The sequence below is a fragment of the Homalodisca vitripennis genome, chromosome 8 (assembly GCF_021130785.1).
Source record: "Homalodisca vitripennis isolate AUS2020 chromosome 8, UT_GWSS_2.1, whole genome shotgun sequence".
Taxonomy (NCBI): Eukaryota; Metazoa; Arthropoda; class Insecta; order Hemiptera; family Cicadellidae; genus Homalodisca; species Homalodisca vitripennis.
In genome coordinates, this window is record NC_060214.1 from 106,529,245 (window position 1) to 106,601,333 (window position 72,089).

General features: G+C 34.3%; 1 protein-coding gene across 1 annotated transcript; it reads left to right on the top strand.

Annotated features, from left to right (window-relative positions):
* Positions 1-27,687: 27,687 nt before the first annotated feature.
* Positions 27,688-33,098, top strand: LOC124368306. The gene is made up of 4 exons (XM_046825579.1): positions 27,688-28,418; positions 28,522-28,815; positions 29,102-30,284; positions 30,375-33,098. Exons 1-4 carry the CDS (start codon positions 27,688-27,690, stop codon positions 33,096-33,098), a joined length of 4,932 nt encoding a protein of 1,643 aa, XP_046681535.1.
* The last annotated feature ends 38,991 nt before the right edge of the window (positions 33,099-72,089 follow it).

The following is a 72,089-nucleotide window of genomic DNA, read 5'->3' on the forward strand; positions in this document are numbered from 1 at the left end:
TCACGCATATTCATGTTAACCAATATTATCTTGGTACAATAATATGCCATTGATAACCGGCTTTAAATTATAAGATGTCATGAGACCCAGAATTTGGATGTATTATGTACTGAAGTCCATTAGTTTTCCCAGCGGACGTTCCACTGCTCGTCAATCAGAAATTTAGTAACATTAACTATTTAGTACATCCAATAATTGTTTTTAAAAGTTTTAGAGTATCGAGTAGAACCTTTTAGACGAAAAACCTCTCACCTCTTCATCATAGCAGATGGCGTTTGCAAGGTTTTGGCTTACAATCCATATATTTTGAAATATTTATTTTAAACTTATTATTATATTAGAATTATTTTTCTATGAAATTTTCTACAAATATCTTTGGGTTACTCATTTTGATAAACTGACAGTTTAAGGAATTGTTAACAATACCTGATACCTGATGTCTTCTTCATTTACCAGCGTTGTTGGATTGAAAGCGTCACAATAAAATAAATAACTAACTAAATTTTACTATTTACAAATGCAAGTGGCGGCAAGGCTAGGCTATGTTGCTCGCGTTCTCGAAAAAATCTTTGATTGAGTAGAGAGGGTTGGCCAGGGACCACTTTCTAAGCCTGCATTCAAAGTCCCTGCTCTCAAGAGCTTTAATATACTGACCTAGCCGATATTTTATTTTTTTAGTGTAATTAAATCAGTTCTCTTGCCTCTATGGGAATATGCTGCTATGCTTCTCAATATTCCAACTTGGCCAGAGACACCGTTAAAGACTTTAGAAATGTAAACGATCTGTTACAATAACAAACACGTCTATAATGTGGATTAACACTTTAGCTGTAGCTTGCAATGTAAATATACATGGTAGCACTTACCGAACTATCTCCATAACTTCACCAATTATGACCTCCAAAAAAGAAAACCACAACCCACCACTCCCCCTTCAGTTCCAAAGGTATGCTACTATCGCGGCTTCTGGAAACAAAAAGTCTTACAAAAAATAGCCCAAACGAGTTCAAACTTGGTACAAGTCTATACCTTATAAATGACTCGGCTAAGTTCGTTAGCCACATTAATACGCCATTTCGCTTCAATATTATGTCCGCTTAAACTTTGTTTTCAACCTATAGAGTTGCTTCTATTCTATATATTCTGCTTAAAACATTTTCTAAAAAGTTTGTAATAAACAATTACTTACAATCTTTATATGTTTTTGATATATTGATTATGTACATAAACTCTGTAAGAACTTATCTATTAACAAGAATCGGCTACACAAATACTGAAACAAGTACAGTAATTGATAACTTAAATATCTAAACTAAGTCGATTGGCCAGCTTGGTATGGCATTACTTTTCATTGTAGTGATCGTTTAAATGTTTTAAATTCACAACTCTGTTATTTATGAACATAGAGAAATACGCATGTGTTCTGGAATGCATATAACGTGTAAACCCCATGAGAATAAATTAATACCAAATTTCAGCTGCCACAAAATCTACTTACTTGTTGCGACTGAGCCTAAAGGACTATTTTTAAAACTTTCACCTTAAATTACCAATATTATTATCATAAATCTCACTAGCAGTTATTGTTTGATAAATGTAGTAGTCTACCCTGGGCTTACATACCGCACTATAATGAGTACAAGCCAGTAGCTGGTTATTGTGCGTAATACAAACCATCTGTATGGATATAGCCCCCTTTACACCTGCCCGGTTACAGCGCGGTCTGCTATTGTTCAGAACAGTGCTATTGTGTGTTCATTCACACACAACACACAACGATACGGTTACATACCAATTCAATCAACGGGGACATCCCGTAACCGTCTTCCCTCTCATAGCGGGTGTTGATAATATCGCCACGTCCATCGTCCTTTGGTTACAGATTGTTTTGGACGATTGCAGAATTGTATGGGTAACAGGATTTCTTCGCACATTATGCCTCATTCGACCACTGTGTGTGTCATAACGCTCTGTTATCATTTGTTTATTTTGACCTCGTTTTCAGTTATGTGTTTTGGCTAGTTATCCACTTGAGGAAGAGATCAGATTGCAGATTTCGAAACGTCGTTTTTATTTTAACCTCGATTGCAGTTATGTGTTTGGTTAGTTATACACTTCAGGAAGAGATCAGATTTCAGATTTTGTAACGTACTTTTTATTTTAACCTCGTTTGCAGTTATGTTTGGTTAGTTATCCTCCTGAGGAAGAGATCATATTGCAGATTTCGAAACGTAGTTTTTATTTTAACCTCGATTGCAGTTGTGTGTTTGGCTAGTTATCCACTTGAGGAAGAGGTCATATTGCAGATTTAGAAACGTAGTTTTTATTTTAACCTCGATTGCAGTTATGTGTTTGGCTAGTTATCCACTTGAGGAAGAGATCAGATTACAGATTTAGAAACGTAGTTTTTATTTTAACCGCGATTGCAGTTATGTGTTTGGCTAGTTATCCACTTGAGGAAGAGATCAGATTGCAGACTTTGAAACGTAGTTTTTATTTTAACCTCGTTTGCAGTTGTGTGTTTGGCTAGTTATCCACTTGAGGAAGAGATCATATTGCAGATTTAGAAACGTAGTTTTTATTTTAACCTCGATTGCAGTTATGTGTTTGGTTAGTTATCCACTTGAGGAAGAGATCAGATTGCAGATATCGAAACGTACATTTTATTTTAACCTCGATTGCAGTTATGTGTTTGGTTAATTATCCACTTGAGGAAGAAATCATATTGCAGGTGAGGAATTGATGATTTATTGATTGATGATTGATTGAGTGTTACTGATTGGTGTTACTGATTTCTTGTATCGCTGAGCAATGGTAAATTACCGGAAATATATTTAACATGATCATCAAGTTCGGTAATAAAACATAACAAGTTTGCAACACTATTTATAAATAATATAATTGATATACGTAGGCTACGACTAATTGATTTAGGTAAAACTCAAAGCATAATGTATATATTTTATCAACCGTAAGAATAGTAAAACATTGTTAATACTTCTCAAAAACATAGCTCTGGATAAAAGGGTTTTTGGCAAAAATTAAAATGTGGCAATCAATTATTGAAACGTTAAGCCCAGAGGCGTAAAACCTCAATGGCAAACTGGGGCAAAGCCTGTAATTACGGCGTGATTTGGAAGTTGAACTTTGATCGTTTGCTATCAAATGGAAATGTTGTAGCAGTGCCCTCCTCTGTAATCTAACTTTACCTTTGAATCTCTTTTAAAAATTTTACAGTCAACCTGAAATATCAGGATTGACCCATCACGGATCACTTCTAACTGGTTTATACCTTCAAGTTGAACGTACCATTGGGCACAGCAAAAATCGATGTGTCACTTAAATCATGGCCTCCTTATGTATGTCCAGGAGCGGCACATCACTAACCGCAAATGTCGAGATTCAGGGGTGCAAGGGTAATTCGATAGGTCTAATCTACTGCGGGGGATGACTGTTGGAGTTGGTGGGATGGGATTCGTTCGTTAAGTATCAGAGGCTCTTGCTAACCTCAAGAGGGGCGTTGCAATCCCTTCTTGATACTAAAATCTGTATATCAAAGACAAATTATGAAGTATGATCTATTATTCTACAACATGAACAATAAAAATGAACTCACTCATCATTCAGACTTATCATTTGTTGGTCTTTCATGTAGTTCATAATTTTTCCTTTATTTTGGGTCTTTTTCAGAATCTAATCAAATGTGTTTTCTATTTTTCGAAGTCGGTTCAATATTCATTATGACTATGACAGCTTTCGTTTAACTGGACAGCTTTCTAATGTAGTGTGCGTTCTCAAAGATTTTTATTTAGGCGATTAGTATCACATTTTTTGCATAAGTGTCTTCCAATATACGCCTGGTAATAAACTGTCATGCAAAGTAATTGTTTTATTTTTTGTTCATTATATTGCTTTTTGAACTACAAGTAGCAAGTTTATAAAGAATTTAGTGATCGTAAGAAAATAGACTGTTTTCTTATCACCTATCTACTAACGCTGTTGTTGAGAAACAGAGAAATGCCTAATAATACAAAAATAAAAGGATCTTAGACCTTTCTAGAAGTCCACCATAAATACTTTTTTGTAATAATATCCCTAATTAAATTAGTTTTACTTTACAAAATTTCATTCCATTAAACGTCATGGTCAGCTGGACTTGGAAAGCGCTGTAAGGGGGCGTGTTTAAAAGTGAAAAGTGTTACATTAAACAAAACATAAAATAATTTTTGATTAAATTTGACCATTCCATGCGGAGTTGTCTATTTGTATAAATAGAAAAAATTGTGAATTTTCATTCTTAAGAGATTTTTGTGGTCTCAGTAACAGAAAAATGTCTGTTAGATGTGTTATAATTTTTATAATATTTACATTAAAATGATCTTCAGTTACGTATACGATCATGAGTTACGTACTCCAAGAAAACAGACAGAACGGCTTTCAAAGATTTCTTTATCATCAAGCACTACATTCTCTCAGAATCGGTCCTTTGCGAGGTGAAGCGGATTTTTTTACTTTTATTGAGATTTAGATTAATGTTATCAACTCGAAACCATTCACTAACAATTTTGACGGAAATACTAACCTCGTTGGTGTGAGGAGAGAATTTGCCTTAATGACCACACTAGTCTCGTTAGTATATTGAGTCATATGTTCCGTTTTACGTAACTGCATTTTTCTTAACGTAAACATGAAAAAAAAGCGGGACCAAAATTGAACCTTGAGGAACACTCAAGGAACTCTAAAAATGAGTTGGTATTCAGATTATGCCTTCCTATAACTCGCACACACTGATAACGAAGGAGGAGAAATGAGTTAATCTATTGAAAAATTTCACTTATTTTACTGAAGATTCTAGAGTATCAATATTTTAACTAAGTTTAATATTTGTAAACATTGAAACAGGAAGGCTACTAAATACCCATTGAAGAACGGACTTAAATGTGGATCACTTCCAAAATAGACCCGTGAGACCCATAACACACTGTCAGTAGGATATATTGCCTTTTACTTCCTCGTATACAATAGAGCAGCCCTTTAAATAATTCATTAGGATAAAATTAATAAAATGAGTTCAAAACAAATCTTCTTTTGTTACTATATGACTACACTATCAAATTTCTCAAAATTTTCTTACTCAAATTTTTAATTTTCAAAATTAAATACCAACTTTTAATTATTTCTTTATCTATAGTGCATTCGTTTTGAGGTGTAAAGCGTAAATTTTTCTTCCTTTTTATTCTATCGAGTGTCCCATAAAGCCCACTCCCCTTTGAACGGTTCAGGATTTTCAAATTTCCTTATATAACGATGGAAAAAGTCCAAAATCCTATTACTCTTTCATTTTTATAGTTTTGAAAATGTAATATCAAAGAAATCGTTATAACATTTTAAAATACAATTAATCCATTGTTTCATTTATGCATCGTGTTCAGGTTTGAATCGCTATGTGTATTAATCCCAATTGTATATATCAATAGATTAATTAATTAACTAATCCAATTAAGGCCTCGTACAATAGTAGTTCTGTGTAATTAGTTGTCATCAAACTGTATTATATCAATATATCAAATTAATATATAATGGCTGTTATTAAAATAGAAACATGTATAATAGTTTTTACCTGTCTGACTTTGTAGTAAATTTTTAGGCATTTGAGTAAAGTTATAATTTAGTTTCTGTGTGTAAAAATTAATATAGTACCATCAAATCGTACTTTTTTAACCTTGATAAATAATTAATATTTCAGTTATATATGACAGATTTGTATAACTTGTATTAGCACCTTTATTTAAAACTCATTTTTAAATCTTTTATATTTCAGTTTTTTAAACTTAAAATAACGAGTAAAAGAACTTTATATTGACATATTTTATAATATTTGTGACTAATTCTTAAATAGTATTCCTAAAAAAGCATTACGTTTTTTTTAGGCTTGACGGTGATGCTTCTTGGTAGTCTATTTGACAGTACAAATTTTAACTGACTATATCTTGCATCCATATGGTGATTGTGTGTCAGAAATCTTTTTTAGAGCTAGTTCTGTTTGGTGGCATAGATAGAGCTATTTAATATTACGCGGATTAAATAATTCTCGTAACTCTCGACTCGTCTGTGCAAATATTTCAACTTCATTACTTGAACTATTTTACTGAATTAGCATCGGTAAATTCTTTGCTTTCATTCACGTTAATATCTTGTTATGATTTTGGGTACTGATGGTTTCTTTTAGATATTTAATGTAATTGTGGTTAAATTTATATGTGTATTAAGCCAGCTCATTTCTTGTTTTTTTATTTGTTTCTGGCTCTAGCCATAATTATTAAAATGGCATTATCGTTGGAATGTAAATAAAATTAAAATAAATTTTGTCTGCTTTAGTATTTGTAGCCGTTTTCCAACAGAAAGAAGTACATTTAAACTAACAGAATAAGCTAGCTCATTACAGGATAACAGGATTTTGGACATTTGCCATAGTTATGGTTACAAAAGGTAGGGAGCGTTTCGAGGATTGGAATCTAACCTCTTCGTCAAGTGGGGTGGTATTAGTACATACAACAATAGAGAATAGAAAGTAGAAAAGATGTGAAATAAAAGTGTTCAAGCGCACCCAAAAGCTACTTGGAGTCCAGTCAAGGCGGGGTCACTGCAGAGAATTCAAGTGCCGAGCACAAATCACGAGTACGAGAAACACCATCACACGTCACACCGGCACGTATGAAAGTGGGATAACTGGGACACGCCCCACTTGACGAAGACGATAGAATCCTATCCTCGAAACGTTGTGTTATAGCTTTTGTAACCATAACGATGTAAAATGTCCCAAAATCATATTATCCTGTCAAACCTTCCATCGTCAACAACAAATTTTAAAATAGCTCATTACTTTTTTTTATATCTTTTAAGGTTTGTTCACCTTTATTGTTATCATTATCAATGTTCAATTGTTTTAAAATTCAAACAGCTATAACTACTGAATGAATCCATCATTTGAATTTAGGTTTGCGGAATTGTACTTTGCTAAGTGAGACCTTTAATTTGATACCAAACTAGACATATGCTGCTATTTACGAATTTTGTCTGACTCCTTGTGGACCGTCCCCCAAAGGGATTATCCGGTCGTTAATTGGTCAGATGTGTGCGTTACTATCACCAGTAAGCACGTCTAAACTTTGGTATTTCTTTCTATTGTGGTTCAAAAAATTAAAAAAGAGGTTCCAAACTTAACTGTCACCCTGTATATACATTGTGTACTTAAAACTGTATTTATTGCCCATTATTACGCTTTACCACGACACAAAACCAAGCAGATAAAATAAAAACTGGTAAATTTTCTTGCAACAACTCTCCCAACCTAACCTAACCATATAACATGGAACTCGATTTGTTTAGATTAATGATTTGCCACGTAAAATCGGTTGAATAACGTGTTTTGATGATAAAAGACATTGTAAACCCTAGGAAATTAATTACTTATCTGGTACTAATTTATTTATTTATACCTCAGTTAGACATTTCACTTGCAGTAATGTATAAAGAACAAGAATCTGATATCTGATCTCTTGCTCAGGTGAAAACCTAATCTAAATCATAACTACAATCCAATGCTGATTAAAATGAACAAGTGATGTTACAGCATTGTGATACGTATAAGTCAAAATCACAACAAACGTGTGTCACTATATGTAAAACATGCACTTAATATAGCTCTGCCAGGTGGAGTGACAAGCGCTATCACTTAACTCAGTATTGCATATTTATAAATTAGGCTTCATGCTAATTTTCTAGTATATAAGTCAGTTTTTATCGAAATATCGTGCGAACAGACTGACAGAAATCAAAATTGTCTAGTCCCTTGAGTAATATTCTTCACTAAGGCTCAGCCAATTAGTGATGACAAAATAAAGTTAAAGTAGTGTTCAACTCTTAAATGTTTTCCATTAACTAGAAGGTACTCTTTTAATCACATTTTTCCTAATTTTATTCCGATTCTAATAAGTGATATTAAAGCAACAAGAATTGGTTTACAATTTAAAATGCGTAAAATATCTTAAATGGAAATTTAAGTAAACTTTTACAATTAATATTACATTCATTTATTGCTTTATCAGTAAATTATAACTGGTATTACGGAATTTTATTATATACTGTACTATTATTAATCTTTCTATGTTTCTGTATGTGTGCCTAGATCATGTCATAGATGCTAATTTAACTGAAGTGCATAAAATGTTTAAATAATATGTAATCAATATTTACTTTGATAAAATAATTCAGAATATTAGCTAGCACAACTTTGTTTAACTATATTATGAAGGAAGAGGTAGTAAATATTGAGTATATAAAAAAAGATAAGAAAGGAATCAAAAGAAGCCTCCCTATCTTCGTCTCGGGAGAGAAAATGAGGCGAATTTCTAAAAGAAAACTTTTTAAACACCACCAGTCGATTACTGCAAGTTGTTTTTCCTGTCTATCACGCAATAAAATCTATAAATATTATTCTGTAAGTACAGTATTTAATACAACGCTGAATTTCATTTATATTTTATGAAATAATTTTTAACCAGATACCATTGAAATTTTAACATAATTGCGCAAGTTTATGTCAATTTATAATTTTTGTTTAAACTGTGATTTTTCGTAATTAATTTTAATATAGTTATTATATATAATCTTTTAAATTCAATTTTTCATGGAAGCCATTTAAAATGGCTTTACTTATAAAGTTGAATATTTGTATGAGTCAAGGGAAGATATTTTACGGATCCATAGCAATTTCAAATGTTTATATTAAAGCACTATTAAGATATAAAATATTTATAGAAAGCACAAATAGACAGAGCGGCCGAAAAATGCACCGTAAGTCCATGTTTATGTTGTGGAGTATAAGTATCCAGACGTATATATTCCTGTGCATTTATAATAAGGGATTTAAAACAAAACACTAAATGCAAAGAAAATTGTAAAACCTGGGTTATTTTTTTTTATTGTAAGAGACGAATTTAAATGGAATATCCGTTTTATTACGGAAAATTAATTAAACCCCATTATTTTATACTATATTCTAAAGACACTATCTTAAATAAGGATCTGTCGTATTTTAAATTTTAATTTAAGTTGTTATGTTGCAATTTAATAAAACCTTAATTTTTTTACCTATTAAAACTACAGATTTTAGTACAATTCTCATGTATGAGATGTGCCTATTAGTTTATGTAGATGAAAGTGCTTAAACAAACCGTTTGTTTTAAATTATTTTATGATATATGTTTAAACTACGATAAAAAGGGGTCTATAAAGTTCTTTAATTCAAATAAAATGGCGATTTATTAGTAATATATATATATATATATTACGGTTATATGTTTAGTATTTTCTAACAGAATATCGACACGATAACACTTTATCTTGCAAAATAAGTCACTTTCTTACAGACAGGATTGACTGAGAAGTGCTAAACCTAAACCTTAACAAACTGCCTCTGGTGTTCCAGTGATTTAGAGCGAGCTCAGGGGAACATTTGATTCCATTGAATGTCACTCTACGACAACGACATAGAATCGACAAACATTTGTAAAAAGTTCGACAGTCCAGCCTCACACGTTTGTAATCCTTACCGGTGTTTAGTTGTCTTCAACGTTTTCAAACTCAAAATTTACACGACGGATTAATAAATCAGGTGGAATCATATTCAAGAGTATAATAAATTTTACATGGTATTCATTTTAATTTCTTTTCTCATATTTAGTAGTTATAAGGTTTTTTGACAAACTTTGTAAATAAAAAAATATTAACATTAAAAATATTAACAATTGCAATTTTGAAACAAATACCTGCATAAAATTAATATTTTTACAAGATTGTGTAACTCAGTTTTGTAAAGGATTTTGCTGAGTCTTATGGATTACCTTAAACGGTTCATGAAGTAAAATTTTTTCAAAAATACATATAGTCACACCAGTTCTACACTAAGTGAGATAAAATTGATGTTGACATCATGTATTATTTGTTAGTTTTTACTTACTGAACAACATGATAAATTTTTATGAAATGCTTCCGAGACGGTCTGTATAATTAGACAATGTGATTTAGTGTAACTAAAGTGCATATAAAATCTTATATAAGATGTAGTCTCCTAAGATAAGTTCATTCAGGATATTGGTAGAAGCAACTTTATTTAACAGGTTTATGAAGGAGGATCTTGGAAAGATTGGGTTTAACAAAGATAAGAAGGTAATTAAAGAATACTTCCTATCTTCGTTTCGGGAGGTAAAATGAGTGTACGTGTAAAATATGAAACTTTAATTCCCTTTATTTTAAATTATGTATATTTACTGCAAACAAACTTATATATTCTCAGTTATACTTTCCTTCTACCAATATGATCCTAATTTGTTACTTATAATATCTGCAATTCCTCATTAAATGATCAGAGTAATTTTTATAATTTCCTTCAATTCAGGGAAGGTGTGTACTATAGAACAGTGGCTAAAAGATGTACCAACAAATTAAAGAATACGAGACTGATCGAAATGAATCAAAATCATATAAATGTAACCCGTTACTTGTGATTGTGTTGCGATTGGCACTCATTTCAATTAGTTGACAAAGAAGTTGATTTGCAATTGAAGTGAATTAAATACAAAATATACACTAAGTTTTCAAAATTTTTTTACTCAATTTTTCTCTTGCGGACAAAACACAAATACAAATAAGGAAAATAACGATATTGGCAGGATTTGTCAATAGCAACCCTCTTCTCTGTCAATATCGAACAATCAAGCTTTTATATAAGGTATTCTTTCCTGCAGAAACATATTTGATTTAATACATTTATTATATGGCCTTTTTTAAAAATTTAAATAATCCTAAACTCAAAAATTATTTTTGTTTCCTACTCAGATATAGTGATAATAGAAATAAACCTAGCAAATTCAATTTTAATTATATTATTTATTGTAGTTTCAGCAAAAAATTGTACGTTTATGTAATTGTTTTAATCTTATTATTTATTAACAACAAAATTTATTAACATTAATAACTTTGCTTTGTTTGCAAAGAAAAAATAACCTTATTGCCAATGAATTAGATTGTTCCAAATAAATTTTAAATACACATCAGCTGTTTACGTTGTTTCATATATCTTTTCTTTCCAATAATCCATATTTGTAACTGAACGGGTACTGAGGTTAAATCTTCATTTTTCATTTGTTAATGAAAATTTTTTTATTAATGACAATTCATTTCCTTATTTTAATTTAAGTTTTTTGAGTGTTATTGGTAGTGCAGACTGAGGAACTCGTTTCCCCACACACAGGCTGATGCCCATGTGGGGATAATTTTCCTATAAGATATTTGTTATGTATTATATTTTACTCTGTACATACATTTTAGAAATAAATCAATCAATCAATCAATCAATGGCAATATTAGGGATAGTTTAATACTAATCTAGAAACGATTTTATTAAAATAAATGCAAGAGTTTAGTCATGTTGATGAGATTCCTCCTCATTTACATCAAATCTTATGTAATTTATTCGATTGTATCGCAGATTCTGTCATCCATTCTTGTTTAATTACAGTAATTTGTGGAAAATACAACATATCAGGAATGTGCACTCCAGGTCATCAACCCATCATAGGCTGTATAACAAACAAAAAATACGTTATACCGAGCATATAGTACCTATAATGCAGATATAGTATGTTGCTGTCGTACCATAATTGATGTAATAACATTACTTCCTACATATGTATATTGTATTTTTACGCGAAATATAAATTCAGTCTTTTAAAAGAAAATTCACAAAAGGACGTTTTTCTCAGTTAAAATTAAGTCAAAGTTAATAGCAGACTAATTGAGTACAGTTCGGTGCGTGTCAAACTGGTCCTCCACAAGAGTCCCTATCTGTTCACACTTTAATTTTGTGTTTCTTTGTATCACTATTTCACAACTTATATGCAATTGTTCAGTGTGTATTCGTTTCGGTAGGGTAAAAAAATAACGCTCGTTATTTCCTACTTTCTTTATTCAAATATAGTCAATATCATTGGATAATATTTTTTTAGTAGCTTTGATTTTTTCTGTTTTTAACAAACGATATAAGATGTGTGGAAACAGACTTAAGACTAAAACATGAGCTTAAAAATAAAAAACTTGGAAAACCCCTTTGTGCATAGCTGGTTCCTTAACCAAATTAAAATTAAAATTCTTATAACAATTAAACCACTACTTGTTCTCTCATTATAACTTCTGCAAAATAAAAAAATAAACTTCAAAATAACTCTTTGGAAAATTTCCATTGCACAACCCTAAGCATTTGTCTATTTTCCCTGTGGATTTGGAGCAACTCAGTCAGCGTTGTGCCTTGTACATTGTAAAAAGAAACATACACAAAAAAATTAAAAGTCCGAATTCAATTACTGGTGTTATTATCTTTCAAAAAATTGCGAGTGATTTATGTTCAATATGCCTCTACAATAATTATTTTTGTTTTACATTTGCGAAGTGAGTTTAAATACTTTTTACATATAGTTAGAATTCCAACAATGCAGTTTTAAATGAGGTGTTTATTTTTTAAGCAATACATAAATCAAAAAGTGTCATATATAATATAATATAGCGACCATTCCTCAACATGCTTGTTTTATGTCTATGATTATAAAAATGTAACAAGATAGAAACGTAGCTTGGTAGTTATTTTGTATTTCCAAATGCAGCATTATTATGCTGCTGATAAAGAAGGTCTGTTATCTCTGTTATTTTTATATTTACTTTACTAATATCCAGTGCAACACACGTAAACACACAACTGCAGTGGAATAGGACTTGCAGCATTTCCGCTGTATTAGTTACCTCTTGAATTTCCCCAATCAAAACTAGATATTTTTATTGATATGTTAACCAAAAGTGATTACTATACATAGATATTATACATTATAACTAGAACGATAGGAAAAAACGTATAATACATTGCTTACCAACGAGTTCACAATATTAATGAATGGCCCAGGACAGAAAACTGCTTATACGGGTTGGCCCCATCTCTACGCTCGTGAGTGGGAGGGGACGTGCGAGCGAAGCGACTACCTGGCCCTTCAGCCGCAGTCTGGCCTTATTTACTAATACAATAACCCAGTATTTCTTTAAGGAATCGTAGCAGTAATATCAATACTAATCTAGCCGATATTATGTATCTTATATTTGTGCTTGTAAGAAAAAGAGAATGACATAGATTTTACCTGCAGACAACTAAGATGTATAAATTGATTACAAGATATTATGACTTAGATAGTATATTAATTTATCATTTATCGACCAATATTAGTCTTACACTAACTGCATGTATGTTATTTATTTTGGTTTACATGATTTTTGAGGTTTATCTGTAAGGTTCACCCGGTCATATACATGTATCTACCATGACATTTTATAATGTATATGGAATGGATCTATTGAATTATAATATAATAATGGAATGGAAAAAGAATAGAATTCACTTTTAATCATTGGAATCATTTGTAGGAGATATCTGTAAAGTTTACTATTTCAACTAAATTTATCAACCAGGACATTTCCCTTTATTGATCAGGATGTCTCATGCTTGCATCAAAGAATATTATTGTGCAATATTTCACACCATATACCCAAACTATCAGAGTGACTTTAGTAAGGTGGAAAACGATAACAAGTAATATACCCTGTCGAATAACAGGAACGTGAGGAAACTTCAACCAGATGGTGATATCGACGGAATGATTCTCCATACTTTGTTTGTGACTATCGCGTGTTTTATTGGCATCTTTATCTCTAAAAGCCCACATTAGAGAAGTAAGGAAAAATTTGCAATCGTATCCGCTAAAAATATTGCATAGTATCACAATTTCAAACTTTTCTAATGCTAAGTTTAAATACAAAACAGTTTCCTCGCATACAGTTAATGTGCTAGCTATATCCTGTGATTGTTACGGACACCACTTGACAGGTTGTTGTTTATTTAATGATTGTTTTATCTCATGGTCTTAAAAAATAAACTATGGTAAATTAACGATCTCGTGATATAAAACGCGTACAAGACAAAATTAAACTTACTATAAATAATTCGGACTGACTTTTTCAACAGAAAATTCAAAATACTTGCAATTTGAGTTTAGTTTGTATTTTCATGCTAGTGGATAATGACAGTTTTTAAGAGCTTTACAACACACATGACAAGTATAGAAATAACGTTACACTTTTTATAATCATTTTTACACATTATACTTTGGTTCAAAATGTTGAGTAGTAAATTGGTCGAAATTAATTCATGTTCACATTTATTAATTACCATTTATTAATAACACGACAGGGCCGTCCGTCTGTAGGTCCATGGGTACTATAACTCTCGATACAATGCTCCTAATGACTTGAAGCCTTTTACATAGATTTCTCTTAGTCCGAAGAAAAATGTTTAGTAATTTTGGGTTTAAATGGTCAAAAGACTGTCACTCCGTCTACTTGTATGACTCTTAGTAGAACGACACAGACTTGAAACTTGGTACCACAGTTTTTGTTGGTCTAAAGAGAATTTTACATCATATGGAAGTTCGACTGTCTACCCGTACGTCTTATCTCATTTCTCTTTTCCCATACATTCCTTAGAATCCTTAAATACTCTGTTATATTGTTATATTTAATTAATATTCTATCCTAAAACATTCAAAAACAACATTAAATAGTGACTTAGTGAAATAGCACTAATATTGCGATAATTTATTATTATTGTGTGTGTGTGTGTGTGTGTGTGTGTGTGTGTGTGTGCGTGTGTGTGTGTGTGTGTGTGCGTGTTTGTGTGCGTGCGTGCGTGCGTGCGTGCGTGCGTGCGTGTGTGTGTGTGTGTGTGTGTGTGTGTGTGTGTGTGTGTGTGTGTGTGTGTGTGTGTGTGTGTGTGTGTGTGTGTGTGTGTGTGTGTGTGTGTGTGTGTGTGTGTTTATAAGTACGTGCACGAGCGCTTGTTCAGCGTTTATGTGCAATGTTTAAGTCTGTAAGTTCAAATGCGTAAGAGCAGTAACCAGACATTGCATGCTGTAACGTAGTAAATTAGTTACATTACGTCACTGCAGTACTGCAAGAACGGGTGTAAGCATCAGCAACACTCAAGCTCAGGCTAGAGCCTCAGGCCTGTTCTATTTATCATCAATTTCCCGATCCAATAATCTGCTCTACATCCCTAGTGGAACTAAGCTGTAGATTAATCCCTTTGTATAAGTTTGCACCTTGGAACATTTTAGTCCCTGGCAATTTTTTCTAAACCAAATACACAAATCAACTATGAGTGTTACATACATGTATTTTTGTTATTGTCGTCACATTTATTATTTAATAATATGAGTAAGAGGGTTGTTTATTTTAATACATTTGTAACGACACTTATTCGTATTATAAATATTTATAATTTCTAAATTTTTGTTGCAGGATTTCCGTTGTCAGCAGTCAGGGGATAGGTTATGGGGTTGCACAATTTCGAGACCTCTGAAGGGAAATATAATATGATTAAAGACGAAAAACGTATTAATTGTATTGGAAAAAATTAATTCACAGTGCAGCAATTAAATAGTTACTAACGAGTAAAAGTTGCAGTAGATATATTAACCAAATTCGGAAGGGTATGGCAACAAAGTCAAAGTTGCAGTCCACAATTCCAAGAGTTCTGGGGGTACTCATGCATGAAATGATACCATAACCAGAGTTCTACCAATATGTTCCACTATGAAACTCTGCAGCCAACTTTTCGTCTCTACTCATGTGTGTGTTATTGACATTCAAACTGCAGTTCAACATGTAATTGAAATTGTATCCATTATCTTGTGATAGTAAACGAATAGTGTTATTATTTTGGTTTTTATAGTGTATTAAGGCCTTTACATTACTCCATTAAAACTAATACTCGATTTACACAGTAGTGTGTACACCAATGAATGAATCTTAGCTTTTCATGACTGGTAATACTGATTCATTATTACTCTCCGATATAAGATACTTAAACCTTGCCTTGTACAAATATTACTGATTTTTGAACTTACAGAGCCTAAAATAGTCGTACAGTCCTATTCCTGAACATTTCTTTATTTTTTTAGACTCCTGTAACCTGGAGTCATGTTCTTCTGAACAGATCCAAAGAAATTCGGCGACGAAGAAGCTCTAAACGAACCTTTACATCGTTTCGAAATCAGAGACACCTATAAATAGGTAAAGTGGTAGTCTCATCAGGTGTAAAATTTAACATAAAATTGAAATATATTGTTTTGCAACGTTTCAAAACTCATATAATTAAAATACCTTAAAATTTGTGCGCTTGGGCTTTTGAGAAGACAGTAACAAAAAAGAATGTTTTTATTTTCAGCCGCAGAGTTCCTGGGCAAGAATAAACAGTGGAAAGGGGTTCAACGCTATTTATTATGGGTTTCTTTTATTACCTTACTATATAAAGGAATATATGGGGGATACATTATCCCTGAAACTTAGTTAAACTAAGTTAAAATAATGAACTATGTTGTAGTTCTAGTACCCTATTTAGCTTACTAGAACGTTTAAAAATGCAATGAAACCCTAATTATTGAACAAAAATGTGAATGAAACATTAGGTCAGATATCTCTAGAAAGATTTAATCTGAAGGCTTTAAATTTGCAAGGAAGTCAATATGAAAATAGACAAGAAAGGTTTGGTGCATGTCCAACCATGGAATTTGGCTGAGCGTCATTGAAGCTTATCGCTCATAGGCTCACACAATTTCTCTTCTGTCTACCTGGGGAATGTGAGATATTTCTTTTCTCTCTGTCCGTCTGTCTATCCGCAGGATATTTTGAGAATGATATGAGCTATAGATATGAATTGTTGCATGCAACTTCAGTGATGTCTGTTACGTGACACGTGGTGTACCGTACTCTTACCTTATGTTTAAGAAGAATTGTAAAGTCAAATTCTAAACCTCTTTCAATTATAGGTTATTTTCTGTACAAGGAAAACTGTTTGAAATGTACTGTACGTGTATTTCAGAGGCAACGACATCACAATAGAAGCTACAAAAAGTTTGTGAGCAGAAACTCTTATGAAAGCTCTGTAATAGCTTTCCTTTCAGCCAAATATTCCGATGTAAAACTCCAAATTAATAATTTTGCTCGATACTTTTCAGTTGTTATACGTGAATGTTACATTTGTTGTATTTCTACATGTTTGTGTATAGCTGAGGCTTTTTAATGCGTAACTGAGGAATGCATTTAGAACATAATGATCGCTAATAATTTATCATGTTTATAATCTTTAAATGTCTGTATTAACAAAGTGTCTTAATTCCTAATTTTCTTGATTGATATCTCCTCTTTTCCATCACAGCATTAAAATACTCAAATGCTAAAGTACAGTACGAAGAATTTTGTACAGAAGTTTAGTACGAAAACCATACTCTGTTTTTGCAACTTTTAGCAATAAACAAAATAATCAAAAATATACTTTTGAAAAGTTTTAATAAATAATAATAGGATAAATTGACTACATTAGTACACGTAGACCTCTTGATTAGTTACTCGATATATAAACATCGATTAACTTATCCCCATTATATCGGCTTCCCACTAAGCTAATTAATTAATAATTAAGTTTAGTATTACAGTACAATTTATGTCATAAAAATAAGTCATAAGTTTAGGTCTGAAAAATAGTTTCAGCTGTAAGTACCACATACTAATATTAATCATATTAGCTATTTTAGAACTCAACGTTATTTTGTCTACTTATGTGTGCGTGAATTATACGTAAAATATTAAGTTTGTTTATTATCTTTTAAATAAATATTGATCCTGTTAGCTGTAAAGATACCAACTGACGATTGAGATTATCACTTTATCACAGTTCTTAAAATTCTTATACTGGTAAATAAAATGAATCGCAAAGTAAACTCTTTTTGTATAACACCATGCACTAAAATCGGGGTGTAATTTTTGTATAACAACGTGTGGCGTATAAATAGCGAGTTACTGTTTACAGTATAACAGACTGTATACGGATAGTGCTATAGTATATCCACATCTACTACAGTGTTTTATGACGTGTATAACAAATTGCAATGTCACCAATGTGTATAACGTTTTATGTATGGAAATTGAGAAATATAGTTGTATAACGTTTACCACCCATTGAGAGAGGCAGAGTGTTACACAATTTAAGATGTTTGCGACTCCCTTGCGATTTAAACTCTCAACCCATCATGTAAACTGTTACATTGGCACTGTAACTATGTACAATACATGTTTGATGGTGTTATAGTGGTTAACAAGGTATACACACTATAGTGAGGTATTCATGTACATAACTTCGCATGTTACAAATATCAAGGTATTCTTATATTGCCTGCTTTCTCTTAAGTATATTAAGGTAAACTATATAATCTAAGCACACTGTTTTTCAGTCATAATAATTATTAATTTTAAAAATCATTTAAGATATACGAGTATTTAATCAATATTTAAATACATACGGTAACATATATGCAACCTTTATACTCTATGAAAGATATCTGACAACTCATCATGCGCTTCTATCCAAAAAGAAATTTTTACCGTGTTTCGCCTTTTCAAAAATTGTTGAATACTCACAAAAGAAAAGGCATTTGATCTCTTATTAAAATAATAGTTTTACAACTAACCACATAACACATTAACAATTGATTTACAGACATGACTTGTACAAAAGCAGAGAAACTTTCAACATTTAATAATATTATAATAAGTTAAAAATCTATTCTATTTATAGTGTATTTTTAAATTTAAAATCAAAGTTTGATACAACCTAACATGTCAATTTTCAGTGTTTAAAACATCTTATTTTAAAGCCATTCTAATTCCGCAAGATTAATATTTACGTAGATAGAACTTCTCGTCTAATATCACCTGAGGTTAGTGAAAATTTCAAAACAATAAATCCATTCTCCCGGAACAATGGAAAGTAACGACTTAGTAAAGGGTGCATAAAGGCAGCACCATATAATATTGACTGTTTGCATATAAATTGCTACTTAAGCAGTCTTCTACTCAGCTCGTGGCAGCTCAGCCATTATGATTTTAGATTCCCAGAAAAAAATGTTAAATCGATATCTCTTCACGGTACCTGCACACGTTTTGGTAATTTGTTTAGTTTTTTCATGTTCATTGATTCCTAATGAAGGTGTGTTAAGTTCAAAACGTATTCTGTTTGTTGCAACACCGCCATAACAAATATAAGCAGATAGTATGACTTGGAGTTACTTACCAGATACTAATTGCTTGTAATAATGAGTTTTCAAAGTAAATATTAATAAATATGTAAACATTCCTGTTACAAGAATTCCTGGTGGAATCGTTTGCTAACCACCATGTAATCCAGCAACTATCTCACCTTTGAAGACTTTAATGAGTTTGTTTTAACAATATCCCTATCAGTATTATATAATGTCAGTAATAACAGATTATAGGCTGAGAGTTAGCAAAGACTGGCACTCGAGAAGCTGTGAAATATAATTTATGTCTGTCTGTCCATCCGCATGATACATCCAGAATTAACTGACACGTAAACGTGAATTCTTTTATAAAGATTAATTTTGATATGCGCAATATTAAAAGTGTCAGAATTTCTCTGTCGTCTACCAGAGAGATGTAACGATTTCTTTCTGTATGGTTGTTCGTCCACAGGACATGTCAAAATGAAATGAGCCAGAGACCCAAATTTGTAACCTTAACTACAACGTCCGTGTACGTACGTGACACGGAATGTGACGCACTTCTCACGTTACAGTACAAATTGAATTATATAAACTATTCCTTGATAAATGTACAGTTTAAATTTCAACCAGCATAATAGCTTTATATAATTTATTCTCAGATATTAGCTTTAAATAATTTATTGATGATGATAAACACGTTTATGTCATACGTTAAACACCGTATAACGAATGCATTCATCTTGGATTACTTTTACAGTCTGGTTGTACAGTTTATTGATAAAATATGTGTTTATACAATTTTGAAACTGAACATTTTATTCCAGTTAGAATGAATGTGACATAATATGTCTGTGAACTCACCCCACGCATAAAATCGTATATATATATATATATGTGTGTGTGTGTGTGTGTGTGTGTGTGTGTGTGTGTGTGTGTGTGTGTGTGTGTGTGTGTGTGTTTATAAGTACTTGCACGAACGCTTGTTCAGTGTTTATGTGCAATGTTTAAGTCTGTAAGTTCAAATGCGTAAGGCTTAAAAGCATTAACCAGACATTGCATGCTGTAACGTAGTAAATTAGTTACATTACGTCACTGCAGTACTGCAGGAACGGGTGTAAGCATCAGCAACACTCAAGCTCAGGCTAGAGCCTCAGGCCTGTTCTATTTATCATCAATTTCCCGATCCAATAATCTGCTCTACATCCCTAGTAGAACTAAGCTGTCGATTAATTCCTTTGTATAAGTTTGCACCTTGTAACATTTTAGTCTCTGGCAATTTTTTCTAAATCAAATACACAAATAAACTATGAGTGTTACATACATGTATTTTGTGTGTGTGTGTGTGTGTGTGTGTGTGTGTGTGTGTGTGTGTGTGTGTGTGTGTGTGTGTGTGTGTGTGTGTGTGTGTGTGTGTGTGTGTGTGTGTGTGTGTGTGTGTGTGTGTGTGTGTGTGTGTGTGCGTGTGTGCGTGTGTGCGTGTGTGCGTGTGTGTGCGTGTGTGCGTGTGTGCGTGTGTGCGTGTGTGCGTGTGTGCGTGTGTGCGTGTGTGTGTGTGTGTGTGTGTGTGTGTGTGTGTGTGTGTGTGTGTGTGTGTGTGTGTGTGTGTGTGTGTGTGTGTGTGTGTGTGTGTGTGTGTGTGTGTGTGTGTGTGTGTGTGTGTGTGTGTGTGTGTGTGTGTGTGTGTGTGTGTGTGACATATGTGACAGATATGGGCTCTGTGGTGTAATGGTAGCACATTCACATTTTTGTTGCTGAACGGAAAAGGAATCAAACCATGGATGTACCATCTTAAATGCTAGATTGTGTTGAGCTAAATGTTTTAATAATTTTATTTTAGGTGCAGGTTAAGCAAAGGGTAACAAAATGGTTAAAATATCAACTGAAAAATATTTCTCACATCGTATTTTTCTTTGGTTAATACACTTAAAACCAACTGTTAGACTATTACATAATGTTGGCTAACCATATACATACATAGCCTCTAATCTTTAGTAAGTTAGCTGAAGGTGGTATAGTTAATATTTATGTTCCATTCACATGATCTGTTATTTATCGATTTATTTATAATTGGTTCAGAAATGTGTTGTGAATCGACAATAATTGTAGGGTAAATATTGAGTGTTAGGTTCAATATTATTATCAATGGCAAACTAAAAAATTATATTAAAAATTTCAGAATAAAATACTTTTTATATTTATAATTTCAGATACTGCGGTTCTGAAGCACAACAAAAAAGTAAATTTTAGCTTGATATGAAATGTGATAAAGTTTATAAGAATTTGTATTTTCTTTACTTTTAAACTTGACAGTTACTTTCAAAATGTGCCTCAAGCCAACGGCTTGGCACTACTGGATCACTGTGAGTGAACAGCCTGGTAACGAAAGGGTTAACCACTGCAAAGTTTAATTAAACGCAGCCTGACCTACTACGTTGATTACGAAAGTAAATTCATGCCTACGTATGTATGTGTGTATGTAGGCTATACACAATACCCTTTCGATTTTAGTAACTTGGAGGGTTGAAATTTGGTTTCAAACTCTATCTACTAACTTTATATCAAAATTTAAAATGATTAAATCAGTCCACTAGGAGTCACTCTCTGGGTGAAGATGTCCTCTTACGCAGACTCGAAGTTTGCCGTGGGGTAAACCTTGTAATAATCAAGAATTAAGCATCGGTGATAGTCGGCTTATTAACAGCTGATATTCGATTAAACAACAATCCGTTAAACATTTAAGGGTTATAATGTTGTTATCATTTTAGAAACTGCACTCCTTTAAACACACTCTAATGTAGCATATCTTTTTTCTACAGTTCTAATGTTACTGTATGAACTATCATGTTCACAATTCCTTGATAGTGTTGTTAGAATCATGATTAGTACAGCATTTTATAAAGTTAGAGGATTTAAAGCAAGTAATATTAAATCACATAATAAATTATATCTTATCTCGGTATTACGCGTAACGTTCATCTGAATTCTCAAAATAACCTGTACCAAAGGCTATTTTACTTAATATATACTACCTTAAAACGTTCGCTTCAATACTATAAACATAAAGAAACTTTAAATAGTACTAACATTAATTACAAAAATGTTTTTCTTGCGTCATTATAATGTTTACAAAGAACAATTAATTACGAAAAAAACTGTACTATCTGCTGATTAAGCCAAATGAATGGTTTTCAAGACCAATACGGTGTAGTTTTTAAGAAAGGGAATAGGCCTATATGCTAACCAGGGATTCTAAAACTTTACACGCAAAGTTGTTGTAAGATCGGTCCAGTAGTTCCTTCGCGATTGAATAGACACACGAACACACAGATATCATTAGATTTTATATAAAATTATGGTATATAACAAAAGTTGAAAAAACTGAAAGTTAGCACAAAATTTGATCTATTACCCTGTCGTCTAAGCTCCATAGCAACTTTGGTGGGTAACTTTATTTCAATATGGCGGGCGTCTAAACCGTATTAACATTGACATCTCCGTTATTTATGAACCTAGATAAAACAATGTTCTGGAATGCTCATAATATTTACTAATAATTTTTTTGCAAACAACCTTTTTTATTTATGTAACAAAATCTACGTGCTTCTTTCGACTAAGCCTATTTTTTGCCTATTAAATGGATATAATTCCTCGTAAAGTGACCAAAGTCTATTCTACTATTTCTGCACTTATTGAAATTATAATCTCGGGCTATGAATGTAAATAAAAGATATTGTCAAACAAGTATCTATTTTACCACATTAATAATGGGACGGCATTATTTTCAGGCACTATTTTACTCTAATTTAAAAACCCCCAAATAATAGTGTAATTTAATAGTGTAGATAGGCTGTCTATATCTGACTTTTTTATGGAATTTTGGTTGCCAAAACCTACCCACAACCCCTTATTCAGTGAATTATTTTGTTTTTCAAATATTGTTGATTCCGTTTTTTAAAGCGATATCGATTATCTTCATGGCAATGCATTTCAGACGAATATCCCATGAGCGAGTGGTTTGGTGAACACTGAAATATTGCCAGACCATCAATCTTGCTATATTTCGCTTAAATGGAGCAATCGTTTGTTTAATGCGCTTTGTCATTGGTGCATGAAACACACCTGACTGCTTTGATAGAACTTCTATTAAATTAACCTATAAATTTTATCGTTAGATTTAAGTAAATTATCAGCATTATTCCTTATTTCGAGCAAAATTATACTTACTATGTGTCTTAGGCAACTCCTTTATGGTAGTGAAAATATTTTTCTCTTTAAAACAAACATTTTTAGTACTAACAGTTCTTTTTTTAGTGTTAAAATAGTCCATTTTTTATAAGAAATCTTGTAGTCAAAACACAAAGGTTTAATTAAATATTTACTAAGCGTTATAAAATATAGTAACTCTAGACTTATTTTTTGATGGTAGGTTAATAATTCTGTACTTGTTTCCATTACTTTATTATTCACCGGCAATAGGAGATTCTTGAAATTTTTATGAAAATACTACTATTTTCCTCTTAATATCATAAATTCAAATCATCATAAAATTACAAAACTTTTTAAATAAGGGTTACGCTACGTAAATTTCAGTTAACTATGTGACACAAATCTTTATTTTATAATAACCTTAATCTTGTTTTTATGTGATTCGGCAATGACGTAGTTAGCGAAGTTGGAAACTGGCCTAGTGTTGTGTTCAGCTTTTATAGAACTTACAATAATAAATGAATAAATAATAAATCTTTATTTTATCAGTTTACAAAATACTTCAGCAATTTCTTAAATACAATCATCAATACATAAATAAATAAGATTCTTTTACATAAAAAAAACCTGGATAATTAAAATTTCCTTTCCAAGTCAGACAAAAAAGTCAAAGCAAGACTCTAAATACATACAAACTAAAAATTAATCTTAAATACACAGAAGAACAAAAAAACTTTAAATGACGTAACAATTAATGCTTTTATTATTGAATATAGTATCTACATATATACACACATACATTCATATAAAATATTACATATACAAACATACATATTTATACATTATAAAATGCATATGCATCTGTAACTCCAATTCTATATATACGACTAAAATAATGAGTATATATAATAATTTCAGTAATATACTTGGCAAGAATCGCAATAACGTTCTAAATGCTGACAATGACAGACATTGTAATGACGAAGTCAGCAGTTAATGATGACACAAACCAAAAGGACTCCAGAGAGCGATATAATCAGTCTCGGGGCTGTCTGCTCTAAATCTTGCCTTTCCCTCCTTGTTCTACCCCTCCTGGCACCTCCTCTTATTGCCGACACAACCCTGGGGACAGCTGGACCCTGAGTAGAATTGTTTTCTTCACAGACCAAATTGGACTGTGGTGAATTATTATCGTCCTTTTTTATTAATCTCAATAAAATAGGGTCTAACGTGTTAAATAATGTACCGTTCTTATAAGAATGAATTTGTAGACCTTCGTTTACAAAAAGCTACAAAGAGTAAATTAAAAATAGCGAAAATACAATGAAACCGTTGTAATTTGAGAGATGAAACCCCAGAGATTTCTGCAAATCCTCATTATTGCAAATGCCTATTATAAGGGAATGATATTCAGCCACTAACCACGCATATGAGTTTACGGTTAGCTTACATAGGGCTGTAAAATGGGGATAGGATTGCTCTTAAATCCTTAGATATGTCATTATAGAAACTTATATTTAGAGCCTTAGTGCTAATGGACTGTGAGAAAGTAAGGTTATTTGTTAATAATGTGTTATAAGCTATATTCAATATAAATGTTTCTATAAGAAACTCTATGTTGAATATAAACTAAACATATAAACTAAAAAATATAAACCATAACAGACAAAAAGACTGGACAGCTTTTACCAGCCCCAAGATAGGAAAACAAAAGGTAGTAAAGAAACTTTGCTAACTCCATGAATGATAGACGTCGCTGACAACTTAGCCAATTCCTAAATCTGCTGCTCCCATGATCTAACTTCATGATACCTATATTGAAGTAAATATAATATTATATCAAATGTGTCATCCAAACTTTCAAGTCTATAGCTTAATTCGTTTTTGATACATCCTGTGAATGGCGACAACCAAAACAGTAAATGAAGAATTTTTCAAATTTTCACTGCACAAGATGATAACAATATTTTAAGGTAATAGCTCAAAGTACTCCTGATTTATCCTTCTTAAAGATGTTCTATAACCGAACTTTTTTCAACACATCAAAAGGAAGTTCCTAGCACATTTAGGCTTTATCTTAACTACTTCTCAAGATAGACGCATGTGGGCTGATATACACAGAATAGACATTTTTTCAACCCCTAAGTGATTTCAGGAAATGTGTTTCAGTTCTACCAATGATCAGCCGAAATGCAGTAAAACGTAGTAGAAACAAATAAGACAAACACAATGACTTGACATCAAAGAAGATAATTTTTAACGAAAGTGTCGGCTAACGGAATTGTGAACCAAGCCAGATCATGGTTGTTTTTTGGTTTTTTTTTGTTTCTGCAAATGTGTGCTGGGTTCATTATATGTTTGTGTATTTCTTCGAGCACCTTTTTCGATGTCCAATTTTACTTTGGTGTGGTGATTTCCCTTTTTAAGTAATTCTTTACTGTTTTGTTCGTTTAGTCTTGTTTTGAGATTTGACACCAGAATAGGATGGCAGATATTAGATTTTGAAACGTCGTTTTATCTTTTGTTACACACAAATGTGTGTAATTTATTAAACTCACAAATCAACCATCATCTACTATGATTTATAAGTAAACAAATTCTGCCTTCATTAAAACATAAGGAATACTCAAATATTGCGAATAATAAAACTAATAGTGAATTCGTGAGTATCTCAGTCATATAACTCGTCTCAATACAAATACTTAGCTTTTTTACTATATAATTGAGGGAAAATGTAGGATGCGAATCCAACGTATGGAACCGACATTGCTTATTTATAAATGTATCTAATATATATACAACCGCATGTGTAACTGACTGACTGACTGACTCACTCACTCACTCACGTATACTAATTCTAACCTACTTCCAGATGAGTTAGAGACTTGAAATTTGGTACACAGATAGCTTTCCACGTGTAACCACCAGGAAAATCCCGAAAAGTGAGAATTTTTCATTTTCAACCCCTTAAAAAAATCAAAATGGCGGACGCATTTTCTCCCCGTGTAGACCTTTCGTAGGCGCTCGATTGTGACTTAACGAAGCATCCTATCGAAAAAACGGAGCCCACTTACAGTATTCTCCTTGAAACTCTCTACAAGTTTGCAATTTAAACTTTTGCTCTATCTCTTAAAGTGTATATACAGGAGGCGCGAGAAGTTGAAAAACGTATTTTTTGAAAATTTTCAAAAATTTCGAATAAAAAAAAACAAATTTTTAGAAAAATAAATAATAACACCATAAGATGCATCGTGAAATTCTACACCAATAAACAGTTTGAAGTGTCTCAATATGTTTACCCAATCCCGAGAAATAAATAATTTTGTGATATAGTAGATAGGGACATTGCGAGGATGGGTGGGGGAGGGGGGGGGGTTAACGTAAAGATAGTCCTAGGTTAACTTTTTTGGTGTCGATAGATAGGGAAAAATAATTCAGAGGGGTAGGGGACGGTCCAGGGGTGGAAAAAATTTAGACATTTTTTGCTATTTTTCCACCCATCTTCATTCGCGTTTCCAAAAGTCAACAGCAAAATTCAGTTGCTGCTTTCCGAAGTGATAGTTTTGTGTCGGGACAACATTAGGGATCCTAGTGAAGAGAATTGATGGCCTTAGCGACTTCTGTACGGTACGTAGGAGTTGATATCCCTAGATGTCTATGAAATCCAAACTTAACTTTACGTTCCTACTCAGTCTACATTGACTACTTGAATAGCCGTACTCTTAACTTGGCTGAATATTTTCGGTTTTATACTAGGCTTTATTTTTTTGTTGTTTCCTTAATGGATTGACTGTTTCAGTAAAAAATATATGTATTTTACGTTTAAATAAAAGTTCACGTTCATCGTTCTTAACATCCAAGTGACTACTTCTATTCTACTTCTTTGCTTTCTTTTCTTTCTTATTACGCCATATTGTGACCAATTTTCTTACTTTTCTTTTGTGTTCTCGTTGTTTTTTATCTTATATCTTTTTATTATTTTTTTTACTTAGTTAAAGCTTATAACTTCCTTTTTAACTTTTTAATATTTATTGAAATAAGCTAAATTGTAGATAGAGGCGGGCACTGTTGTTGACGTCCAAGTCCAAGTGACTATTTCTGCTTCTTCGCTGTACTATTAGGCAACATTTTGCCCTTTTTTCTGACTGTTCCTTGTGTTCTCGTTGTGTTTTTTGTGTTCTTAATTGAAGCTTATATTCCTTTTTAATTATTGTTTAATTTTTTTATTCCTTTTTATTTGACGTTTAAAATGAATGCATTCCTCGAGGGAATGGTAAGAGAGGTTGAGAGTGGGGACTATCTTAGTACTGACCATATGGATAGGTTCGGAAGCATACTGGATGAAAACACTGAGTATCATCCTGTAAGCTGTTCGGCCATTGCTGCAATGGAAGGTGTTTCGGCTGTCGCTACACCTCACATACAAATTCTGTTCTCGGGGAAGATCGACGCCAGTTCTATCGGTCATTGGATTGTGGTCTTCCACGATGGCAGTAATTTGTATGTGTACGACAGTCTGAACAGTGCCCACCTCACTGCAGACCAAACTAAGCTGCTCTCCCTTCTGTTCCCGGACCTATCCATCGTTCCAGCATTTATTCCCGTCCAAAGGCAAGAAAACGGTTTTGACTGCGGCGTATTCGCCATTGCTAATGCTACTTCACTTGCCCTTGGCCGGGACCCAGCCAAACTGCGCTATGATATACCATCAATGCGCCCCCATTTGGCTGAAATGCTGCGCACGGGTAGACTGGATATGTTCCCTACGCTATCAGTGTCCTCTCCTCCTGAGCCAATAATCAAAGATCCTAATTCTACTTGTTTAAGCATTGTCGAATCTTTACCGCCATTAGAAATAAGTACCATGTCCGTCTGTGCTCCAGTTAAAAAGGGGCCGGGTAGACCTAAAAAAGTGAAACGTGGCCGCCCTAAAACTCTTTCAACCACTAAGGAGGAGCAGATAAAAAATTCAAAGAAAAAGTACTCCTCAAACAATCCTCAAGTCAACAGGGACGCAGTGAAAAGATATACTGAACAGCATCCTCAAGTCAACAGGGACGCAGTGAAAAGATATACTGAACAGCATCCTCAAGTCAACAGGGATGCTGTTCATCGTTACACTGAGCAGCACCCTCAAGTCAACCGAGATGCTGTTCAACGTTACACTGAGCAGCACCCTCAGGTCCACCGAGATGCTGTCCAGCGTTACACTGAGCAGCACCCTCAGGTCCACCGAGATGCTGTTCAGCGTTACACTGAGCAACATCCTCAGGTCCATCGAGATGCTGTTCAGCGCTACACTGAGCAGCATCCTGAAGTTCACAGGGGTGCTGTTCAGCGTTATACAGAAAAACATCCTGACACAAATTTACAAAAAGTACAAATATTTCGAATAAAAAATCCTAAATTGACAGAATTAAGGCACATTTCCAACATACTAGCACGACGTGTAGTTGAACATGGCCCAATGGCGTATTGGAAAATAGATAATTTAGTCTATATTAATTCTTACAAACTAAAAAAAATAAGTTTATGGGACGAAAACATTTCAAAGTGTCCTCATTGTCATGCAAGGCTGTTCGATGAAGAGAAGGATAGGAAGAAATGGTGTGTTGCGGTGAGGGATCTTATAAAGTCCATAATTTACCTCCTCTGGACGCCAGTTTCTATTCTAACCGTCTGTTCATCGAACGAGCCCGTGCCTACAATGACTTGTTTGCCTTCTGCGCTCTCGAGGTGACTGGGGGGTACCGTCATCCTTCAGGCCTCGCCTTCTTTAAGATCGAAGGTAAGATGTACCACCAGGTTCACAGTCTGGACGCTCCAGGTCAAAAGTTTAGGACCAAGGGAGGTGATGTCCAGTTTGTGAACCGGTGCCGCCTGTACATAGATGATGGCGAGGAGCGCAAAAACATTGCCATGGGTAGATCATTGAACTCAGAAGTCATTGATGAAATTAATACATATCTTCTTTCCTGTAATCCTTTCATCAATGATTTCCGTAGATTGAGTGATGAGCCTTCAGTCAACGCTCATTTGGAATTTGAAGTGACCAGCAGATCTACCCATGGCCCTGTTCTTGGAGATAGGCAAACAGGCATTGAAGTGCACGCTGTATTGAGCAATGAAGACACCATAACTGATCCAAGAAAATTGACCATCTGGAAGAAGAGTGATAGGCGTCCGTCTTCCGTTGACCTCTTTAGCCCCTTAATGGAGCCTTTCCAATATCCGTTGCTCTATCCTCAAGGTAATTTAGGGTGGCATATTGGGCGCTTAGACAACCACGGGGGGAAACTTTCACAATACAATTACTCTAGATGTCTCCTCCTCTCCGATCCCCGTTTCTCGCATTTCGGCAGGCTGTCTCAAGCATGGCAGGTTGAGATGTTCGCGAGGTACGAGGAGGAGCGTCTAAGATTTATTCGTTTCTCCCAAACGCGTTCTGCTGCTCAAAATTCCTTGAGGATAGGACCACTGGACGAGCTCCTTGAAGCTCAACGGGGTAGGCAAGCTGGTGGGCAGGTTTTAGGCGACATCACCCGCGATGAAACAGTCTTGGGTGAGGGTGGGGTGCAGGCTGGAAAAGTTTACCTCCCAAGTTCGTTTACCGGTGGACCCAGATACATGAAGGTACATTACGAGAACGCAATGGGCCTTGTGTCTCGTCTGGGTTCACCTACGTTTTTCCTGACGTTCACCTTCAGTGCTACTTGGGAGGAAAACAAGAAGGCCTGCCCTCACAACAGCGGGCGCAGTGACCCCTCAACAGCCTGCAGAATCTTCCAGATTAAACTTGGCGAACTCCTCCGAGATCTGCGCAGCGGAGCAATGTTTAGCCGTCCGGTTTACATCGTCTATGTCATTGAAATGCAAATGAGGGGCCTTCCTCATGCCCACATTGTGTTTAAAATTGACGGCGATGGACCGGTACAGGCACGTGACATTGACTCCGTAATACGCGCAGACATCCCTTCGGAGGAGGAAGCCGCTGGAAGACTCAGGAAGTTGGTGCTGAAACACATGATTCATGGTCCATGTGGTACTGACCACCGCACCGACTTTCTGTGCTGGGACTCTGCAAAGGGGCACTGCAACAAGTTCTACCCCAAGCCTGCCTGCCAAACCACCCACGTGGACGAGAGGGGGTTCGTCCAATACAAACGAGACTACACAAACGAAGGCTTTATCACATCACGTAGGAGACAGATCAAAGTGCATGATGGCTGGGTCGTTCCGTACAATTCCGCATTACTGCTCAAATACGAGGCGCACATAAACTTGGAGCTTGCTTCTACTCGTCGCGTAATCAAGTACCTCTTTAAGTACCTCATGAAAGGCGGTTCTCTCCAGAACGTAACCGTCACTCCCCTGGGGAAACAAGAGGATGAGGTCGAGCATTACGTGACGAAGAGAATGGTGGGTGCCAGCGACGCATGCTGGCGTCTTCTCGACTTTCCTGTGTCAAAGCTCGAGCCCACCGTTGACTGTCTTCCCGTGCATTTAGAGGGCAAACAAAGTGTTGTCTTTCGGCCGAGACAGCTCTCTGATGCAGTCACTCAAGCAAGCTCCAAGCTTATGGTCTACTTCAATCGCCCGCACCATGAAACTTTTGACAATGTCACGTACCAGACATTTTACGAGAAGTTCATGGTGCACACTAAGCGCCCACGTACTGCGGAATTGTACGAACACCCCGATGGCCATCACTTTGTAACGACTCGCCAGCGTGGTGAGAAGGTATGTAGGTTGATGTGGGTCTCTCCCAACCGAGGAGAACAATACTACCTTCGTATTCTACTTATGTCTACACCTTGCCGCGGTTACGTTGATCTTCTGGCTCGTGGCGGTCCTGGTTGCCGGACGTTTCAGGACGTAGCCCGCAATCTCGGCCTGGTGGAAGACGAAGAAGAATACAATCACGCGCTGCGCGAGGCATCTACGTTTATGACTGGACCTAGGCTCCGTTCCTTCTTCGTGATCCTCTGCAACATGGGAGCTCCCGCTGCTCTTCTGTGGGAGTCTTTCAAGAACCACCTTAGCGAGGATCACTTAGAAAGGAACCCTCTCGACCCTGAACTGGCGGTGAAACTTACCTTGATAGACATCGATCGGAGCCTCCGCCAGCAGGGATCGTGCTTGAAAGATCATGGACTCCCCTACGTCGAGGATGACACGACTGAGTTAGGTAGAGAGCTACTCAACTACGGCGAGAACCTCCAGCGAACCATCGTTGAGGACTGGGTGCCAAAACTCTCCCCAGACCAGCGCCGTGTGTTTGAGTACGTTCGCTCTCTGCTTCTCAACCCCCGTGACCGACGCACTTCTAGAATCATATTTCTGGACGGTCCCGGGGGTTATGGGAAGACCTCTCTGATTCGTGTCATCCTTGCGTATGTCCGTGGTTGTCGACAGGTTGCACTCGCCGTGGCTAGCTCAGGGATTGCTGCAAGGAACATGGCTGGAGGAACAACAGCACATAGCATGTTCCGACTCCCTCTAGACCTAGGTCACGGCACAGGTGTGTGGAACATCACCAACGGGTCCCAGCGAGCAGAACTCATCAGAGCAGCACAGCTCATTGTGTTTGATGAGGCCCCGATGGCACACCGCTACATCTTCGAGATGATCGACAGATCCCTCCGGGATCTCATGAATAGTAGTGTGCCATTCGGGAATAAGATCTTCATCTGCTCCGGGGACTTCCGTCAGATTGCGCCCGTCGTTGAGAAGGCTCGCACACCAGCTGATGTCGCGTGCGTGTCACTTCGGGCGTCACATCTGTGGCGACTGTTCACACTATTTTCCCTGACGACACCCCAGAGAACTAGTGGTTCCATTGACTACTCCAACTTCCTACTTGGAGTAGGCAATGGAACAATAAATCCTTTACTTTTTGGAGAAGGCCGCGAGAGAGATTCTCTCATTCCCCTCACTGGGGTGAGATGCCTCACTTCTCTCGCGGACTTAATAACGGATGTGTTTCCTCCTGGTGTTCTGCGAGATCCTGATCTTTGTGCGAGACGGGCAATACTCTCAACTCTGAATGTGAACGTCAAGGAGATCAACGGTCGCATCCTAGACCTCATGGACGGGCGCATTCATGAGTTGAGAAGCGCGGACACCGTGGACAGAGAAGACGACGACGGGCTGGATGTGGACGTAAATCTCCTCAACCAGGCCACTGGCAAAGGAGTGCCAGATCACGTCCTGCGTCTCAAGGTCGGCTCCGTATGCTTAATCATGAGAAACTTAAATATCGGTGATGGACTCGTGAACGGCACCAAAGTCATTGTGACGGCGATCAGCAGCCGACTGATCACCGTCAGACTTATCGGCAACACGCAACCTATCGGAATTCCCCGGATTACGTTCAGGTTCGCGTTTGCCGAAGGATCGCCGCTCCGGGTTTGTCGCCGTCAGTTCCCCCTCATGTTGGCGTACTGCATGACTGGTCACAAGAGCCAAGGCCAGACAATTGAGTACGTCGGAGTCGACCTGAGAACGGACTGCTTCACTCATGGCCAGCTCTACGTCCTGTTGAGCAGAGTGAGACGTCCAGACGACATCGTCGTTCTTGTACCAGACGACAGAATAGTAGAAGGAGTCGCCTATGCAAAGAATATTGTATATGACGAGCTCCTTCTAAACACTGATTAAGTCTTCGGCAGTAGGCTAGGGGATCTGCCACTTAAAAAAAACTCCCCGTCGTGATTTGACCTAGCAGTAGGCAAAGGGAACTGCTTTACCAAAACTCCCTGATGATTTCATTAGCAGTAGGCAAAGGGGACTGCTTCACCAAAACTCCCTGATGATTTCATTAGCAGTAGGCAAAGGGAACTGCTTTACCAAAACTCCCTGATGATTTCATTAGCAGTAGGCAAAGGGAACTGCTTTACCAAAACTCCCTGATGATTTCATTAGCAGTAGGCAAAGGGAACTGCTTTACCAAAACTCCCTGATGACTTTATTAGCAGTAGGCAAGGGGATCTGCCAGAATAAAACTCCCCGTTTTGTGTAAATATGTAAATAGATATGGTCTCTAAGTTTGCCGGCCTCCCCGTGGCGAGACTGGATACGCCAACCTCAATATCTGAGCGTTGGTAAACCGACGGGCAAACAACTGATTTTCTGTTCTTTTCAAAATTCCAAACACATTTTATTCTATATTTTTAAACCACTATTCATATTCAACACACACAAAATCAACCATCTCTTTTGCTTACAACGAATAATGACAAATTAATTAAACAGCAATATTCTTTTCATCCTAAAAAATAAACCCAATTCTTTTACCTCAAAGTCAATTCACCATTCATTAACATTGTCTAAGTCATCGTGTTTTCATGCCATCAACCATCTGACATATTTAATCAATACTTTAACAATTTAACAACCTGTTCTACCATTGCATTCAACCATAAGTTATGCCATGAACATAACTAACTATTGCACTTAAAACCAAAGCTGATTTAATAAGCTACTTGTTGTTATAAATGTGTACATATACATGGTCTCTGCGTTTTGTGCATCCCTGTGGCGAGACTGAATACGCTAACCTCAATGCCTGAGCGTAGGTTAACCGACAAACAGCCAACTTACTTTTACTCATTTCAAAATTCATACATATTTTTGTACTGAAATTCCAACCACCCATTTATTCCATCAAAAGCATTTTCTTCATTTAAAACCACCATCTCTATTACCTTCAAATGATCAAATGCAATAGTTTATAATATCCTTGATATCAAGCTCATAAATCAGCCTCTTCACCTTTTTTTCACTGAAATCCTATCTTTTTCTCCCTACCTGAATATTGAACAACTACTATCTACCCCAAATACAATTGAGTCTGATAAAATTACCCACTCTCAAAAAATTGCCTGATTTCAAAACTGTACTAATAGAAAATTAGCTAATACCTAAATTGATCTCGAACCCGAAATTGGCCAACACCCAAATGGGGGCCTGGGGGCGTAGCCCCCAGCGAGCCGAAGGCGAGTTTTTATAATAACCTCTCAGTCTCTTATACTGAATATCCCTCTAAATCATGAGATGGATATATGATTTTGGTCTTTTCATGACACGGTCGTTTGCACATTTGAATATATATGAGAAGTAAAGAATCAACTACAAAACAATTTAATCCTAAAATATGAGAGTGACATCCGGGTTCGAGTCCCTGCGGGGCAAGAACTCTTAGTGAAGAAAACAGGATTTTCCGGACATTTGGCATTATTTAGTAATACTAGAAATCAGTAACACTACGTTTCAAGATCTGCAATCGGATCTCTTCCGTATATAACTAAATTAATACATAGCAACAAAATAGATATTATTAAGGACACATGAAAAGTAAATATGATTTTAAGTAAGTAAACTTAGTGCGTTAATAACACAAACACGTGGAGTATTTGTGTGGTCAAACAAAAAGTAATAGATAGCAATAATTTATTCAATATTGCATAAATTTAGGAGACCATTTCATGATCCGGGTTTTTTAAGCTCAAAAATGAATATATTTGTACGAATAAAATAGAAATATAATCTTTACAAAGTAACGCTAACACTAAAGTCCAATTGCCTCTCAAGCCAATAGACAATGAATGACTCACCCTTTGTCCCTTTGTACGGATCATTCAACGCGAGATAATGATATTTAGAAGCAATCTATCTATAAACGCTCCACTTTTATGTTGGTAGAGGACTGATTTAAAATATCGTTTAATAAAAATTGGAGGCACTAGATTTTGTTATACACTAATAAAAACTAGGCTTTACTGGTGTCAATTATACTTTCAGCCCCATAATATCAACATTACAATGCAAAGACATGCCAAATAAGGGAGTAAAGAGTTTTATGTTTAACATTGTTCTTACGTTTAACATTGAATTCAAGATCATTTATCTACATCCGGCTTTATAGTAATGTTCAAAAAGTCAAGGGCTCTATATTATATAAAAACACAAATCCTTACTGAAAACTCTTCAATAAATCAAATCTAGTAATATTTTTTTACATTAACTTTAGTTAGATCAATTTTTGGCAAGTTACAGGTTAATGTATAAAAGCAATAACGTGTGAAGTTAATTTTACAATAAAGGCCAATGGGACTGGTTGTTAGTTGCATGCAGCTAATGTTTTTAAGCCAAGTCTTTTAAACTTTTAATATGGTAGAGCCGATGGGAGAGTCGAAGACGTCTCTTTTTTTGTTTGAGTTATAGATTGCGCAGGTTCAAATCCTGCCAGTGGCCGTAGTACATTTTATCATTGCCATCGACTTAGTAATGCATCGACTCTTCCCCATATTCCGTTTGATAAGGTCAGAGCAATATCCCACGAGGACGGACGAAAAAAAAGCTTAAAAGAGAATCGCCCACTAACTTTAAATTTAAAACAGTGTTTATATACGTAAAAACTTTGTATATGTAGTACATACTATATAGTAGATTATCAAATAATAGTTATCGTGTTATTGAAACGCAAGAATAACACGTATTTCAGGAACTATTATTTGTTCTAAAAATGAAATATACGGGGGACATTCAATAAATCATATATATGAATGAAAAATTCCTATAAATCTTAGGATTTGAACATTTTATAGAATTGTTCGTAAGTAGCATTATTGACTAAATAGCTGTCAAAATTTCAGCAGCTCGATCCATTTTGTAGTTTCATTAATATTGACGATTAAAGTGAACAACTATTGATTATTTATAATAATAGAGAAATGTGACTTTCTAGCGATGTTAAAAAGCTTTATTTAAAAAGCCTTAACGTCCAAAGAAACTAAAACTGAGTCGGATGTAGTTCATGGCAAAACTTATCCGGTGTTATCAGCAGTTTAAAGTAACACGTTTAAAACGAGTTTAAACGTGGCCGTTCATCTACAAATGATAAACATCGACTACCAGTGAAAGTTTCTACTTCAGAAATGGTTGAAAAATATCTGGGAAATGATTTTGAATGATCGATGAATTCAAGTGCGCGAAATATTTGAAGCTACAAGGATATAAAAAGGTGCAGTCGCTTCAATCTTTCATGAAAATTGTTAGTCAAAATAATGTCTGCGGGATGAGTGCGGCGTTTGCTAACCAATAACAATGATCGTATGGTCGACTCTGAAGCAACTGTGGTGATCCTGCATAGCATCCTACGGAGTTTTTTCAGTAATACATCACAGTCGGTGAAACATGGATTCACTAATACACTCCACAGACAACAATACAGTCACAACAGTAGATTTTTTGTGGTGAACGGGCACCGAAGAAGGTAAAGACAAGTGAAATCGGCCGGCAAGGTCTTCTGGGATGCACAAGGTATAATTTCTATCGACTACTTGGAAAAAGGAAAGACGATAGGGGTGTATTATGTGTTGCTTTTGGAAAATTTGTGAGCGAGTAAATCAATGAAAAAGATTATTTTGAAAAACTTCTAAAGTCTTATTTTTTTGGACGGCTTAAAAATTTTATAAAATATTGGGAATTTTATAGAGCTGAAAGGAAATTATGTTGAGAAATTAAAAAAATAGTTTTTATATCTATTTCTAAGGACTATTGCTATTACTACATGACCCTCGTCATAAAATGAATTCCTGAAAATATAGATATCTTCCGAAATACACAGAACGAAAAATTAAATATTACAAGGTAAGGAGTGGTCCACACCATGTGTCGAATAACAAACTTTGCTGGTCACGTGTAAAATTTCAAATCTATAGGTCATTTTATTCTCGAGATACCATGTGGAGAGACTGAAAAACAGACTATCATAAAGAAATTTTGACATCCCCTCTAGCAGGAAAAACAGCCTTCAATAACACTCATCCAAGTTTAATTTTTGGGCATGTTCCATCGGTATGTGATTGGAAAAATTAAGTTTCATGCAAAGTTTGAAAGGAACATATAAAATTTTGCTCGAAATATCTTACCACATAATCCATTCCCATTTTGTTAATCAAATTAGGTTTCATAAAATCATTCAAATAATAAAGGTTTTGTTAGTTAAGGGGAATATTACACAGTATGAGCGCGCTGAAATCACGTCTTTTCTCCGATGTAACATTGCCCTTCTACTCTTTGTCTTTTTACTCTCTGAATAAAAGTCTCATGTTTTATTCACAAATTATTGGACTCGGTTTGTTTACATTTTTATTTGTTCTGTTTATTTTAGTTTCCATCATATGTAAAAAATATTTGCCAACGCTTAGCCAAATTCCATGGCGTGACATGATCAGACTCAGTAATGTATTAAACGGAGCATAGCTTCAAGACTATTGGTCAGTTCGTTATCGAGATGTCGAGACAGACAGACCGATAGATAGATAAGACAGACAGAAATGAAATTGTTTCCAGCCCCACGAATGATAAGCTTCTTTAAAGCTCGTTACTGAAATAGGTTGCTATACGAGTATTTTGAAGCAGGACTTTGATGAGAGACATTATGCAAATTGATTAATTATTTTAAAGACAATTGGGATATTCCAAACATATTAGTTTATACGTGCAAATCTTTCCATAATTGGGGTGAGAGGGAAATTTAAAAGTTAGCCGGCAGCTAATAATAATATACTCTAGGTCTAGAGAATGGAAAGCTGTTAACTTCGGCAATTGAGACTATTTCACTTGATTTATTTAATATATACTTGTTACTAATTATTTCAAGTGCATTAAATAACATTGTAACAATGCCTTTACAGCAAACCCAATGTTACAATGATGGCATTCTTTGTATAATTGATAGTCCCTGTATTATACCTCAATCTCCAACAGCATTACCTTACAGTGTAACAATGTCATTACATAAAATCCAATGTTACAACGACATCCAAGTATTACTCGGATAATTAATAGTCCCGGATAATTAAATTAGTTGGTATTCTTAAATATAGTTTAAATGTCCAAATAATAATAATACATTTTATACAGCATTATCAAAATAATCCAAAAGTTTGCTTAATAGTTTTTTTTTTTTATTAAATACTTATAATTTTAGTTGTACTTTCCTGGCCACGTTTGCTTGGAGCCGACGTTAAAGAAATCAGGTTTTGGTAATATAAATTTGTTTCCTTATTATTTTGTATTATTAAGATCTTTTACGGTAACATTATTAACTTTAAAACGATAATAGATCTATACTCTCTTCCAAGTGTCAAAGAAAGAAAGTTAGTATAAGTCAATATTTGGCGATAAAATCAAAAGTGAATATTGTTGTATATAAAAAAATCCAACCGTTCATAGCAGTGAGATGAAGAACAAGTCATACCACTGCACAATAAAAGGCGCACTACGCAAACAAGCTGTACAGACCAGAGAATGTGGGAGACAGGAAAAGTCAATATCAACACACGCCGAAGTACGCGACGTATCTGAAACAATCTATTCATTTATTCATACATTGCTTGCAGAGATGTCCATTTTAGAATTCTGTTTTAAAGTGAATATTTTTTATACCATATCAATTAGTTAGTTGCAAAAATGTAAACCTATTGTAAATAGGACTAATAATTGGCAATAAAGAGTGATAAAAGACGCGATAAAAGTTTTGTTAAAATATAAAATTTACGTTGTAAAATATTTTGGATTAATAATGAATGTTTTTTAACGGTTGTTTAAAAAACCTATATAAAAATTTACAAATATTTATATAATAACATAATTTTTTTATTTACAAGCAATTCAATCTGATACATCTTTATAAATTTAGCATATACTTTGTCAAACACTTTTTTTCCAGAAAACACAAAGTGTGTCCTTGTACCCAGTGGAGTCAAAGTGACGTCATGGATCACACGGTGTTGCTAAACAAAGAAACAAGATGCTGGAAAGAATTGTTTTAACACGGTATAGGCTGACAATGACAGGTTATCAGCACGAGTAAACAAACCTCTGCTAGAAGTTGTTACCTTCTAACTTGTGTTGCTGTCACTTATACAAGAAGGTGGGTTCCACAAATTATATTTTATTTTAAACCATGTTCATTATTACTCAGTTCATGAAAGTAAGAAAACTAACATTCCATTGATCTTCTGTATATCAGCCGGAAAACAAATTAAATTTTTAACAGAACGTGTATGCAATAAACACTTTTCATTCTATATAACTTTTCATCTACGTCACTGTAGCTTTCTTCCGACAACTCCGCTTTTCCATAGCAGGTTTTTTTTGTCTGAATAACACATAACTATAAACGTAATATCTGCTAAACAACTCTTCAATATTAATGCATTGCAATCTTTTGCTAAATTATAAAATGCCTATATAGCATGAATACCATTAATGTTTTATTTACCTTTACTTTACCATTTTGCATTATATATTAGCCATTCGGTCTAGAATTTATTGCAATATAAATAAAACTGCTTCGGTTAGGCTCATGTTTTTTGTCTCTCCATAATAAAGAAAGCTGATTGTATAATGTTCTTTACTACTGACCTTCTTTACAGTTAAATGCCCTTGCACAGGTAAAATCATCGATCTGCAAATGGTAAAGGGGGTTAAAAAATTGATTCATAACAAAAAATATACAGTATAAACATAATGTTTGGGAGCAGCGGTAATGTAACATTAGCGGTGTTTTCAGGCATTATATCCATGTTTTAGGTAAACATAGAGTTGAAATAGCATTTTTAGTCAAAGCATTTCCAGTCAAATCATTTTCAGAGAGGGTTTTAGATGTGTATTGGTGTAAGCGTGAGCCAATCCGGTGGATAAGGAAGTAAACTAAGGCAGGTTACCGTCTTTCTTAGGCAGATGGCGTGAGGATATCTATTAGCAGGAATCTGTAACTATTATTTTCCTATTATTTAATAAAAGAAGAGTCACGATTATCCAATATTTTTTTAACACGAAACCGTTTGATTCACACCTGATGATGGCATCTTTGATTTAGAAAGGTCGAAAGCTATTTATAAAGCTGTATATTTATTTTTTATGATTTTATGTTACATTAAAGCGTTCAATTTGGTCTGTGAAGAAAACAATGTTCTTCACAGTCCAGTTGTCCCCAGGGGGCGTTGGCAATTAGAGGTGGTGTAGCTAGGAGGGGTAGAACAAGGAGGGAAAGACAGATTTAGCGAGAGTTTCCTCAAGAACGATTATATCTTATAGCTCTCAGGAGTCTTTTTTATTTTTGTCTTCATTAAGTGTTATCTTCGTCATTAAAACTTCATTCCGGCAGTGCTAGCAAGTTACAAGTAGTAAAGATTCTCCCCAAGTGAGTTAACTATATACAGAGTGCTCCTATAAGGTTATCACAAACCTTTGAAAAAAGTACCGTGTAAACTGTTATAAAAATTTCTAAATAATTCGTATCTTGTACATATTTTATAGCAATGCTTGTTTTTGTTTTTTTTATTCGAGTTTAACATTTTCAACTGGCGCCATTTTGGTATTATTAAAGCAAATCACACTATTATTTTTTGAGCTTTCCTCCTATGTGTCATATCCTATGTGAAAATTTTACTATCTGTAGTTTTAGAAGTTCTATAGAAAGTAATATTTATGTAAAAAATAAAAAGTGGCAGCTAACGATTCTCGACCTAATTTTATAGAAAACCTTTTGTTTTAGAATCATAAGTACTATATGCCACAGAAGTTATTTTATTCTTTTACGAACACCCTGTATATTTTAATTTTATATTGAAGTTAAACATGAATAATAATACGTTTGATAACATAACTTATGAGTAATCTATGGAAAGATATTTACTAAGTCATAATCAAATCCCTTAAGAGGAATTTGGAGTCGTTCTCTTAAATCTTCCTTCTGGCCAACGTGTGCTCAGCCTCTAAAAAGAGGTTTGAGATTTTATATACCCACACCTTTTCAGCTAGGCCCGTCACAATACAATCCGAGGAAGCTCCAACTCATGTAATTGAAATGTTGAAGATATGCCAAAATTTGAAAGGTTTTTTATCCATATATAACTGCAAGGGTTGGCTTAACTTTTACAATGCTTTCTAGCAGTAGTTTTAAAAATGTAACTAGTTTCTCAAAAAACATTAGACGTACCAGTTTGAAACATGCAATGTAATTTTTAACAACTTTTTAAGTAGATTAACTTCTAAATATGGTAGTAACTTGAAATAGTCTGTTGAAGTTCGTTACTGACTGACCTAAATCAGTTATTTATTACATATTAATCCCCCAAAATACGTAAACATTTACATTACGTGTTAAATAAGTTATAAAGTTTATGACTTTTACGAACTTACGAATTTGCGACTTGCGAATTAGTTGCTATGACTTTAATCCTTTTCTTTATTTTTATTGTACGTTACTAAGCATAAAATAAAGATAATTGTGTATAAACCTGAGTAACGAATTTTTTAATACTGAAGATTACAAGCGACTAACAAGCCATATAGTTTAGAATCAATTACAACAGTTAGCAGAACACCTATTAATTCTTTTTACTAAGAGCAATTTTGTCACTCGCCAATTAAAAAATATAAACATGGTTTTCCTATGTCCATGAATTGGTTTGTTGTATCTGTTGTTGTTTTTAGTGTCTGTTAATTCTATAATTAATTTTTTAATTTGCGATTTTAGGTTACGTAATGATAAATTTTGTAAAATAGCGGATTAAATAAGTAATGATGTTTACGAATCTCAGTATGATAATAAAACCGTATGTTTGTGCAATTCAACTACGTCCTCCTCGGTGTTGTCACGCTTCAAAGAGTCTTGACCATTCCTGACCTTAGAGTCCTCCTCACCTCTACACTGGACTTTGGCGAGCACATCCAGGGCATTGTCAACAATGCAACCACTGTCTTCGGCATGGTCTCCCTACCAGGTCGGTAACATATCTTCACTTGAATCGGTGCAAAGGCGAGTCCTTAGAACCATTGGGGTGAAGATCGGGTACCAGTACTTAGAGGTTGACCTGGAGGTAACTTATTCCATCTCCCGCCTCTATCAGCTCGTAGAACCATCATTTATTCGGTTTTCCTGTATAAGATCCTGAACGGAATGATCGAATTTCCAGCAATTCTTCAAATGATAGACTTACATGTACTTCGTTGCACTTTTCGCAGTATTCAGCTGTTTGCTAAACGTCACCACCACAGCAACTACTCATACCATAGCGCAATATCAAAGATGTTGAGGACTGGCAACGGAGTATGTTCTGATGTGGACTTCTTCGATCCATCGCCTCACACCTTCAGGACGGATCTCCATGCAGCTGTCTTGAGAAGATACTCTAATTAACACCCGGATTTGAAGTGTTGTGTGACCGATGGTGTTAGGTGGTGCCTTTGGAGGGCCACATTAGTTTCTGTGATACCATGTGCTTGATGGGTTCCCGGGAGACCCACACGGTCATTGCCTTCTTTGCTCGTAATTAATTTATTCTTGTTGCAAATTCATTGTTATATTTTATTTATTGTTAAAATGTATTATCGTTACTACTATTATTACTTCTATATCTTGGTTATTTTTATTGTTACGAAGTTGTTATTTAATTACCTTGTTTTGTTGTTGCTATTGTTATTTTTTTGTTATTACTATTCGCGTTGCTATTACCTAGTTAGTACTGTTATTGTTATTTTTACTGTTATTACCATTTTCGTTGCAATTACCTAGTTAGTATTGTTATTGTTATTATACTTATATATTTATATACTTTTTTTGTTGATACTGTTGATAGGTAACACTATTTTGTTATATTATTGCTAATTTAGTATAATTAGTTGTAGTATTAGCCTTCTCCTTGGTTAGACTATTTATGATGCAGATGTGAAATGGTGTATTGCCGTATATATTAAATAAATAAAGAGTGAAACGGAGAGGGAAATATCGACAATATATCGAAAAATATCTAACGTGAGCGAGAACGGAAGTGAGTAATTACTTTCAGTGATGGACTATTTGCTTTGGATTGAAAGAGAATTCGATTCTTAGACTGAAAGTAAACACGCAGTCAAGCTGGGAATTACAATTTATCAGTGAGAATATGATGTTATATTATGCAGAAAAATGCACTGAAACGATATTAACACAACGTATACAATCTGACAGACATTAATGAATGAAAACATTTTGCTTCTACACAGTTTACAATACAATTTACAAAACCAGGGACTTTTGTAAAAACTCATATCTCATAGTACTCTAACATCTGTGGAAAATTAAGCATTTAAGCAATTATTTCCGTCATAAAGCCTTCCTTGTCTTATCTATTAAAGTCAGCCGGTAGCTGCTAAGCTTTAACTTGTCAAATAATACCTTTAGTATAAGTTATACTGTAATCATTCGACCAGTGGAAATAATATTTTCAAAATTATAGATATTTTTTCATGAAATGATAAATGCAGCTCCATGATTTATTTTAAATTTGTGAAAACAAGCCATGTTAGAACGCTTGCTATAGAAGGGCTCAACTTGTACCAACGATTGCTCAAACATTATACTCCATACTAGCAATTCAGTTATTCGGATTGATTCTGGAGATTGGGATATCATCCATTGACAATCAATTATCTCAAGAATGCTTTGGATACTGTTGCATAAAGGGACTGGATATGACTCCCTGGTTATATTGCGGGGTATTGCATTCGTATCAAGGGATCTAGAATATATTTGAAACCCCAAGTGAAATAAACGAAACAGTTGTGGAGACTATGTTGAAATTCTGGCAGTAACAATTTTTATTCAGAATTAAGTACCGAATATTTACGTGAGGGTGAAAGTTTATCTCATTAAATACCTGCCTCGAAATGCTACAATAAACAAGACACAACACAGTATCAACTCGGAACGGTAGTAAACCGTTCTTAAGGCAACGAAGTCACGGCAAATTGCTACATTAACGTGTTTTATACTCAAGGAAGACGAGAGAGTTATCTCCATGTCAGTTCCACATGAGGAACTATAATAACACTAACTGTAACACTCTGTTGGTACTTTTACTTGCTAGGTAATAGACACTGTATAATTTATTTGTCGTTTTTGGTCAACCCAATGTGTCTTCCAAAACTAAAACTACTTTACAACTGTTGCATTTTGTGCTTTATGGATCCGCTTATTTCTTCATTTTAAAGAAATAATTTATTATTTATTACAGGTTATGCCTAATCATGTACAAATATAAAAGGGAATAAAATTTTACACTATTTAATTTTGAGTGCCTTAAAATGAGTGAACTTTAATATTTATTTCTGTTCAAGTATGTAATTACTGTTAATTTCTCTTCTATTACTTTAAAAAATGTAATTCCTTATAATAATTATTTTACAAATTTTAATAATTCAACACAAAATATTAAATGCTTTTCTATTTTAATTATTTAAAATACAATATTACGTCTCATGTAAAATTGGAACAAAGCGAATGAAAAACTCGGATTTTTTTTAGTTCATTGTTAAATGGAGATTTTGTGCAAAAACGTTTGGTTCGTACGCCAATGGATTGAGATAGAGGCCTTGAAAAGACATAAGCCTCATATGAAGTTCATCCCAATTTTGAAAGAGTAGAGAAGATACAATCGGAAACTTCGTCGTGCGTTCAAATCTCTAACATGTGTAAAGTAGTTATTGTAGGAAATTATGACTACAATGTGATAGACACGACTTCTAAGCACGGTTTATTAATCGAATTTTCTACACATAACGAAGCTAGGTGGGAACGAGTGAATCAGTGTGAATGTTAAGTTTAGCTCCAGTTCACCTTTTCCCTTATTTCAGCGTCTAGAATATGATGACAAACTTGAGTACTGGAATCTAAATAAGTAGCCATGTTGCTCTGAAGAAGCTAAAGATGCACTCTTTTTTACGTCGCTTCAACATCATAGATTCTACATAATATAGTGTAATCGGGGTGAAAAGCTATTCTGATTGTCTCATCTTTCTAGAAAATGTTTTATATTCATTAAAATTCTATAGTTTTCAATATAAGATCGAACTTGTCCTAGAAAGATGAAACATACACGTGCCTTACTCTCTCAGCTGCACAATCGAGATAACGATGATGAGACAATCAGAATACCTCTTCACCGAGATTACACTATAATATGTAGAATCTATGACGTCGAAGCGACGTAAAGAGTTCATTTTGAGCTTCTGCAGAGCAACATGACTATTTACTTAGATTCTAGGACTCAAGTTTGTTGTCTCATTCTAGATGCTGCAATAATATATAAAAAGAGAGGGGGAGAGAGAGAGAGAGAATATTTAACGTAATGGCGAATATTTAACGTATTTATTACAAATACGGTTGAAATAAATATTTTGTCATCGCTGCCGAGATCCATATTTAGCTAAGTGATGAAAAACTAAAGTTGTTTTAGTCATTTATTTTCCAAAATTTTAAAGCTCTTTAACATTTTTTTGTCAAAATCTCTTAACTTCCCGCAAATTTGGTATTTTTAAAATTGAAATTGTAATGCAAAAAACACAGTATGTACGATTATTTTATGTAGATTAGAAAGTACTTTAAGTATGAGAATGGTCTGGCACAGATGACGACGAACCGAATGATCTTTAGATAGACTATAGGGTTTTACATATAAAACAATAAAATTCTAGATTGTCTAATCACAAATGCATAAGAGAAATATTTTATTATAGATTCATTAATATTAATGTTTTCTAAAGAAACGGGGAGTTAACGAAATTGGGTCCATTGTTTTCAGTTGACAATCAACAGCTGAAATCAGCTGTTTTTACATGTTTGTTACTCACGGCGCGTTTACAAGCGTACATAAAGTGTTCGTGTTCGCTGATGCGTTGACGGATTTTGCTGGGAAAAAGTACCGTTGAATTTTAATAAACTGTGTAAAATAGTTTCTATCTTGTTATTTTTTTATAAATTTACGTTAAATATTTTTAACAAGCACCATTTTATTCAAATTAAAGCATTTAACATAATTATAATTTTCCTTTCTATTTGTCATATTCAATGTGAAAATTTTGGTTTCTGTATAATCATTAGTTCTACAGATAATATTATCTTAGTACAAAATGGCGTCTAGCGGCTAAACGACAAATTTCTCAGTCTGTGTTTACAGAACGTTCTTGTTTGGATTCATGAGTACTATCAGCCACAGTAGTTTGTGAACACGCTGTATATATCTACAAAGCTTATAACGATGTCCAAGTTTAGAAACAAAGAGTCGCTAATTCTTTTTTCGGTCAGGGACATATGTTTCGGTTCAGTAATCTAAGTTTCCAATTAGTGTAGTGTCTAATTTGTATGTCTGATTAACACTCATATTTATTGTATTGGTACATTTTTTGTTAAATAACCACTAGAACATAAAATGTCAATGTAGTATAACGTTTAATCGGGTCAGGGATAGTTTATAAAAATATATAACCCTAAGACACCGGATAGAACAGTCGAGAGGGGTAAAATCCAGGGTTCGAAAGGGAGAGGTAGTTTTCCAAGTTCAGCTCAGAACCGAATTAATGTGAAACCAAAAGCCGAAGCAAATACAGCACCGATGATCAACGGATCAACATGCTTTCATCATCGCAGACTCGGAAACGAAAGGGAATAAAGGGAAGGCGTCAGCATTTGCTTTAGGATAGACTGTTCCACTACCTAAAACGTCCCCTAATACGACAGTTGTTAGTTCAACTGAAGCTCGAAAACGAGGAACGCTGGAGCCAACTTACGACAAGCGACCAAGCGGCCAAAAAAGAGAAATGATAACTAAATAAATCTAAATGCGAACACTAGTTCGCTCGAAATCACACATAGCTCGACTAGTGCTCGAAAGTAAGGAACGCTGGTGCCAACGTACGTCAAGCGACCCAGCGGCCTCGAAAAGAATCGATGAACTAAATAAAAACTAAATGCGAACACTAATTCACTCAAATTCGCACCTAGCTCGACTCGAGCTCGAAACTAAGGAACACTGGTGCCAACGTACGTCAAGCGACCCAGCGGCCTCGAAAAGAAACGATAAACTAAATAAAAACTAAATGTAAACACTTGCTCGCTCGAAATCGCGCCTAGCTCGCCTGGAGCTCGAAACTAAGGAACGCTGGTGCCAAACGTACGTCAAGCGACCCAGCGGCCTCGAACAGAAACGATAAACTAAATAAAAATTAAATGCGAACACTAGTTCACTCAAATTCGCGCCTAGCTCGACTCGAGCTCGAAACTAAGGAACGCTGGTGCCAACGTACGTCAAGCGACCCAGCGGCCTCGAAAAGAAACGATTAAACTAAGTAAAACTAAATTAAATTACGCCTAGCCCGAAGCTCAGGAACGCTGGTGCCAACGTACGTCAAGCGACCCAGCGGCCTCGAAAAGAATCGATGAACTAAATAAAAAGCTAAATGTAAACACTAGCTCGCTCGAAATCGCGCCTAGCTCGCCTAGAGCTCGAAACTAAGGAACGCTGGTGCCAACGTATGTCAAGCGACCCAGCGGCCTCGAAAAGAAACGATAAACTAAGTAAAACTAAATTAAATTACGCCTAGCCCGAAGCTCAGGAACGCTGGTGCCAACGTACGTCAAGCGACCAGTGGCCTCGAAAAGAAACGATAAACTAAATAAAAGCTAAATTAAATTACGCCTAGCCCGAAGTTCAGGAAACACTGGTGCCAACGTACGTCAAAGCGACCCAGCGGCCTCGAAACGAAACGACAATTAAGTAAAACTAAATTAAATTACGCTTAGCCTGAAGCTCAGGAGCGCTGGTGCCAACGTACGTCAAGCGACCCAGCGACCTCGAAAAGAAACGATAAATTAAGTAAAACTAAATTCAAAGTCTCCTTTACTAGTAATAGAATCTAATCCTATTCGTCCTGATCTATTTTCTTGCTACACTTTATATCTATAATTATATTCCGTTAGCAGCTTAAGTACGTAATGTTGCGTACTTATCCTATCGTTAGTGACTAGGCAAAGTTTCAGGTAAAAGCGTGTTTTGGCAGGTAAATAAGTACCTACTTACTTGCACCTTATCGTGGCGTGTGTGGGGGCGGGCGACTCCGACTCGACGACTTCGACTGCAATCACCGACCGAAGACAGCGACCCGAGAGACAGCGACCGAGAGAGCGAGGAAGCCAGGCACAGCGTACTTACGTACTGTAGTACTGGAGTCGTCCGCTGTAAGGCGCTTCAGCCCTTGAAGCGAACTCCGGCGGATGTATCCTGAAACTCCGCGTCTTACCACGGTCGAGCCGGACCCCGCCGGCTGACGTCTCCCACGATGGCGTTGAGCTACTGGAGTATAATTGTAGGTGGAAGAAATAAAAATCATAACATGTCATTAACTAAAAAATATTCTCCTCTCAAAAAAAAATGCCTTATATAAACCCCCCGTAAAAATGACATGTTACAGTAGGCGGCACTGTATATATATATGTCACAATTGTAAATAGGAGATACAATCTGAGAGGTATTACAATATACATTTCTGAATAAACAATATCGATTGCAGACTTAGCATTGTTGTCCTCAATCCCATAGTAATAATATGTAACAAGTATTGTTTGGAAGAGAGCTGTATGGATTGGATAGCTCTTCTATTTCTGTTTATCTAATAAACAAAAACAAACATTTAATGAAGTTCATTATTGACTTGAAGAACAAAAAAATCACAAAATTGTAAAACACAATATTAAACATGCGAGAAAGTAAATAATTTAAAACCATGGTTATATAAAATCAAAAGTAAACATTTATATTTTCCAAAACACCAACACATAGCTGGAAATTATTTGTGAACGATTTATCTCTGCTCCGGTCACAATAAGCACAAATGTGAAATTTTATACTGAACAACAAATTCCATCACAGCAAGATCAAAAAAAGGCAGCACCTGTATGATCACGAAAAAGGAGGCTAGGCTGAATAGATGCCATTGGTCTACATACTTCTACATTTTTCTGGACGTGATATCCTGCTTACTTTGATGGTTATTTGTGGGTCTGAATTTTCGGATGAGGTATTCAAGGCATGCGGATAACTCATTTTATATTTATACTTATCCAAAGCCCTCATATGAAAGAAGAGTTTTGTCTTCCAATTCTATGTAAGAATCACCATTCAATTCGTTTCATTTCGTCTTTGTAAATTTGTCTCCAGGGAAACTCTTAGCTTGGGCTATAGTGGCTTATTTAGTTTAAATATCTAAAGTTAGCCACGATATTGAATTTTTACGTTTCTGCAGTACTCAAAAGTATTTTCTGCATTCAAAAGAGGGCATTAAGGGTTGATCAGGGGCTGGACCAGCCGGACAGCTATAGTTAGTTCTTCCGATCAAGTGATACTCTTCCCCTTGCATGCCTCCTCATTTATCATACAGTAGTTTTTGTGTTTAAAAACAAACAGCTTTTCAATGCCCAGTCTTATTATAGCTCTAAAACAATAACAGTCTCTAGTTTGACCGATTCTTTCTCTCTTTGTCTCAAAATTCAGTTTATATTTTGACGTAGGCTTATTAACTCCCTTCCACATTTAAAACTCATAATAATTTTAAAACTTTAAAATATGTACAAAAACGACTTTTGATCGAGATTGTATTTCCTTTAAGAGGCAATTTGAGGAACAGATGACCTGAGGTCGCTTGCCATCGTGAATTTTTATTTATAATTTATTGTAGAGACTGGGATTTCGGTTTTAATATCAATAAAACAACTTAAATGTATATGCTATTTTAATAATTATTGGTATGTATTCCAATATTATGACTTTCACAAAAAACTCTAAAGTTTTAACTGTGTTAATAAAGAAGTTTGAAGTTTGGACTAGTTTCTCTTCGAATTCGTTGTGTGATTACTTTCAGAACAGTGACGTAAGCAGTGTTTTATGTTTTAAATGAGTCTTTACTGTGTTATCACTGTTATCGTTTACGTTCACAATAACTGGTCTTATTGCGCCAGATATCAGTTAACGGAGAAATTCAGGACTCTTTAGCTGTTCCATAACAGAGGACAGGTACACTATGATGTATTCCGAGTCGTCTAAATTAGACAAATAAACTGAATATTCCAAAGTAATTTTTTATGTCTTCCTGTCTGAATACATTTTATATAAAAATGTATCTACTTTCAAAACCTATTAAGCTGCGAGCAGTACTGATGATGTGTGGTAATGCTATTTATAGTTTCATAATTGCGATGAATTCCAAATTTTAAAATTTTAGGAAACTGAAAGTCTTTGTTTTTACTAGCACACAAAGAATTAATAAAGTATATGTCATCTACTTAGAAAACCATCGGTGCCATAATGTTTGGAAATCTGTAAAGGAATCGCCTGACTTACTATCTTCTATTTCTAAATAAACTTATTACTGTATCGGAATATTAGAAGACTTAATTATATTTCAAAGAAACTGTACGAGCTGATGCGAAAAGTGACGTAGTCATCCAGTCCAGCGAACTATTGCAGAAGAGGACGTGATAAACTTTCCGTAAACAAACTCCAGCTGTAACTAGGCGACATCTCAAGCAACTAGCTTCCACATCAGTGAAGTCCTGAAGCTCACTGGCAATCTTGACACAGCACCAGTGAATGACAGCATCACAGTTCAGTAGCATGCCAAGTGTTTTCAAAGTGTCAAACACAAGTCTCTCACCCTCAAGTATCTCCTGCATAGCATCTCACCTTTAACACAATTACTGCAGCAGATATCACCTAGCTAACTATTCTGACTGTCCTGTTTTTACAGTTTTTATATAACACTGCTCAAACAATGTTAAAGATTGCATTTATATTTTGGTTCGTTTTTATTTTTAATAATGGATTTTTATTAACTTAACTTTCTTTCATAAAATTGACCGACTTCTTTTAAGAACTGTATTATTCTATTGTGGCAAACTTAAATAGTAATTCTACATGGAATTTAAAGTGATCAATTACTGAATAATATTCTTACAAGAATTTCTTTATTGATAACAGTGATTCTTCGTTTTCAGAAACACATAAATTAGTATGCGTTTTATTTTAAATTCTATATCGTGTGCTACTTATGAAAAAAATCAAGTGAAAATATTTCTTATTTAAATGGGTAGAATTGGGAGTAAAATTAAATTTACTATCTTTATTGAATTTATATCATAATTGTATACTATATCGCATTATTCAAATCATAATAAACTAAAAAAGAATCACAAATCTATACATACACACAATCAAAATTACTTTACACACATTCGCTCCTGCAATAGTCACACTACCTCAAATATAACACGTTTCAAACTCCAAGTGGGTCGTCATTGTCAACTGATAAAGAAACTTTTTAGTCACAAAAATCGTTCAAAGCTAGTTTTAAACTGAATTTTACTGCATTGTTTTAAGGTCTAATAAACAATAGAGCTGGACCAACCATTTTATACTTTTAAGGAGCCTTGCTGATTGGTCTGATTCTAACTTCTTGCAGTAGATGTTGTGATAATGACAGTCAGTATTTGCTGAGTTCAGAAGTTTTCCCTGCCTCCAGAAGCCCTCTCTAAATTTTCATCTTGGACCAACGCTTACATTTGACTTCGCAACTACTACCAAAGCTCAGGCACGCGAGTTCCTTGCAAGCACAGGATCTTTCTGCGGTCACCCATCCAAGGACCAGCCTCGCTCGACGTAGCTTGACTAGACCATCTCGCAAGAACCGCTATAACCACTAGACTACACCACTCACGTGCTTAAGTATTTAAAATAACTTTGTTAGGAACCAATTTCATCTAATTCCAGCCATAATTCTTGTCCATGAATGGAATACTACTCCCGTGCATGTACAAATGTGTGTGACTGACATATTTTCAATAACAATTATCTTCTTTGGCCTCACTACGTATTGATTTTCAGTCCAAGAACGAAAAGCAATCTCACTCACTTTCACACTAAACAAAGGGTCGATTACTGGAAGCAATTATTCGGTTCCGTAATTCTACAGGTTTTTGTCGTAAAAGCGTTTCCATCTTTGTCTCGCGGTGAAATCGTGTTCCGAGAACAAAGCCCGCTTTTGGCTTTTATTATTAGACAAACGTTGACAAATAAAATCGTGAATCGTTAGTATTTAGGTTTATAGTTAATTTATAGATACTTCGTAAATGAACAACGAAAGACAACTGCATTACTAAATCATACGACTAAGCATTACTGATTTTTTTCCCACTTTTGAATGGAAAATTACGTAATTATTTCGGAATACAAAAGGTCTAAACACACACACATGTAACTATTCTGTGTACAGTTTACAACGTCAAATTCTAGCCTTTTAATAACAAATTTAAATAAATTATTTTAAGCCGACATGATACTGTAATCACTCTCAGTACGTTTTTCTACAAGTCTAATCAGAACATACAGGATTTATTGTAGAAAATATAAAAGTTTGATACTTTTTGATTACTTCAAATACTAATTGATTTTCTTGTAAAACGTCAACCACGACTCACTGGACTTGCTGTTTATTCACCATCGGTATTACAAAATTCGTTCTCAAATTCGTTGCTGATATACAAGTACTACTATTTTAAACCTATAAATATACTGTATATATATATATATAAGGCACATTATGCTAAATTCCCTCTTTATCATTTTAATAAAGAAACTATAATAAGAAAGCTATGAAAGCTATAAAAATGAAAGGTATGAATCGTTATAACTTCTGTCAGAACCAAACAGAATAAAGTTTCAATAACGAATACAACACTTAATGAAGGTACAAATAAAAAGGACTCCTGTGAGCAATAAAATACAATCAGTCCCGAGACAACTCCCCTAAACCTTGCCTTTCCCTCTTTGTTTAACCCTTTCTTGTTCAACTTATTGGTGACTCTACCCCATACACATCTGTACTTAAAGAAAACTAATTAAGTCTTTACAATACAAGTTAGAATATCGATGTGCTAACTTTATTGAAACACGTTTATCGTGCCAAATTATTAATTACAATGTAAGCCACTCCATGTTTCGAGTAACATACTTTGCTGAGTCTGCATGCTCATTAGAATACATCTGTTACTATGTCACAGGTTAAAATGCCATTCAATTGTACTTAGCCTTTTTTTAAAAATTAATTTATTCTGAGATGTCCTCGTTTGCCATCATGGTTGTCCTTAAGGCCAACGTAAAAATATTCGTCATAGACCAGCCAAATGCGATGGAATGACATACACCATCATCAAACTTGATGTTGTATTAGTATAAATGAAGCTGTAGGAAAATATTTCAAGTATATAGGTCAGAAAACAGGATTTTCACATTTTGATTTGCCATCCTTTAGTAATACAAAAAATCAGTAACACTACGTTTCGAGATCTGCAATCTGATCTCTTCTTCAGGTCCTTCCATCGTCAAAAACAAACTTCAAACAAAGTATATAGGTCAGTTTTTTTCTCGAGATACCGAGCGGACAGGTAGACTGATAGATAAATAGACAGACACAAATCGTTTCCAGAGTCTCGAGTGATTAGAGATTAACAAACCGGGGAACGTTTGTTTTGGAACGGTTGCGTTCAGACGACGCGACGGCTTCGGCTTGCAAACGATGTATGATAATGTTAGTTGCAGTTGCAGACTCGATACTTTTGATGTATACAACTGCCGTCGTTGCTCTACACTTTGCACAACTGTTAAAACTGAAACTATACCAAGGCTGTCATCAGTGATCGTTACCTACAGTAAAAACCAATTGTGTTATTATTAGACTGATTAAAGTTAACGTTTAAAGATTTCAGTTTTCACAATATACACTTGTAAAATTACATGCTCTTACATTTATTACTTTTTAGTTATTCCAATTTTAACTTTTTAAAATTATTTATTTTTAAGGGGGTATTTATGATATATAAGTGCGTATAACATATAGTTTTAATGAAAACTTATTACAGATTAAGAACTCGCTGGTCTGAATGTTATAATATATTTAAATTTTTAACATGCTATATTTTTGTTCTCCATTTTGAAACGGTGAAATATTTTTTAAATAAACTTTACCAACATTTCTTTGCCAACTACACATTAAACATAACTTTGCCAAAATTTTGAATGTCACAAATTTCAATTTGAAAATATTTAGATTCAAACCCGGGATCTCTAGTTTTGGCAGATGTTGTTCCTTAAATTTTATGAACATATTTTAAATAGACTATTTTATGTTATTTAGAAGGATTTATCCTGTTTCTTTGTTACAATTCTAATCGTTATCTTAATACACTTTTATAACACCACAATATATACGAGTATATGAACCAAGCCCAATCACTCAAATGAAACACGAAATCCCCAGCTGTGATGTGAAACCACGAGCCGGGTTTAGCATGCAAATGTGTACGTGAGATTGAATTGGATTCATGAAACACAGTAGCAGTCACTAAACCCAGTCGCTGACCGGGCGTTTCAGACATCGGGTATCAAATCCTCTTTCCCGTGGACTTTCGCCATCACAATTCACCCTCTAACTTCAGGGTTCCCGCTGGCTGTTCAGTCACACATGCGATGGTACAGTGGTTCAAGAATCAGTGATATTCAATTATCCTAGGAATGCTTCCTAGTTCGGTTAGAGCTTCCAAGGGCAGACCAATAAACATCTGTAGACGGCCGTTAGTTTCATGCTATCACTCCACGAAACAGTCACGGGCATCGGGGTGGGACATGTGGTTTAAGGGGGAGGATTCCAACTGCATAGCGCAAACTAACGGGTTACAACCTAAAGGACCTAAAAAACGACTCCGACCCACTGCCAACGTGTGGAAAAAAGGTCGAGGCCCAAATTTGATGAAAAGTTCTTTCTTCATCATTAAAACCGATTATGCTGAGTCATAACGCGGCGAGTTCCAGGGCGGCATTATGATACAAAGAGGCGGCAAGAGTGTAACGAGACCCACAGTTTGTTGAGCAACTGCTTACGACCATACCGAAAAGAAGTTCAGGGCGGTAATGCATCCCGAGCGTCCACAGAAAGTTTTTTTCGAACAAACAGGCAGACAACCCATGCGACCAGCCGACCAATCAGAGACGATCGCCCCATCGGATGACAGAGCCAAATTTCATCAGAACAAATGTAGAGGAAATAGAGGAATTCACCGAACTATTTTAAATGATAACAAAGATTCTAATTCTAAATAATATAGCTAAAACTTATTCTAACTAGACATATTAAAAATATTATACATTAAAGATGGAAGATTTGATAGAATTTCGGATATTTGCCATCGGGATATGTTACAAAATGTAAAACCCAACGTTTCGAGTATTTAATCCATCCCCTTCGTCAGGTGGGGAGATGATTGAATTTTTTGTTAATATCCCACTTTCTCATGTGATGGTGTGACCTGTGATAGTACTCTTGCCGTGACTTGTGCTTGCGAAATGAAACGCCTGGGTTCTTGTTCTCGTATCTGGAACACTAGCAGTTTTCTGGTATGTTTAACTTCTTTTCTTTCACTTCTATTTTTTTTCTTTTTTATGAACTAATTATCTCCCCATGTGAGAAAGATGATAGATTTCAATCCGCTAAACGCTGAGTTATACATTTTGTAACATATACCGATGGAAAATGTCCTCAACCCTATTATCGTTTTAAACCAGTATACATCAAATTAAATTAAATCATTCAAATTTCTGAACCTATCAGTTTGAAATTATTACAATATCCCATGTTTCTGCAAAGTTAAACATTGATTAGTTTTTTTATATCACATATGATGTAATAATGAACTGTACAAAGTTCACTCTCAATAATCTACATCGAAATCTAACAATCTATTTCAATAAACCTGAAACAAACACAGTCACTTGGCAGACAGGTCGTAAACAGTCTCGAGAAAACATATTAAAGTCAAAATTGCCACATTAGTGTGTTTCATATACAAAGCATGAGGGGAGGTGTTGTTCCTTGAATATAATTACCCCCGATCTACTATAATAAACCCATTAGTTATAATAGCACTGTTTCGACGAGGGTAGTGTATATTGTAAACCAGTTACGCTTGCTTAGTACTCTCGTCTGCTTGTTTCTAGGGACTATGTATGTTCTCTAATTATATATACCCACTTTCCTATAGAATACTACCATTTTAAGTCTTTCGTGTATCATATTTCCATAGTACATGTATGTTTTAGTGGAATTATTTCATTTTATCACTACTGAAGTATCCTTTGAATAAAAGTATAAATAATAAAAGTTTATTCGGGTATTATTTCAAAATATACTGGTAGAGCAATGACATCTCGGAAAGCTGACATCATCTGTGCTATTTACGAGTCCAATGTCCGCGAGTAGAGATGTAGAGCAATGACATCTCGACATGCTGACGTCATTTGTCCTATTCATGAGTCCAATGCCCACGAGTGGAGCTATAGAGCAATGAAGTCTCGACATGCTGACGACGTGTGCCATTTATGAGTCCGATGCCCGAGAGTAGAGCTGTAGAGCAATGACATCTCGACATGGTGACGTCATCTGTCATATTTATGAGTCCCATGCCCGCGAGTGGAGCTATAAAGAAATGAAGTCTCGACATGCTGACGGCGTGTGCCATTTATGAGTCCGATGCCCGAGAATGGAGCTCTAGAGAGCAATGACAATCTCGACATGGTGACGTCATCTGTCTTATTTATGAGTCCAATGCCCACGAGTGGAGCTATAGAGCAATGAAGTCTCGACATGCTGACGTCATGTGTCATTTATGAGTCCGATGCCCGCGAGTGGAGCTAGAGAGCAATGACATTTCGACATGCTGACGTCATCTGTGCTTATTTATGAGTCCAATGCCCGCGACTGGAGCTATAGAGCAATGACATCTCGACATGCTGACGTCATCTGTCCTAGTCATGAGTCCAATGCCCACGAGTGCAGCTCTAGAGCAACTACAACTCGACAAGCTGACGACTCCAATGCTGTTTAACAGTCCGATGGCCGTGGGGAGCTAAACATTGAGTCTGCGATTTGGTTATTGCAACATTACGCCTTTTGCCGTAGCTAAAACGTTATCTTTTATGTCTACACTGTGAGTTACAGTGAAGTGATACACTCAAAGGACAACTGGCGAAAACATTTGTCAGTTGTTTTTTTAGGGTTGGTTCTAATAAAAAGTTCTAATAAAATGTACATAACCGCAAACTGGGGTCTTCTTTCTATCCGGACCAAAGTCTCTCTGCCTACAAGCAGAGCTCTCATGTAGGTTTGGTCTCCCCTGGGTGACACGTAATGGTTACATATGAACACTTGCCTTCTCAGGCAGGTTTCCACTTTATCAACAAGTTGTCAGATTCCATTAAACATACATCAACGCCCAAGGTGTTAAACACTCGTTTCAAACGCCGCGCCGTTTAGCGTCAAATTCATTCCATAATGTCGACGAGTTTTTGGCATATAATTGGGAGACCACTCATCTGGAAAACTTTCACTGGTATTCACAGTGGAGAAAATTGTCTAAAGTATGGTTTATGATGCAAAAAATGTATTGTAAATGAGGCAATTTGGAATGAATGTCGAAATTATAGTAACAATCGTGCCGTTTGTCATACGATTTACTTTGTTAAAAAAGGGCAATAAAATAGTTGAGTTTGAGTTTAACTACCTCTTTTCCTTTATTCTTATTGATTTCGTTAACTTTTACATTTACTGGTCTAGAGGTCACTCATCCGAGGGATTCAAGACTCGTTATGTTTAGTTAAGTGGTTTCACGGTAGTTGATGACGATCGAATTTTCAGAGGATAATAAGGTTTTGGCGAATTGTTATTGTTATATGTTACAAAAATGAAACACTAACACTACTAGATTCAAGGATTGGAATCAATTATTTTTATCAGGTGTAAAAAGCCTTTAAGGCATAAGGTTAATGATAGACTACAAATTAAACTAAAGAGATAGAACATGCTGTAATGTCTATCAAGGTCTTCTTGGCCAGGAAAGTTCTAGTAGTTTTTATTTATCTCTTACACTGGCTGATTCAGCGTTCGGCTGAAGATCGAGAGATTGCTCTCTCTTCGAGTACATTCTAAGCCAGTGTAGGAGATAAACTCAACTACTAAATTAAATTAAATTCACTACATTTTATGCAGTTTTAACTTTATGCTTCACGGTTTTTAACACCTGGTAAAGGGGATAGGAGTCTTATAAACTTAGTGCTCTATTTTTGAAGCGTATACAAATTACAAATCTCCGAAGTCATATTATCCTTTAAGTTATTTTTATTCGTATTTGAATCTTAAACTACTCAAAATCCTGTATTACATATGTTCTGTTGATTCAACAATCTTCAAAAAACTTCGCCACAACGACAAAATTCACGAACCTCTTTTGTCTTCACATTACCTACCAACTCTCTCTCGACGTTTCATTCCAGTTCCGTTGTCCCCCTGCGGAGACAGCTGATTGCTTAGCCAGCTGTGATCAGCTGGCCTGACAGGGCCTGACAATTGCATATTGGTTGTATCCACAACCACTGCTCTCATTAACAATGCATGCTGTAGCATTGATTTGCCTAGCGATTTGGCCATTATAAAATTGGCCTCGTTTTTTGCTTTTCTATATATATACTTATATACATTTTCAGATGAACATGACTCAAAATTCCAGGACTCAAGTCTGGGACTGCGTCAGATACCAGACGATGCAGTAAGAAGAAGGTGAACTGGAGCTGAATTTAACATTCACTTGCTGATAACATCATTACATTTAACTTCGTCAAATTTAAACATATTTTTGCTGTTTTCCTTATTTCTTGCCAAATAAGAAATCATCTCACTGTTTATTATCTACTTGATTACATCGCATCTTAAAGATTGTGACTCTGAGAAAGACTTCCTTAGGACGTGCACATACGAGTCCGAGATAAGACAGAAGGGGCCACCTCTTTACAATGTTGGTGATACCAAGCTGCACAGTAAACAGTAGATGTGTCAGATGAAAAGTAACAGTGACGCACTGTAAACCACATAAGGGTTCATTTTAGGCATTGATACTTTTTATACTATAGTAATATAGTATAATAGGAATTTTATACTATTCTTTCTATTCAGTACGAAAACAAGAGAGAGAAAATGCATTGCATTTTTTAATACTCACGTCAGTATCGTATACAAATGTGATAGGTGCATTACTTTTACAATCCGTTAAGACGGGCAAAGTGGCGACTTATTTCTGAAGGTAAAAAGATTTTTAGTCGCACATAAAACTAGGTTGAAAATTGAACATGCAGTGCAATCATAACAATCCGACAATCCATGTTTTATCATTGTGACCATTATTAAGATTGGAAAGTACCATCATATACTTAAAATTTCAAAAAGTACCATCATATACTTAAAATTTGAAAAAGTATATCTGCCACAAATTTTGAAAAGTTATCTTAAAGCAATCATTTTCATTATTGTGATAGTGCAAAATATAGTTCAAATAAATATATACTGTAATACATAGTATATACGAGACTATGAACGACTCAACAGACTCAATCACTCAAATTAAACACGAAATCCCCAGCTGTGATGTGAAACCACGAGCCGGGATTTGCATGCAAATGTGTACGTGAGATTGAATTGGATTCATAAAACAGTGGCAGTCTCTAAACCTGTGAACACAACAAACTGACCTTTGGTCCAGAAATGGCGGTCTCGGCATCAGGCTGTTTTCTCAAAGTCTTTCGCCCTTATATTTTTTCCATTACTCAAGTATAATTATAAAACGCTTCTGGAGACCGAGACATGAGCATAAATTATAAATTGCTCCATTTCCACATAAAATAAGATATTTAGAGAACCACCATCAATGTTATTTAGAATGGTAATGGCGTAATAGTAACAGGATTCTGTGCATATTCGTGTTAACCAGTATTATCTTGGTACAATAATATGTCATTGATAACCGGCTTTATATTATATTATATTACATTATATTATATTATATTATATTATATTATATTATATTATATTATATTATATTATATTATATTATATTATATTATATTATATTATATTATATTATATTATATTATATTATATTATATTATATTATATTATATTATATTATGTCATCAGACCCAGAATTTGGAATCGACTACAACCGTTTAGACAAACACCTTCTACCTACCCCTCCATAATTGCAGATCGTATTTGAAAGGTTTTGGCTTAAAGTCCCAAGTATGTTAAAAATATTTATTTTAAACATATTATAAAATTTGCTACAAATAATTTTATGCTACTAATTTTGATACACTTGACAGTTTATGAGATAGCTAACAATATGTTAACTTATGTAGTCCATATTTCATTTTTCAAAAAATGTAATTAAATCAATTGTTTCTTGCGAATATGGTGCTCATTATTCAAACTTGGCCAGAGACGCCGTCAAAGACTTCAGAATTGCGGACGATCTGATAATACAACAAACACGTCTGTAATATTAATTAACACTTTACTTGTAGCTTACAATGTAAATAGATGTGGTGGCACATACCAAAACTATCTGCATAACATTACCGATCATGACCTCCAGGCCAAAATCCACCACCCACCATCCCCCCTCCCATCAGCTTCAAAGGTATGCTATTAGCGCGGCTTGTGGAAACGATAACTGTCCAAAAATTAGCCGAAAAGAGTTGAAACTTGGTAAGAATCGGTACCTTATAAATGTCTCGGATAAGTACGTTGAGCATCTTGGTACGCCATTTCGTTTCAGTATTGTGTCCAATTAAACTTTTTTTACTGCACAACGCTGTTATACGTATCAACCTATAGAATTTATTCCTGTAATGCTTATAACATTTACTCGACATTTTTTAATAAACTATTTTTTATCATCTTTGAAGGTTCTTGAGATATTGATTATATCTTCTGTAAGAACTTATCTATTGCCAAGAATTGGCTATAGGAATACTGAAACAAGTACAACAATTGATCATTTAAATATCTAAACTAAGTCGATTGGCCAGCTTGGTATGGCATTACTTTTCATTGTAGCGATAGTTTTAAACTTAGTTATGTTTTAAACTCACAACTGTGTTATTTATGAACATAGAGAAATACTCATGTGTTCTGGAATGCATATAACGTGTAAACCCCATGAGAATAAATTAATACCAAATTTCGGATGACACAAAATCTACTTACTTGTTCTGACTGAACCGGAAGTACTTTAAATTTTTAAGTTTTAAAAGTTTCACCTTAAATCACCAATATTATAATTATCATAAATCTCACTAGCAGTTATTGTTTGATAAATGTAGTAGTCTACCCTGGGCTTACATACCTCACTACAATGAGTACAAGCCAGCAGCTGGTTATTAGAATAGAATAGAATAGAATAGAATTTAATTTTTGAAAATATTACAATAACACACATTATATACATTGGTATACACAATGTAATACATCAATAAAGTAAGTAAACAACCAATGCATACACAATGTACAAACCTAATGAGCAAACTTAAATAAAAATGTAACATTCTTGTAAATAAAATTAAAACAAAAACACTCGTAAATTAAAAGAAATATTTTCAAAAATAACTAGGGCCTCTAGAGGCAAGTGCCTGTGAGAGGTTCCTTTTATTACAAAAATATTTTTTAGCTCAAAGAAAATTTCAATAAAACTTTGATTTTTTTATAAGCTCCTAAAAAAATTTATTAAAAGTGTGCTGCTGCAGTTACAAAGCAAATGAAAATCCACTTAAATAAATTCAAACTAAAATTTACTGTTTACTTTCTTTAATTAAACTAGGAATCTATGCAGAGAAGAAAATCTAATTTATCAAAACCCAATAACCACTTCTTTAATGTTTTTGAAAATAACTTTATATTCTCACACAACTAATTAATTGAAGAAATTATACTAAACATTTTAGGTCCCAAAAAACAATAACTATTTGAAAAAAAATGCTAGGTTAGGCTTTGGAACTGGTATTGTTCTTGCTTTCTTAATTTGTTTTTGTAATTATTTTTTAATTCTGGTAAATTGCCACTTATGACATAAAATATTTTTAAAACTTTATAAAACAAACATATATTTAAGGGGAAGAATATTTAAATCAACAAAAGAGGAAAAGATTTCTCCATTCTTCGTTTTCGTTTAATCAACCTTATGAATTTCTTTTGTTGAGTTAGAAGTGGCTTTAGATTTGTTTCATAGGCTCCACCCCAACAAAATATTCCATAGTCAAGCCTACTATTGACCAAAGAGAAGTACAGCATTCTTAACACTTCTTCAGTGCAAATGTATTGTAAAAAATAAAAAAAATCTTAAAATATTGTTTAGTTTTGCGTTTTAAAATTTCAATATGTGTCTTCCAGTTGATTTCTCTATCTAGCATGACTCCTAAATATTTTAAAATTTCGCACTGGGATACTACAGCACAGTTCTGTTGGCACTGACTGTTTACTACACAAACAATTGACACATCGATACAAAATTGAATTACTAAAAATTTGCTGATCTGTTTTTAAACTAAAATTGATGTACTTAGTTTTCTCTGGGCTTAATAACATGTTATTTTTTGAAAACCACCACTGCAGTGCTTTAAGGTCTGAATTCATCTCTTGCTCTATATCATCCCAATTATTTTTTACATACGATAAAGCTGTATCGTCTGTAAAAGATGTAATATTTCCATTTAAATTTGAATCACAAAGATCATTTATGTAGATTATAAAAAGTACTGGGCCTAAAACTGACCCTTGAGGTACGCCACATTGTATAAAACCCGAAGTCACTAAAAGAATTATTATTTTGACGCATTGTTTTTCTTTTTGTTAAATAGCTAACAAACCAAGAATAAATATTCCCCCGAATACCACATCCGTATAACTTTTGTAAGAGAATTGTGTGATCTACAGTATCAAACGCTTTTTTTAATATCTAAAAATAAACCACTAACTTTCTGCCCTGAATTTTATTCCTGTATACACATTATCTATGAAGCTTTTTAATGCTGCTTCAGTATTTAAACCTTTCCTAAAACCAAATTGATTGTTGCTGAAAAAATTAGTTTTTTTCTAGAAATTTAATTAGCTTTTTCTTCATTAACTTTTCAAAACACTTTAGCAAAGGTAGAAAGTAAAGATATTGGTCTGTAGTTATTACAGTCGGTAATTAGGCCACTCTTATGTAAAGGAATCACTACAGCTGTTTTTAAAATTTCTGGAAAAATACCTTTTTTCAAAAACTTAAATTTACTAAATACAATAAAAACGTTTACTAATTTTGGGTATATTAACTTAATTAAAAAAGAATTGATGTTATCTATTCCTGGTGAAGTACTGTTTTTTTTAAATCTTTTATTACTGCACTTAAATCTTCAACAAAGACCAATGCCCATAAACATAGAGTTGAAAGAGTATTTTGTTTCAAAACAATTTCTATAGCATAAAGAGTCGAAATTTGCAGGTTTGACTCTCTGTATATTTAATTGATTTACTATAGATAGAAAGAATGTATTAAACTCATTACAAATAACTTTAGAATCATGTACTAAATTACCATTTATATTTAGAGTTTGTATGGGAGTTTCTTTTAGCCTTCTGTCCTGTCACCTCATTTAAAGCTTTCCATGTAACTTTGGAATTACCACTGCATTTCCTAAAAATATTTTGTGAGTAATACAACCATCTGTATGGATATAGCCCCTTTTACACCTGCCCGGTTACAGCGCGGTCTGCTATTGTTCAGAACAGTGCTATTGTGTGTTCATTCACCACACAACACACAATGATACGGTTACATACCAATTCAATCAACGAGGACACCCCGTAACCGTCTTCCCTCTCATAGTAGGTGTTGATAATATCGCCACGTCCATCGTCCTTTGGTTACAGATTGGTTTGGACGATGGCAGAATTTTATAGGTAACGGGATTTCTTCGCACATTTTGTCTCATTCGACCACTGTGTGTGCCTTAACGCTCTGCTATCATTTGTTTATTTTGACCTCGTTTTCAGTTATGTGTTTGGCTAGTTATCCACTTGAGGAAGAGATCAGATTGCAGATTTCGAAACGTAGTTTTTATTTTAACCTCGATTGCAGTTATGCGTTTGGTTAGTTATACACTTCAGGAAGAGATCAGATTTCAGATTTTGTAACGTATTTTTTATTTTAACCTCGATTGCAGTTATGTTTGGTTAGTTATCCACCTGAGGAAAGATCATATTGCAGATTTCGAAACATAGTTTTTATTTTAACTTTGATTCCAGTTATGTGATAGATTCCAGTAATCTACTTGAGGAAGAAATCAGATTGCAGTTGAGGAATTGATGATTGATTGATTGATTGATTTATTAATGATTGATTGATTGATTGATGATTGATTAAGAATGTGGTGTTACTGATTTCTTGTATCGCTGAGCAAAGGTAAATTACCGGCAATATATATTTAACATGATCATAAAGTTCGGTAATAAAACATAACAAGTTTGCATCAGTATTTATCAATAATATAATTGATATACTTAGGCTACTAACTAATCTTTTTTGTAAAACTCAAAGCACAATGCATATATTTTATCAACCGTAAGAAAATTAAAACTTTTTTAATACTTCTCAAAAACATAGCTCTGGATAATAGTGTTTTTGGCAAAAATTGAACAGTGGCAATAAATTATTGGCACGTTAAGCCCAGAGGCGTGAAACCTCAAAGATAAACTGGTGCAAAGCTTGTAATTAAGGCGTGATTTGGAAGTTGAACTTTGATCGTTTGCTATCAAATGGAAATTTTGTAGCAGTGCCCTCCTCTGTAATCTAACTTTACCTTTGAATCTCTTTTAAATTTAACAGTTAACCTGAAATATTAGGAAAACGAACAGAAGTGTTTAACCCAGCACGGATCACTTCTAACTGGTTTAAACCTTCCAGTTGAACGTACCATTGGGCACAAATTAACCGATTTGTCACTTAAATCATGGCCACCTTATGTATGTCCAGGAGCGGCACATCACTAACCACAAATGCCGAGATTCTGGGGTGCAAGGGTAATTTGATAGGTCTAATCTACTGCGGGGGATGACTGTTGGAGTTGGTGGGGTTCGTTCATTAAGTATTAGAGGCTCTTGCTAGCCTCAACAGGGGTGCTGCAATCCCTGCTTGATACTAAAATCTGTATATTAAAGAAAAATTATGAAATATGACCTATTATGTTATTTAATAATTGATTTATAAATTCATTCTTATAATGCGTTACCATTTATTTAAAAATGTCTTCAATAATATATGATTTATTTATTAATATTGCTTAAAATGATTTATATATACGAGCTTTAATAATATTGTAAAGTTATTTGTATTAAATGCATTGTTATTGGATTTATATCTGTTTTGTAGCATCAATAAATAATTATTTAATTTTACAACATGAACAATAAAAATGAACTCACTCATCGTTCAGATTTATCATTTGTTCCATAGAATATTGGACTGATTTAAACTTAGGTATTTAATATCATATGATCCATCCGGTTTCACTATAATTTAAAATAATTATAATTTATAATTTAAAGACTTTTAAATATGGGTAAATACATAAAACTGTGAGTTTAAACCGAACAAATCAGCGTATACCAATGCTGTGCTTAACTTATGAGACAGTTTTTATGTGATAAATTATTACCGGAAGATGACGGGTTTACCCTATCCATCACTTTGGGCAGCAAATTCCGCTTCTGATCACGACCTTGTCGGGGAGTAAGTCTGCCAACCTAATCATTATAGTTTGTTCGTTTAACGGTAAATTTTAGTCAGCACATATTGTATTACGTTGAATTGGTATGTGTGTGTGTTTTATTCATGTCAAATTTTTTTATTTGCGTGTACATTTGTGTCTGCTGCCTAAAAATGCAAAATTGCTGATGATACTGGTATTTCAATTATCTACAATGAATACATTTGTTTGGTTTTTAAATGTTTTACAAATACAAGTGCTACTTTTTTTACTGCTTTCAACTCTAATGAATATGTTTTTGTTTCAGGTATGGCTCTTCTACTTTCGTTGAGTAAGTTAAATAAACTAACTAATAATCTTTTACTTTATGAAATATGTTGACAGAATATTGCGAGGTATAACAAGTTATTTTTATGTTTTTCATCATTTTTCCATTATTGTAGGTCTTTTTCAGAATTATAATCAAATGTGTTTTCTATTTTTTAGAATTCGGTTCAATATTCATTATAACTATGACAGCTTTCGTTTAACCGGACAGCTTTCTAATGTAGTGTCCGAAGTTCTAAAAGATTCTATTTATGCGATTAGTATCAAATTTTTGCATAAGTTTCTTCCAATATACACCTGGTAATAAACTGTCATGCAAAGTACTTGTTTTATTTTTTGTTCATTATATTGCTTTTTGAACTACAAGTAGCAAGTTTATGAAGAATTTAGTGATCGTTAGAAAATAGACTGTTTTCTTATCACCTATTAACGCTGTTGTTGAGAAACAGAGAAATGCCTAATAATACAAAAATAAAATAAAAAGATCTTAGACTTTTATAGAATTCCACCATAAATACATTTTTTTAATAATGTCCCTAATTATATTAGTTTTACTAAACAAAATTTCATTCCATTAAACGTCATGGTTAGCTGGACTAGGAAAGCGCTGTAAGGGGGCGTGTTTAAAAGTGAAATGTGTTACATTAAACAAACATGAAATAAATTTTGATTAAATGTGCCATGCCATGTTGAGTTGTGTATTTGTATAAATAAAAAATTGTGAATTTTCCTTCTTAAGATATTTTTGTGGTCTCAGTAACAGAAAAATTTCTATTAGATGTGTTATAATTTTATTATATTTACATTAAAATTATTTTCAGTTAAAAGACACTATTTATGTGTAAATAGAAATTTGAATAATTGAAACGTGTTATAAAATGTAGTGGGTTGTCAGAAAAATCTTTTTCTACGATACATTTTTTATTTATTGATGTATCCGATTTGATAAGCGTAACCTCCTAGGAAACAATAACCATCTTACAATATTTCTTCTTATCTTCATATCATTACTGAGCCAAAAGGAGCATTAACAACAAATAAATAGTTTTGAGGACCTTAATAATATCTATTTTTGTATATATATATATATATATATATATATATATATATATATATATATATAATTTCAATAAACATTGAATCACAAAAGTACTTGCTCCGCCGGGAGTCGAACCCGGATCTTTCACTTGCCGGGTGAATGTGCTACCATTACACCACAGAGCGCTTACTTTATCCGATTCAATTATGTTGTATTTGGCCGTATCTGTCACATATGCGTTTAAATAAGCAAACTAAACGTACGATCGGAAGCCCAAATACCTGTCAAAACTACTTTTATTTATATTAAATTGTATAAATGGCAATTGCCTTATTTAATTTCAATAAACATTGAATCACTTTTTCTTAAACTCTGAAGCAAAATCTTGCTTGACTGACTGTTGTCAACTGATTCAATCTCTCTCCGGTGCTTCTCACTACTCATAATGTGTGTTCTGGGAAAATCTTCACGCTCATAAATTTGGATCAGAAATTGAAAAACATTTGACATTACCATATTTATATACGTATCTGTTGAGGGAACATTTATTGGTATATTTCAAACAAGTTTTTAAGTATACAAGAAATACATGGTTCCGATATTAAGCCCTTGTTCCTTTTATCTAAATAAGTAATTATGAAATGTTGTTATAATAGCCCTGTATTGTAATTATTGAAACATTAAGATTAACCATTACATTGTTTTGGACCGCGAAGTGGCCCAGATCCCTTGACCGAGCGGCTGGATAAGGAGCGAGCCCCACGGGCTTAAGCCAAATTTAGGCCTAGCCTGAAGTAATGTGATAAACAATCCCAGGTTAGAATCCTAAAGAGTAGAGGAGGTGTTTTAGTGGGTAAACCCGTTTTTAGGGGAGTCCCACACTACAGGCTGGCCACCTGTGTGCGTAATTGCATTTTTCCTGCCTCTCCCTAAAAAAAAAAAAAAAAAATTACATTGTTTTAACATAATTATTCCAGGAGAATAAAGAAACCTTTCAGTGTAACTAAATTCAGTGTATTGGACACGACTCGATTCTCCATAAAGGTATTTTTGTACAGTTCTGAATTTACTTTGTTGAGAAAAACTAGTAATGTTATCAAAATTCGTACTTTCTATTGGTTACTATTGAAATACTATCCAATGTATGAAGATTTAGAAGGTACGACGGGGAACAGTTCACTTCGAGCACCATTTGGAAGAACCGAGGGAAAAAATCTAGACACCGAGGAGAAATTGGTCGAGGCGGAGTGGGACGTGACGTCACATCACGTAGCTCATATTTTCGTTATAGTAACAGAACGGTAGACGCCATTTTGTGTACTCAAACATGTGCAGCTGAGCTCGAGTTATTAATACACTAGGTACGAGCACGCCACACTCCGTGTCATGTAACAGACTTCACTGAGGTTGCACGCAACACTTCAAGTAGCTACATATATTATGATTACCCATAAGACCATTATAACAATGTTCACTAACGGTTTTCCAAATCCATGGGGTGACACGCAACAACATCGAACTCTATGTCTATTTTATAGAAATGAAGCTCACGCTAAATTTCCACTCTATATATAAGTTTGTTTTTGAGATCGTTTGGACAGACAGACAGGTGGACAGAAATGAAATCATCACAGCCCCTAGAGTGATAGGCTTCGTTAACGCCCAGCCAATGAACACTCAGCAACACAAATAAATTTTAATCGTCAATTTTAAAATCAGCAGGATAGCCAATCTGTTTGTAAAAGTCCACCAATAAACCAGACAAAACGTATTTTTATTTCATTTGCATTCAAACGGTAATACCATTTTGATAATTATAAAAATAAAGGTGAACAAAGCTTAAAACACAATTAAAAAAAAAAAACAAGTAATGAGCTATTTTAAAGTTGGTTGTTGACGATGGAAGGTTTGACAGGATAACAGGATTTGGGGCATTTACCATCGTTATGGTTACAAAAGTTGTAATACAACGTTTCGAGGAATGCATGCTATCGTCTTCGTCAAGTGGGGTGTGTGCCAGTTATCCTACTTTCATGCGTGCCGGTGTGATGTGTGTGATGGTGTTTCTCGTACTCGTGATTTGTACTCGGCACTTGAATTTTCTGCAGTGACAACGTCTTGACTGGACTCCAAGTAGCTTTTGGGTATGCTTGAACACTTTTCTTTTCCATCTTTTTTTCTTTGTATTCTCTATTGTTGTATGTACTAGTACCACCCCACCTGACGAAGAGGTTAGATTCCAATCCTCGAAACGCTCCCTACCTTTTGTAACCATAACGATGGCAAATGTCCAAATTCCTGTTATCCTGTAATGAGCTAGCTTATTCTGTTAGTTTAAATGTACTAAAATATATGTATATATATATATATTGATCCCAAGTATTTTAAACGCGCTTCTTGAAAAAAGCGAATGTTTTGAAAAAAAATATTCGTGCTTGGTTTATATACGTTTCAACCCGTTTAAGAACGTTCCATGGGCACGCTTTAACGTAGCGGTAAATTAAGGTATGATTTATATATAAAATAAAAACTGGTAAAGCTGATAGATAGCCAGCTCTATAAAATAGTTAATTTATGCAAATGGATCATCTGGAGAAATCAAGCAAACTGTTAGATCATTTACCTCCTGGATTTACAGTAGGAAGTATATTAAAAGGAATATCCAGTCCTGTTAATTGATTTGAATGGTTGAGCTGCGTCATAAAAGCACATCAATATAAATTAATATAAATATTAATAATATTTGTTATTCATGAGATTGTGAGATTGATGTGCTTATTAGTTTATATAAATGAAAGTGCTTAACAAACCGTTTGTTTTAAATTATTTTATGATTAATGTTTAAACTACGATAAAAGGAGTCTATAAAGTTCTGTAATTCAAATAAAATAGTGATTTATTAGTAATACATATTACGGTAACATGTTTAGTATTTTCGAGCAGAATATGAACACGATAACACTTTTATCTTGCAAAATAAATCACTTTCTTACAAACAGGATTGACTGAGGAGTGCTAAACCTAACAAACCGCCTCTGGTGTTCCAGTGATTTAGAGAGAGCTGAGGGGAACATTTGATTCCATTCAATGTCACTCTGTGACAACGACATAGAATCGACAAACATTTGTAAAAGTCTCACACGTTTGTAATCCTTACCGTTGTTTAGTTGTCTTCAACGTTTTCAAACTAAAAATTTACACGATGGATTAATAAATCAGGTGGAATCATATTCAAGAGTATAATAAATTTACATGGCATTCTTTTTCATTTCTTTTCTCATAGTTAGAAAGTTTTTTGAGAAACTTGTAAATAAAAATACTATCTATATATATAAAAATGAAACTGTTCGTGTGTAACAGCATCACTCACAAACGGCTGGACGGATTCGCCTAATTTTTTTTTTAATTTGTTCGTCTTGATCTGTAGAAGGTTATAGGATACTTTTTATCCCTTTCCCGATTCAGGATTCCGCCCCACTGGTTACAGAAATACCCGTAAGAAATGCATTGCAGCAAACATATGTTATTAAGTGAAAGAGTCTTTTCAAATTTTTAATCAGCTGTTCTTTGTAAACATATATAATGCTACAAAAAATATATGTATATATAAATTTCTTTACACTTATAGTTTTAAAGCATAGAGTAAGCTTAAGAGAAACGACAAATTTTGTTTAAACTGTTTCTGCAATCATAATATATAAAAATGAATGTTTGTGTGTTTGTCCTTTATAGACTCAGAAACTATTGGACCGATCACTATGAAAATTTGTATTTTTCTATGTAGAAGGTTTATACGCAATGCCCATTGATGTAACTAACCACCAGGCTGTACTGCAAGATATAAAAGTTATCAAAGCGCCTGCACATTATAAACTGCAATTACAACACAGTAGTTACGTATATTAAAATATCCAAACACTATTTGAAGGCAAATAAATATATGGGCAAAGCTTAAGAGACGCGTGCGAAGCCGCGGGAAACAGCTAGTTAACATTAAAAATCTGAACAACTGCCATTTTTAAACAAATACCTGCATAAAATTAATATTTTTACAACATTGTGTAACTCAGTTTTGTAAAGGATTTTGCTGAGTCTTATGTATTACCTTAAACGGTTAATGAAGTCATATTTTTTTTTCAAAAAATACATACAGTCACATCAGTTCTAAACTAAGTGAGATAAAAATTCATGTTAACATGTATTATTTGTTAGTTTTTTACTTACTGAACAACATGATAAATTTTTATGAAATGCTTACGAGACGGTCTGTATAATTAGGCAATGTGATTTAGTGTAAATAAAGTGCATATAAAAATGTTATATAAGATGTAGTCTCCTAAGATAAAATCATTCAGGATATTGGTAGGGGCAACTTTATTTAACATGATTATGAAGGAGGATCATGGAAAGATTGAGTATATTAACAAAGATAAGAAAGTAATTGAAGAATCCTTCCTATCTTCGTTTCGGGAGGTAAAATGAATGTACGTGTAAAATATGAAACTTTAATTCCCTCTATTTTACATTATGTATATTTACTGCAAAAACTTATATATTCTCACTTATACTTTCCTTCTACCAATATGATCCTAATTTGTTACTTATAATATCTGCATTTCCTCATTAAATGATCAGAGATATTTTTATAATTTCCTTCAATTCAGGGAAGGTGAACTATAGAACTGTGGCTAAAATATGTACCAACAAATTAAAAATATATAC

Coding starts and splice junctions, on each gene's coding strand:
- LOC124368306 (XM_046825579.1), top strand. CDS start 27,688: ATGAATGCATTCCTCGAGGGAATGGTAAGAGAGGTTGAGAGTGGGGAC. Junction 28,816..29,101: donor CTGACACAAATTTACAAAAA/GTACAAATATTT, acceptor TCTGGACGCCAG/TTTCTATTCTAACCGTCTGT. Junction 30,285..30,374: donor GAGCAATGTTTAGCCGTCCG/GTTTACATCGTC, acceptor GGACCGGTACAG/GCACGTGACATTGACTCCGT.